General features: G+C 44.0%; 4 protein-coding genes across 4 annotated transcripts in view; 2 read left to right on the top strand and 2 right to left on the bottom strand.

Annotated features, from left to right (window-relative positions):
- LOC127306526 (uncharacterized) overlaps positions 1-797 on the top strand; it is a 5200-nt gene extending 4403 nt beyond the window's left edge. Inside the window, exons 8-10 of the mRNA XM_051337179.2 lie at positions 14-91; positions 165-257; positions 464-797. Of these exons, the coding sequence (XP_051193139.1) occupies positions 14-91; positions 165-254 (168 nt within the window). The 3' untranslated portion in view covers positions 255-257; positions 464-797. The remainder of the gene's footprint in view (positions 1-13; positions 92-164; positions 258-463) is intronic.
- A 4873-nt stretch (positions 798-5670) lies between these two features.
- Positions 5671-15656, bottom strand: LOC127306541 (putative protease Do-like 14). The gene is made up of 10 exons (XM_051337202.2): positions 15218-15656; positions 14969-15118; positions 14752-14879; positions 7816-8085; positions 7604-7734; positions 6896-7013; positions 6673-6765; positions 6520-6597; positions 6332-6440; positions 5671-5995 (listed from the first exon to the last, which is right to left on the bottom strand). The coding sequence occupies exons 1-9, from the start codon at positions 15552-15554 to the stop codon at positions 6351-6353; spliced, it is 1395 nt and encodes a 464-aa protein (XP_051193162.1). The 5' UTR covers positions 15555-15656; the 3' UTR covers positions 5671-5995; positions 6332-6350.
- A 23949-nt stretch (positions 15657-39605) lies between these two features.
- On the top strand, positions 39606-44653 carry LOC127306515 (plant UBX domain-containing protein 10). Its single transcript, XM_051337167.2, has 4 exons — positions 39606-40501; positions 43199-43369; positions 43677-43880; positions 44248-44653. Exons 1-4 carry the CDS (start codon positions 39713-39715, stop codon positions 44476-44478), a joined length of 1395 nt encoding a protein of 464 aa, XP_051193127.1. The 5' UTR covers positions 39606-39712; the 3' UTR covers positions 44479-44653.
- Positions 44654-46056: 1403 nt separating this feature from the next.
- On the bottom strand, positions 46057-47470 carry LOC127298134 (probable indole-3-pyruvate monooxygenase YUCCA11). Its single transcript, XM_051328103.1, has 4 exons — positions 46859-47470; positions 46531-46764; positions 46326-46448; positions 46057-46236 (listed from the first exon to the last, which is right to left on the bottom strand). Exons 1-4 carry the CDS (start codon positions 47468-47470, stop codon positions 46057-46059), a joined length of 1149 nt encoding a protein of 382 aa, XP_051184063.1.
- Positions 47471-71602: the final 24132 nt, after the last annotated feature.

The raw sequence follows: 71602 nt of genomic DNA, 5'->3' as shown, positions 1-71602 counted from the left end.
TTTGGTGTTCTAGCTTGAAGAGTTCCTTCTCAGTCTTTGTTGGGACTTCATGGAGAAGAAACTTGATTCAGCCTCCACCATAGATATCAAGGTATATGAACAAAACAATAAATAGCTTCAATATTTGATAAAAATAGCCAAATGCTTTGCTTTATTTTCTGCAGATACGAGTCCATGATATTCGTGCCAAAACAAGTGTGTGCACTATTTTGCCTATGGAAGTCAGTGATGCTGCAGTTCGCTCATATTATTAAGTGGTTAGTTGCCCATAATAAGTTGCTTACCTGGGATAGTTTAGAATTTTAGATAAGAAATGTCTTGCTCTTTCTATTAAAATAAATGAATCTATCCGGTTATGATGTGTATGAATTTACTCTCTGTTTATATAGCTGTCTGATGTGCAGCAACCAGAAAAGGTTTATCATAAGATTGCCTCTCTCACTTGGGTTTGTGTGTACTGCAGCCTCACTGAAGTCTATGATCAAGTCCCCTAAAAAAGAAGTCTACGATCAAGTGGATGGAGAATCTTGTCACGACAGACTAGATAGGTCCATCTATGGTTACCAGCTTTGTGGCTCCATGCTAGTCTCATTGTAGATATTACCTCACCGTATTAGGACCGCTCTGCCGCAATATGCCTTTTAGGTATATCACTTGATGCTAACTTGGACGACTCTTTGTTGATGAGTGCTTCGCACTGTGAAGTACTGTGTTAAGGTTGAAAATCTTGTTTATTATTTGTGTACTTCAGTCTAAGATTTGAGTATGCATCCAACGATGCTCATTGCCAGTGGTAGAGAAATATTTCTTTGCTCCTTTTTGTTCAAAGGAAGGGGAAAAGAATTATTATATGTATTCCAGTTGATGCAGTAGAGAGAATAATTTGCGATGCTATAGTTCAGTTATAGAGACTAGCAAATATACAACTTATAGTTCATGGAAGCCAGACTAGTATAAATAAACAAGGTAAGAAGTACATGGAAACATATGCACACAATCTTTTTAGAATGTGTAATATCGCTTATAGTTCTTGGAAGTTGGAAGCCTGGACTAGTTCAAAAAATTAGCCGATTCAGCGATTAATTGCCCAATTAATCGCTACTTGGTGGGTCACCGATTAGCCGATTAACTAATTTATTGGCTGATTAACTGGTTAATTACCGATTTGCTTATTAATAACTATAATTGTCAACCGACTGAGTCAACACGGATAAGCGATTTTCTCAACATTGACTATATACGCACCTTGCCATGCTGTTTTGTACTATGTCTTTTCTTCTTCCAGTTTGTTACTTGTCTGTGTTGAGTTAGACATGAGCCAACTGTCATGAATAGGTCACCAATATGCTACGGGAACGAAAGAATCACATTTTTCACATTGCCCTTGATCATCGTGAGGAGGTCATGTGGTGACAATGATGCATGTGGAGTGGAATAAGAACACGAGATTTTTCCATTTACGGGGCAGCTAGAGGAAACGGCGAAACAAGATCAGCCGGCTCCGCAAGTTTGATGGTGAAATGACGGAGGATCCAGTAATGATGGCTAGCGCTACTAATGAATTTTACCGTGATTTATACAGGTATGAGGGGATCGAGGACATGGAGGTAGTGCTTGATACTGTCCCTGTATGTCAGGAGGGAGATGAATGAGGACTTAATCTCAGCAAGTTTGAGATGCCCTTTTTCAGATGTTCCCGACAAAGGCGTCGGGTCCAGATGGATTACCTTCACATTTTTTCCAACGCCATTGAAATTTATGTTGGGAGGAGATTACAAATATTGTGTTAAGGGTTCTGCGAGATGATGATGATCCTGCAGCTTTTAATAAGACATATGTGGTCCTGATTCCGAAGGTTGCTAACCCGAAGGAACTTGGCCAATTTCGGCCTATCAGTCTTTCCAATGTTATATATAAAATCGCATCCAAGGTTCTTGCTAATAGATTAAAGCAGTGTGATTTTCTCGGATGAGCAGTCAGCTTTTGTGCAGGGGAGGTTCATTACGGATAATATCAAGTTTGCATTTTATGAAGAGGAACAAGGCAGTGAAACTTAGGTTGTGTGCACTCAAACTTGATATACGAAAGGCATATGATCGAGTGGAATGAGAGTACCTACGAGCAATCATGATAAAGCTAGGTTTCCACTCGAGACCCTTGTTGTGAGGATGGTGACTACGGTTTAATTCTCAGTTTTATTCAATGGAGAGAGGCTGGAAGAGTTCAAGCCCTCTCGTGGCATTCGTCAAGGGTATCCAATCTCGCCGTATTTGTTTTTGTTGGCAGTAGGGGGCCTATTATGCCTGTTAAAATCCAGAAATGAATCATTGAACTTACAAGGTTTAAAGGTGGCTCCTACTGGCCCGACAGTGAATCACCTGCTCTTCGCAGATGATAGCTTGCTGTTTATTAAGGCAAACGGGGAGAGTGTTCGGGACGCTAGGGACACGTAGGATGCATATTGTCAGCCTCACGGCAGCATGTAAACTTGGACAAATCGTCTATCTTTTTTAGCAGCCGGTGTCCAAAAGGTATCAAAGATGAGCTAAAGCTTATTCTAAATGTTTAGAATGAATGTCAAAATGAGAAGTACTTGGGTATGCCCTCTCAGGTTGGTCGCTCGACAAATGGTGCTTTCAAGTTTCCGAAAGACCGTATATGGAAGATCCAAGGGAGGGGCGCGTTTGGTAGCCTAGGCGCCCCTTGGCTCGCATCGGCCCAGCATTTTTTCGGGCCGTTTGGTTCCCTGGGTCACTCGCGTTCTTGCATAGCACGGATTTTAAAGCATCCCTGGGACAGGCCCCGGAGAAACACAGTTTCTCCAGGGTCAGGCCTGGCGAGACGAAAATCGACAACGCCGTTCGCGTGGGAGCTCCGCCTCGTCATTGCGGGAGAAGCCGAAATCCCAGCGGCGTTGCGTGGCAAAGGTAGGGGTAACCTCCCTCTTTGGTTACCTTCTCCATTAGCCCCCTCCCAAAATTTCCCTTCCCCCAATTTTGCACCGGTGGCGGCGGCGACCGAGATCTGGCAGCGCGCATCTCCCTTCGGTCTCCGGCGCCGGACCAGGGTCCTCTTCTCCAGCCGCAGCGGAGCCTGCGCACATCTGCGGTGGCTATCGGCTGTGTCCATCGTCCGACATGTCGGAGGTAAGGGGAAACTCCTCTGATGTACTGTAGTGTTCGATTCATGTTCGTAGAACTGGTTGGGTTTGATGGGCGCGTTCGTAATGCATAGATCTTGTTTGAGTAGACCGACCAGCTCCAGCTTGTGCATCACGCGCAACACTCATCATTTGCGTACAAGCCTGGATCCTGATGGTGCACAAGAGAGCAGTTAGGCATGCTGCTTATCCTCGTGTGACTTATGGACCTATGTTACAACGAGATCAGGAGAGGATTGCCAACCTAAACAACATCTACAACTGCAACGACGTAGAGGCCATCCAGATGCTACAGATGAGAAGAGCCCCTTTCTATGCACTTGTGAAAACATTCAGGGAAAGAGGATTGCTGACAGTTAGCATCCATGCCTCTGTCGAAGAACAAGTCGCAATGTTTTTTCATGTCGTCGGTTATAACCAGAGGTTCAGAGTCATTCATAACACATTCAGGCAATCCACAGAGACTATCTCTCGGTCTTTCCAGCAGGTGTTATACGCAATTGGGGAGCACGGGCGAGGGAGAGGATTGGGGAGGAGTCGGGCTAGGCGACGGGTGGCGGCTAGGGTTTCCTCGCTGGGATCCTCCTTTTATACCGGCACGGTAAAAAAACGTACGGCCAGGATTCTCTGAAGGTAAAATCTAAGGCCAGTCAAATCTGATTTAGATGGGTGCACCATGGGGTTGCCTCTATTATACCTTTAGATTAACATGGGACGCCCGCTTCTGCCGATTTACTTTCTTCAGATTAAGCGGCGCCGTTTGCCCCTTGTACCTGTCAAATTAACTAGTGCATAGAAAAGTACAAACTGCACTAGTAGTACATCTATACTTGTATTATGTTGGAGTTTTTTTTTTAGGGACTGTCATCCGGCTAGCTTTATTGATTATTAAAGATATGTTTGCAAGACCTGAAAAAATCAAACTAGGAGGATCATCGCCCCAATTACATGAAGAATTTGAATTAACACTAAACTTTGCCAGATCATGAGCTACAATGTTTGCATCCCTAGAACAGAATTCAAAAACTATCTTATCAAAAGTATTATGTTGGAGTTGGTGTTTGATCGTTGTTATTAGAAGCATCACGTTCATCCAATCTAATATCTCGGTCCGCGGATTTTTCAAGACAAATTATCAAGTGGATAGAAAATTGCATTGGGAAGATGAAAACCAACATCTCTCTCATTTTTAATTCTTTCACCTCCAATAAGCTAAACACATGTAAAAAATGAAGATAACATATGCTGAATATTATTGGGTTTGATTTCAGTGTGACGAGAGAAGCAATTTTTGCTGTATTAAAGTGTGTGATGAGAGAAGCAATTTTTGTTGTATTAAAGTGCATTGGCAAAATAGGAATACAATTTTTTATGGACAAAGTTTAAGGCTAAACGTCCACTTATTTGAAGACGAAGGGAGTACGTCTGATATACTTTTATGACTTGTGTGTGTGACTAAGGTATGCGAGAAATCTCCCACGATCGCCCACAATCTCCCACGATCAGGAGAGTAAAAAATGTACTTCCTCCAATTCATATTACTTGGCTACGCCATGTTGTAGGCTCGATGACGACGACATGGACACCGCTCGAGCGCGCCGCTACGAAGAGGAGGCGCGGGGGAGGCGAGGAGGAAGCGCTGGCCTTGTGCCCGTGGGTGGCGACGACGGCGGTTAAATACAACGCGGGGAAGTGGTCGAAACTGCCGGGAGGAGGCGCGGGCAAGGCAGATCTATGACGCGGCGGCGAGCTAGAGCAGGGCCGACAGCGGAATCGACCGGCGCCGGCGCGGGTGGGGGAATGGATGGCGCAGGTGTGAAATTTCCAGCTGTTGTATATTCGCGCGCGTCCAAACAGATGCCGTGCGCTGCAGCCAACGCGTCACATATGGCACCCGAATAGTGCAAAAAGCCGCTTTTTTTCAGGGATTTTCTTTAAAGATAAGATTAGTTATTCTTCGTCTACGAATATCCAAATTTTTACACCTAATACTCCATAGATAGTTCAAATTGGATAGCAGCAATAATCAATTTTAGCGCGAATTGTTTGGAGGGGAAGTCTACCCTTTTTGATGCATTCGGCACGTGCAATTTCTTTTCCTCCGAGACGACCGCTATTTTTACTTTGACTCCCTTTATATCGGCTTTTTTAGTTAATTCCATGGCTTTTTTCATTGCCTTTCGGAATGAAACTCTATTTTTTAATTGGAAAGCTATATATTCTGCAAGAATGTTAGGCTCTCTATAAGCGCACCAAAAATTTTGCAGAGCCAATTTCATCTCCGCACGCTCTGTATACTAACAATTTTTATAGCCCGTGAAGTCCGCCTTGGTTGGAGACCCGCAGCAGTACTATTTCGGGAAAGATGCGGGATGTGGGTCGCTTCGCTAAAACACAAATTTTAGTGTGAGGGTGCTGTGGGAAACTGACCTCGCTATATCCTATATCGAGGTTGACTTCATTGTAGCATAAATAAGCTTCAGGATGAATACATTCTACTCCATCCGTCAATAAAAGGATGTCAGAGATTTGTCTAAATTCAAAGGTATCTATACCCTAAAGAGTGAGTTACATCACGGTAACTTAAATAGTATCAAATGATCATTTCAAATTTAAAAGTCGTGGACAGAGGTAGTAGATGATTTAAAAGTCATGCATGCACACAATATCAGGCTGTGAAATAAGAGATGCTACTGAATCAGCTATTTGCGTAAAAATGGGAACATTTCAGCAAGCTTTGGAGGAGGATATCCTCTTGCATTTCCAAACAACAGGTTTCAGACTTCAGTAGCACGCCATGACCTAGAAACTATTGGAGGCATTTTTCATGACAACCTGCATTTACAATCGTGCATTAGCATCTGATCGTAATAATAGCATAATCAAACTTTCATAATGACTCATATTATCTAGTATAAGAACACAAACTTATATAAGTGCAGAACCCAGTAGATTCATTTTTAAAAGACAAAACCAAGAAACTTCTTAAGTTCTAAAGTATCCCAGGTAGACAACTTAATATTGTGCATGTTAGACAACAAAATAATAAGAGATAAATTCATATACTCCACATCAACTTCTTATATGAGTGCACAACCCAATAGATTCATTTTTAAAAGACAAAGGCAAGAAACTTCTTTAGTTCTAAAGTATGCCAGGCAGAGAACTTACTATTGGGCCACCCATCCAGTTAATAGTATGAGCGCACTGCAGCATCGCTGAATCCCATGGGCAAAATAGTGCTGACACTTGTTTTTGCACGAATGTCATGAACTCTTATCTGCAGTAAACAAAGTAAATCATTGGGCTACAACATGTTGGTTACTTTTGTCACAAACTCAAACTTGGATTCAATATACCTTAATATCTATCGTCGAAGACGAATCAAGTTTTTCCTCCAAAAACTTCCAAGCAAGACTAAGAAGAAACTCTTCAAGCTACAAGGCAAATTTGGCCACATTAGCTCTCAGTACTACTAAACAAACTTACCTACAATGCCAAGAATTTAGCACCTCAACAACAGTAGAAAGATGATCCACGCCAATCAATTCAATCACATCTCCTCTTCGAATGCCAATCTTCTCAGCAGTAGAGTTAGGACACACCTAAGCAGATTGAAAAGGTGAATTCTAATTTGTATTCTAATTTTCCAGAAATGTCAGAAATTTGAGAAGGAAAAAGGTTCACAATTATGAATAGACACAAGGAAAAAGATGTATTTATGTTTGAGAATACCTCAGCTACAATAAACCCACTTCTGATATTGTGGCGGGACCAAAGCTCATCTCGATAAACCATATCCAGCATTCGCACGGTCGTCAACTTAAGGTGATGAATAGGATGAGCGATCCGGCTACAACAGGTCAAGTTCTTTCAGAATCTAACATATTGTAGAGTCATACCATTTCAAATGATCAAACCTAAATTTGGCACCAGTTTGCAGGTAAACATTCAAATTGTTCATCCATTCTGTTGCACAATTTTGAGGTGTTATCAGACCAATATTTTTTCCACCAGTCCTAGGTTGTTGTTGCTTCCTTTGGGGTGAACATGTATCAGAGAATGACTAGGAATGATGTAACATCTGAATAGGCTTAGTGCTAGTTGGGTCCCAATCGAGGGTCAATATTGCAGTCTGAGTCATATTTCTAGCCAGCATCTAGTTTAGTCAGTGTGCTAGTCATGTTGCCAATATGCCTGGTCTGTATGGTATTCATGGTTGCTAGGACTACCATAATTCCAACAGACAATACAAGTAAGAAAAATCTCAAGCAAGATTCAGAGCCCCCATGCTTTAAACATCTCCTTCTACCTGTTAACACAGCTGACTAACCGACCTACTAGCGCCAAAGCAACTCTCAAACATTAATTACCATCTTTATCTAAATAAAAGTATTTCCTCAATAGGATTTTAATATAAACAATAAAATATAGAAAACCTACCCAAATTGATTCCACATCTCAATACACTTTGTCACTATAGATGTCGATACAATAGTGGCTTGCGGGATATGTTTGACAACAAGACCGATGAGCTTGCCACTGTTGTTAATTACTGGCCCACCAGTGCAAATCTGCATAAGAAATATAAGTGAATCGAACATGATGATGAAACAAAACTATGACAATACAAGACACTGAAATATGTTTTTTACCAGGTGGCTATAGTAGCTGGTAAACATATAATGATTCCTCTCGAAAGAAGGATATTCTAAACACAGTATTGAGCCATGGCTGACAACCAGTGCATAATCTACTTCTCTATCCAATACAGATGCATTCTCTCCATAACACGGTCTAGAACCCAAAGAAGCTGGCACCAGAGAGAACACTGTACTGATATCCAAAAGCGATATTCCATAGTGGCCATTGAAGAATACCACCCGGGCCTCCGCAGCAGTATCCTTTGATAGGTGAACTAATACCTAAAAGGAGAAGTTTTCATTAAATAAGCCATAATAACATTGTTACCACTAAACTCAACTTGACAGCAGCTACATGGATTGGCTTTGGATGTTCTAGATTATTAATCATAAGCTGACTATAATTGATAATGTAACTCAAAATATCAACTTCGATCACAAGAACATAAAAATGCTTAGACTTCAAATAGAAGGAAATACTTGTTAGAACTATAATCTCATGATAAGTTATGGAGTACATGATAAAACTTTGACACTACATGTTTAAATCATTTTGAACAGATTAATTCTAAGAAAAAACACACATCTGAGAAGCGTACATTTGTGAGCGCGCATCCAGATTGGGTGGATAAATAACCCTGGATAACTTTTCAGACTTCCACTAAATGGAAGATCCCCATCTCTTTGGTTGTTACTAGTCAAAGCAAACAAAACCCCTTTCTTTGCAATCAAACCCTAGCCATAATGTTCCAACCCTGTCAATTCACTCCCTTCACAGCAGTAAGGTGATGCAGAACTTGAAACAACAGTGTTCCATAAGCGCCAACCTACCATGGTGGTGTTGAATGTAGATGGGCTGCAGCCCAGTAAGGCAGCCCATATAGTCTACAATTCCTAAAATCTCAAGGCCCATCACGTTGGCAGCTTGGGACAGCCTTGGGGGACAAAGTTTAGTCCCACATTGCTAGTTGGGAGTGAGTTGGAGTGGTATATAAGGGCTGCTGTTCTAGTCATTCCAAGTGAGTGAGAATAGAAGGAGCCCTCGCGCACTCCTCCTCCTCCGCCCGCCCGTCTCGGCTCGGCACGGCACGGCACGTCACGCACGCCGCGTTTCGTGACTCGAGTTCGAGACACACTCAAGGAAGCCTAAATTTTTGCTTGGTGCACCAACTGTGTTGGGTACGTGTCGACCTGCATGTGCATGCTCGCCGCGTGTCCCTGGCTTCCTACGCGTGTCAACGCGGTCGGGTTGGCTTCCTCCCAGGCTATACAAGGAGACGATCAGATCTGGAAAACAGTGCTCTTAGATCTCTCTCTCGCGTGAAGTTCCTTTTGCTGTGCTACTCTCTAGTCTTCCCCATCCCGGCGTCTGCGTGCACAGCCGTCCGGGAGAGCAGGCCTCCGAAACTCCGTCCGTTGAGATCCTGCACCGGGAGACGGGCGATAAGGTTTTTGGGGAGCGTCTCGGCGCGACTGCTCGCTGCTGTTCGTGTTCATCTTCGCCGGTCCGTCTGCTTCATCAACGACTACGACTACACCATGGGCGACATCAACAACTCCCATGGTGGTGGTGGTGCTACTGCTGGTGCGACCTTCCCGGTCGCTATGTACGTGATTTCCCTCTCCTACCTTGCACTGCTACTTGTTCCATGTTCAGATCTGATGCATGTGCTTAGTCTGATGTGTATGGTTAAGTATGCTTGTGCGTCTGTAATCTTGTTTTCGGTAATTAAACTCACACAGAAATTGCCTAATAATCCAACAGGTGGCTCATTTGTTGAATACACACTCGAGGAAGGTGGCTCAGCTGATTGCAGTGGCCCAACAACAAAAACTTACTCGTCCTGTATGGCTACTTTCTTGTTTGCTGACCCTGTTTGTTGATTGTAGAAAACTAGAATCCCTCTCCTAATTACACATCTCTGTTTTTTATACGTAGATATAACATCAGCTATGGTACCACGAACAGGATGGAATTGTATGACGGTAGCTGCATCCTCTGATGAGATTACTGTGCTCGCAGCTAATTGAGAAGTTACAGATACGTATCCTCTTTATTCAAACAATCATGCAATTATATTAAGGTCTATAACCTCCCAGTTTTATACTTTCTTTAGCTATTCTTGTCTTCCGATCTCACTCTGTTAGCATTATAGATTTTGTATATGCATGTTACAACATACAAATGATGTGTTTGAAATAATGATTAAGTTGTAGCAGCACTATTGCATGGCTAGCTTAATTGATATATCAACAACTTATTAAAGTACTAAATACTAAGCAAATGCAGTCATCTACCCTAAAAAACGTACGTTTATTTTCATGTTTGAGTTTTACCCAATTTGGGTGACCTTGGTAGAGGTATTAGGCATGATCAATAATTATAGCATCATTGGAGGTTTACTTGTTTCTTCTCTCTAGGAAAGCAATTTTTTCATGGCATGGCTATTAAAAATATTGGATCCACGTGTGCAGGATAAAGTGTTGATGAATATGAGCTCCTTCAATAATTGTGGCATTCTCGTTGTACACACAGCATTACATCTACTATGTCTTGTTATTTAGCTGAACTTGAGGTATTAACTAAATACAGGTCTGTACGATCAATATTGTTTTAATAATTGGTTAGAGTTAATGTTATTCACCATTCAGTTTGTCTTCATACAGTGTATCCGTGTGAAGGAAGAGATAATAAGGGATGTAGCAAAAGTATGTTTTGTTCACGGCTACAAGTGGATGTGAGTACCATGTTTTTTTATGGCGTTACACGTTTTATGGCGACCGACCCCCTTCATAACATTATAACGCTTGTGGCGTATGGCATGGCAACATTATAGACACAAACTTATGGCGTATGATAGCAAATTAAATCATCACTAAATGAGTTCTACATGACTACATACTTACCTGTTTGCCCATGTAGTACAGATTGTATTCCCACTCAAGTTGAAGTTGCAAACACTATATGTAGCAGCAGCCAGTACATGTACATCAGAAATAACACAGAGGACAGAAAAACAGAGCACAGCCAGAGACGTACTTTGCTGATCTGATGGACGCTAATCTGATGACCTAATGCAGGGAGAAGGACGGAAGGGAGGGCAGAGGTAGCATACTTTGCTGATCTGATGGCTTGATGCACGTAGCAGCAAGTGGTGACCGGATTTGATCCCAGCTATGTGCTACAGCTGGGACGGGCTCGGGGATCCGGACGAGCTGATGCTGGCAGAGAAAGGGGTCATGAGGAGGAAATCGTGGCGGGGGTGGAGGGGAGGTCGTGTGGAAGCCGGAGGTTGCTACCGACTGGTCCCGAGAGAGAACGAGGTGAGGAAAGCATCTAATTCCCAACCACCATGGCCGACTATTTCTGCCTTTTTCTCCCTCTCTCCCACCATGGCCGCCTCGATTTTCCCTCGCGATTCCCTTTTCCTTCCCGTCGCTAGCTCCTGATTTCCGCTTGCGCCAAATCCCCTAGTCCCAGGCACGGGAGAGCAAGTTCACCCAATCCATGGCGTCTAACTTTGGGCATGGCGACCAAAATCGCATCATACAGACGATATTCGGATGCCACACAAGTATGGTGGACGCCACACGCTAGAAGTATTGCAAGCCTGGACACCTCAGGCTCAAACCACGCCACTGCATTTGTACACAATACTTATGAGCTTTGTGAATGGTCACAAGATTTGACCCAATTACCTGTTTACGTAACTGTTATTTTTGTTTTAGACCATTTTTTTGTTATGACATAGGAGCCAAGGATCTGCACAAGCAAAGCATCACAAACATGAAAAACAGGTGGAAGCAAATCTCGCAACATGTTCGATGGAGCAGAATAAGTATTGTGAGGTAGAACAGCGACCATTCGACTTGAGACGTGAGCCGCTGTGGAAGGTAAACAAGTATGTGTTTGGATGCTTCTATATTGTTCTCTTATATTTGCACCATGTTGCTTCCAGCACTTTATAGCATACTTGATTAGAAAGGATGGACTGGATTTGAGAACCATCTCTTTGTATTTGGAAACTGGATTTTCATATTAGGTATTTTTTCTAAGATGTGATATGATGAATTCATTTAGTTCATATGCAATGTTCTGTTTAGGCCTTATAGTGCGGGTTTTGTACTTATGTCCCATTGGGCCGTTTGATTAGTTACATATACGATATAGTTTGATCAGATGGGTGTGATGTTTTGGAATACATGCCAATTGTTAATAAAGAGATTGATAGTTGAATTAACTATTTGTAGTCATACATTGGGCTAAGGCTCTTTTAAAGTTTAGACAGAGCCAGAACAAACTTAAATTGATGCATGGATGAAACGTACTCCCTCCGTCCATAAAAGGATGTCTCGACAATGTATCTAGACAAAGTTGAGACATCCTTTTATGGACACACACACCAATCTCATGTTGTCCTTGGTTCATCCTATGGGAGTTTATGAATACATAACTTCTGTACTACTCCCTCCATTCCGAATTAGTTGTCGCAGCTTTGGTCAGATTTGGCCTAAATACTGTATCTAGAAGTGTTTGAGTGTGCAGGTTCGCTCATTTTGGAAGAAAAAAAATGCATCAACTAATCTGGAACGGAGGGAGTACTTACAATGCAGCCAGAGAAACATTTTTGTGAAGGTTGTTGGATCCAAATGTGTTGAAGCTTTCATGGTACCAAAAAATAAGGAGCTTTTCACGCCAAAAAATAAGGAGCTATTGCGTGTGAAACTAATTAATGACCAAGAGGTGTTTGGAAAAATATTTCTGCAGAAATGAGTAAAGTGTACAAAGCCAAACTAATTTCCATTCAAACTTCGAACGTATATATTTGAATTTCAGTGTAATAAAATTAACTACTCAAAAAAGTGTAATATGATTATCACTTCTCTATGTTGACAGTTGAGTGAGCAAAAACCTGGGATCTGAAGGACCAGACCTCTGAACCATGCATTTGCACTGAACTATATATCTGAAACATGGTCCAAACTGCAGGATATCGAGTTCTTCTTTCCCATAGACAATTTTGATCTTGTATATTAAAATTTTCAATTATGATGTATTAGTTCTTGAAAACGAAATGGAGGCTTCTCCCTACAAATTTTGTACAATGATAGGGCTCAAATCAACAAAGCAAAGAACCGTGGACAATAATCCAATGTGAAGTGTGATGCATGCCAAACAGCGGCTGGAGCGCGAGCATATTGCAATGGCAGCTGGCGGAGTGTAGCGCCAGAAGCAAAGTCACCTTATGAAAACCTGTTGTGGCTGCTTTCGTTTCACTACTAGGAAAAGGGCTATAGCTGCACGCAAGTGGTGCCAGCGCACCACCATAGGCATACGCCGGTGGAACATGTTGCCGGCGCACCAAATAAGCGCCGCGCCGGCGATGGACCTATACTGCCGGCGCACAAAAAAAATTAGTGCGCCGGGGATAAAATTCGAAGAGATCTGGCTGAACAGTAAAAATCTGGGCACCTTACCCCCAGCGCACCTCTATGGTGGTGCGCCGGTGGTAGATCCTTTGAAATGCCCATGTAATATGTGATCTAGTTTTAGTAAAAATTTGAAAATTTGAATTTCGATGTATTATGCAAAATGGCGTCATCTTTCGGTAAAACGGGATTTCTGGTTGCATACGACCTCCGATGAAAAACTTTTTTATATCAAAATCGATCTACGCGAAATTTCCTATTCGAATTCAACGGCCTACGGCCGTTTCGAGAAAAAATGGATTCGTCAATTGGGAAACAGAAACAAGACTTTTTTGAAGTTTAAGATTTGGGTGAAAAAAAAAGAAAAAATACCCCCGGCGCACCACCCTACTTGGTGCGCCGGCGGTAACATCTCCTATATATAATGCAAACCGTCGACCTCCTCCTCACTTTCCTCACTTTCCCCTCTTCCTTCTCTTTTCCTCCTCCTCCACCTCCGACGGACTCCACCAACTGCTGCACCGTCGACCTCCTCCGGCCTCCTCCGCATGGCCTCCTCCGGCCTCCTCCGCATGCCTCCTCCTCCGCATGGCCTCCTCCGCATGGCCTCCTCCGCATGGCCTCCTCCGGCCACCTCCAACAGCCTCAACCTCCTCTCCGGTGTCGTCCACCTCCTCCGGCCTCCTCCACCGGCCTCAACCTCCTCCGGCCTCCTCCGCATGGCCACCACCACCTCCTCCGGCCTCCTCCACCTCCGGCCTCCCACTCCTCCACCTCCTACACCGGCGCAGCAACAAGAACAACAACCTCAGCCTACTAGAATGACGCAAAAACGGCACCACAACCGCAGCTCACGAGATCTAGATCTAGATCTAGATCTAGATCTAGATTTAAATTTTTTTGTTTTCTGGTATAACTTACCGCCGGCGAACAAGGCAGGTGCGCCGGGGATAAATCGAGTTTCTGCCGGCGAACCAGCAGGTGCGCCGGCGGTAAGCCATTATCACCGGCATGTTCCCAACGGCGGGCGCTAGTGCGCCGGCAATAAGCAATTTTGGTGCGCCGGCAATAAGCCTTTTCCTAGTAGTGTTTGCGAGGGATGAATACTGAATGCCTTCCTCTCAATGTCATATGAAGATGAGGTGTTTAATGGGCCAGCAATCGAACATAGGATTCATTGGGCTTGACAACGGCATGCAATTCAGAACGACTTGGATTGGAGAGATGTGTTGTGAGAAAGATAAAAGATGTTGGTTGCAGAGAAGGAGAAGCAAGAGCAAGATGTTGGTATTTCCCATGAGGCGGAAAAAACCATGTTTGATGCTCATGTTCGAGATACAGAACTACCTTTACATCAATATATCTAGAGATATTCCATTACTGCTACGTGCAGTGCATGGGTAAAACAGTAGCAATAAGAAGCTAAAACGTGACCTCCTCTCTGACCTACCGGGTAAATAATGATTTTGGTTTACAACAGGACAAGGAATGAACATACTAAGAGCTGCAATTTTTTACCTTTTGATCTGGGTGCCGCAGCTTGCCCTCCTTCGTGCACATGAAGCTGGACGAAGACAAGATCTTCGCGCACTTACCAATCTCATCATACTCAATGATGATGCCTGTGGTATATAAAACCTTCCCATCTGGAAACAAGGAGACAGGTACTATTAGCGGCTAGGGATAATTAGTCGGAAGAATCACACTAAGGGTTAACTCAAATGGTCAAATGTACCAGGTTCAGTGGCTGATACATTCACAACGGAGCGGGCCACGTCCGCGATCATGTCTCTACCGTCCATGGATTCCATGCTTGCTGCAGATGCCACGGATTTCTTGACCCTGACCTTTCCTCTCCCAAGCACTAGAATGTTAAAAAGAGAACCTTCAGAGAAAAATGAAGGAAGCAGTTAATGTCTACAACTCACAGGCAAAGGGGGGAAACGGAGCTGGTAACAAATAGAACAGGAAATTAAGTTGTCACCTTCGTCTCCAAGGTTATCCTTGTTATACAGCGCATCGTTCGCATTAATCCAAGCCACCACGTCAGTGTGTTCACCAGATTTGGGGTATGGAATCTCTTCGGGAGGGAGCGGCCGGGCAGCCAAGGCGACTTCCTCCGCTGTCAGCATCCTTTTACCGCCCTCCGCCGCACTGACACCCTCCACCTTCCGCCGTTTGCCTCGAGAGTCTCCGACTGACTGCGCCGCCTCTTTAGGATCAGTCTTCTCCCCTGCCAGCAATCTTCCGCTCGACTCCTCCCCGATCGGCAACGCCGTCGTTCCCCCTGAACCGGGTTCATCTCCAGCCGCCGACCTCATCCTTAGTCTAGAAGGCTTGTTTCATCGTTCGCCTGATCGACTGATTGAATGGGGTGGAATGGAGACTAGGGTTACTGGACCGAGAGAGAAGCCATCGCACACGGGCACGGCAGATTCACGCGGAGAGAAACAATGCGGTGCTGGGCGTCCATGTAGTAGGTCGGTAGGGGCGGGTTTTGTATCCCACACAGATCATAGCCCGTTCAAAGTGAGATCTCAATTATGTTCCCCACTTCTTTTGGTTGTCCTTATATAATTTTTTGCGGTCGGTCGACACTCGCGTCGCCTCCTCTACGCGACCGTGGAAGGGGGCGAAATCCTAGCCCACCGCTGCCCCCGCCCTCCCTCCCCTCTTCCCTTGCTCATCGTCTTCATACATAGTTGAATTCAACAACACGTGGACTGCAAACATTACCTCTGGAATATTTCTTCATATAAAAAATTATTATTAATTAGCAAAACCACACATAGGAGATAAGTCCTCGGCAATATTAGCCCACAAGCATCCATATTTGCAATGGAGGATTCACAAACAACTATGAATTTAGCTTTTCACTGCCCGAATTCATCATTGATTCTAAGCATCATGCACATTTGTTCTAGTCTCGTATAAGAATATCAATTTCATCATTATCCATCGGATGCTATCTCAATGACCGACATGCTTCCCTTCTTCCCTACTTGATACATGCTTGCTAACAAATTAACACATAGTGATGCACAACTCTAGCAATTGAACTACTACCATCATTGGATTGGACAATATCTAGAGCAAACAAGTTGGTATTATTCACTAGTCACCTACTGATAGGGCAAAGGTGGCCGATCTTTCGATGAGACGTGGATAGATCGATTTGTTGGTGGAGTTCGTGCTTGACGATCCGACTACACGTGCAAAGCTCATGCGCTAATGCAATCGCTAGGACAATCTCTGAGAGTTACTGATCTTGCGGATGCGCGATCAGCCTGACCAGCGAGGGTCTTAATTCCTACCTGAAATCGAGAACAAGTAAGAACTAATATTGCAATCAGAATATTGCGGATAAAAGATGAAAGCTTTATTGAAAAAGGTGGGATTCCGAATAGTCAGTCTTGTTCTGGGCGTTGGCCTCAAAAGAAGTACACGACAGTTGCAGCGATGGCTAACTTTTAATCTAATCAAAATACAAGTTCTAATGACGGCTACAGAGGGATATATATGGGGGAAGTCAAGGGATTTTCGTCCAACCAGCTAGGGTTGGCTAAAAACACCCCTAAATGGGCCTTCCTCCACTTATATGGCCTCTTAAAATCCCCTAAAATACATAATCCGAAAATACATGGGTCTGGCCCATTAAATAAGGTGACGCAGCACCATAAATAACTCTTTGGGCGAATTTTATGATGGAGTAACTTGTATAATTCATCCAAGCATCGTTGCTTCACTATGGTGGCTTCAATGTTCTGAAATCCTCGCTTGCAACGCCATCCTGAATCCTTGCAGGTCTGCTGCCATCTCCATGCATGTTCCTAATCCAATGCTTGGCGTCCATGCTAGATCCATTCCTAAATAATATAAATACATTTGATTTAGGCAGCATCATATTCTCATATATATCAGGAAGGATTCCTAGTAACGAATGTACCTGAGATGTGGTTGTAGGAGTATTGGTTGTATCTATCATAGAGATGTCCTCATCATCCTCCCCTACATGAATTGAAGTCGTCCTCGACGTAGTCTCATCTTTTTCACCAAAATATGCCTTCAAATCGGAGGTAATCATGTCCTCATCACCTACTCGGAGGACATACTAATATATTTTTTTGGTTAGGAAGGAGATAAGGTGGGCAAGAGTTGAGATAAATATAGTGATACAGGGGGAAAGAACATATTCACCCATCTGCAACAACAAGAACAACCCGCGACTAGAGGGCCACATCAGTATTAATCTGCATTGCTTGTGACCCGGTTCACAATGGCCATGATTTGTGCAATTAAAAAACATGAGAGAAAAATACCAAATCAAGTGAAGGGAAGGGATGATGGAGAAATGAAGAAGTTAACTTGACGTCGAACTGTCGAAGACTTCGTGAGTAGTTGGATCCGGTTAACCATGGAGGCTGAATTGATCCGGATAACCATGTAGGAAGGAGAAATCGTAATATTGCTAATATGGACATTTAGATCTTTCCAACTGGATTATCTGAGCTAAAGAAATTAATAATTTCGTAAAAAAAGCAATGCAAGTAACCAAAAAAATTCAAAGCACTCACTCCTCTTCAAAGTACTTTAAAAGGTTGACCAATTTTATAGAAAACATATCAACATTTAGAACACTAGTTTAGTTTTAGTAGATTTATCATACATTGAATTTTTATACTATATAATGTTGACATAAGTTTGAGTTACTACGAAACTTTTTTCGACAAGACTTACTACGAAACTATAACTTGGATTACTCTGGAACGGGTGGAGCAAAATGATCAGATGCGCACCGGTAGCGCATCGTTATGTTTCGTTCCGTTGGCAACTTCGAGTTTGTAGAGGAAGAGGAGACGTCGGGACGTCACCACCGATTCGTCTCTTTCCTGGCGACCAATCCAACTCGAACTCCTCTTCCTCGCAAGTCCTAACTACCACCGCCCCCAAATCCCCAAACCCTAGCTCTACCCAACCCCCAACTCCACCCCCGCCTCTCAGCCGGCCGCCATGGCCGATTCTGTCGACGACAATGTCGGCTACTTCCAGGCCATCACAGGAATCCCTGACACCGACCTCTGCACCGAGATTCTCGCAGCCCACAACTGGGACCTCCAGCTTGTCGTCTCCTCCATCACCGCGAAGCCCTCCTGGCCTGACCCCATATATACAACACAAAGACACATATATGATGGGTTAGTTCACAAAGCATAATTGACACGCCTTACCATACCACAAGATCACATGATCTGATGAGGCCTAAGGCCTAGGGTTTGGCCTGATCTCACGAATTTGACCACGTTGGTGAATAAGGGGGATGGGAAAAGGAAGAAGAAAAAAAGAACCAAAATACAACCACACTCACACCCAATACAAACCAAATTCACTCCCTTGGTAGGTTAAACCAAACCAATAGAATCAAACCTTGGAGAGACCCATGGGGTAGAGACCAAGGAGTGAGAGATTGGTGAAGGAATCCACTCTAGAACTTGTATGAGAGAGTGCTTTGTAATGTCCCAGGTTTAGAGGCGATCGAGGGGTAGATTTTAGAAAGGGATGTGCATTGCATGGTAAATTCCGGGGAAATTTCGCGCTTTTTAAACAAAACTGCATCGAAGGGGGACATGTTTCTCTCTCGACATCCTACAGGGTTAGGGTTTCGAGAGTGCGATGAACTTGTTCCTACTTGTCTAAATTAGGGTTTTGAGAAGATAGAAGTGAAATTGCATTGAAATCATAAGTTGCATGATTGAATTACAAGTTAAGTTGTTTGAATGAATTCAACCCAAATTTGAATTTGAATTTCAAATTCAAACATCAAATGGTTACCACATAATTCAAATTTGAGATAATTTAACAAACAATTATCATTAATTCAGAATATAAGTAATACAACAAATACATTAAGCTCATTAAGGAAAACTTGAGCTTTATTGATAATCACACACATATTACATTGTCATTACAATATCCTGAATAGATAAAGGAATTTACAACACATTACAAGAATTGTTGAAATAGAAATTGAAAAAGGAAAATTACAAATTATTTAAATATCCTAAACTACATTGTTGATCATAATGTAATTCTTGCTCAAGAAGATCTTGATCTTCATCTTGATCAGCACTTGGTCCCTGCACACACACACAAACAACCAAACAAGGATTAAGCCAAAGCCACTTGGCAGGTTAGAAGAAAACTGGAATTGAGCAGATATGGATCAGCTCTGCCGAGCTGATCATCTCACCACCAAGAACCAATCCAAGTGCACAGCATCAACACACACACACAGATAGGCTGCTCACACAGCAGTGTGCATGCAGCACACCACACACACACAGCTGGTGAGTCACCAACAGGCTGCCAGGCCTTGTTGTCGACCAGAGAAGGAATAGGAAACCATATAAAGCCTCCACAGTAAACCCTAGAAATGCCATCGACAGGATTGCACTGGTAAGTCACCAAGAACACCAAGAACAGCTTGAACAGGAAGAACAGCTTCACTGTTCAATCTGCTCCATAATACCACAGAATCCATTCAAGCTTCAGAAGCTCACCAGGAGGAGCAGGGCAAGCAAATCAACCAAAAGATCAACACAGAAGCAAAACCTCTACACCAACATCAAATTCTAGGAGCTGGAGTGAGGTATACAAATTATCATGAACAAACCAGATGGTTTTGTTCATATATAAGCATATGCACCAATCACACACAAGCAAAAGGGTGTGATACCCAAGTTGTGTCATCATCTGGCTACTAAGCCATATGGTGCAAGCAAAGGTAGCAAGGCCACTAGTAAATCATCTAATGGGAACAACAGCTATGAAAATCAATGCATAACTGAAGAAATCCAGCCAGAGATGAAAACACAGTTAGCCTAGTTACACACTTAGCACCTACAACTAGTTAGGCCATCAGACATAGACAAAACATTGTCTATTTGATTTCAACATCAAGAGATACTGGCAATCCAATAAATGGATCACCCAGAAAGCATTTAGTGAGCCACAACAAGCCAACAAGAGGGGAGCTACCCTAGGGCAGCATATGATTACTGCCAGGGTCACCTCAACCACTAAAACAGCCAAACCACCAAGCCAAGCACAAATATCATCACCCAGATTGGGTTCAAAGTGGAGCTAGGGTCCCCAACTAATGTTGGCATCCCTCTAGCTCAATCAAACTAATTATAAGAGTCATCACTGCAAGCAGTTCATCTCATTTATCCAATAAACAAGGACAAGCTATACAGATAAATGAAAGTCATAGATCACCAGTAACTGGAACACTTACACATGATCCAATTGATCACTGCAAGCAATAGCAATTGCTTGAACCAACCACAGCACACACCAGCACAAGGCATGGTGATGCACAGTCACCAGAATAAGCCTAGACAGGCATAGGCAGTAAATAAAGCAAGCATTGATCAAGCAGCTGATGATCACTGGATCACCAGAGCTTGCTAAAGCATGCTAGAACCCAATTCTAGCATCACATTGACCATATAAAATTAAACAAACACATTACATCATGAATTGCATCACAGATAAGCAAATGAGCTAAACAAAATGATCTCCAAACAAAGACACCATCATCGGATGGTGCTGCCTAGCCAACAAACAGATTCTATTGAGCATTTCCGTATTATAGCACAAGGGATAGCACACCAGGAGCACTGGCTCTTGCAAAATGGCAAGAATTACACACAGTAATTAAGCCAGAGCAAGGAATTGAATATACTTGAGGATCTAGCAGTAGTAGCATCAAGAACAGAGTCACAGAGATAGTTTCAAGCAAGAAATACAAGCTTAAGCAAGCACATGGCTTTAGAAGAATTGCACAAGCAACACAAGCAGCACATCAGCATGGGCTTCACACAACAAAGAAGACAGCATAGCGCAGCAGCCTTAGCACAGCAGAGCGAGCACCATGGCGCTGCAGAAGAGCACAACAGCTCTTGTGCGAGGCAAGCACAAAGACAGAGAAGAGAGCTAGCGAGAGGAAGAAGAACAGTACACAGGAGGAGCAGAAGAGGGCGCACTTACTTGGAGCCGAAAGGTAATGGTGGCGCCATGGCGGCCACGGCGGCACGCGCCGAAGCACGGCGGCGCCGAGCTGCCGAGCCATGGCGGTGCCACGGCAGCTCGCGCACACGATGGCGAAGCCACGGCGGCGCCACGGCTCCAGGAACGTCGGCGGCGACGAGATCGCCGTGGATCTCCACGGCCAGACGAGCAGAAGGGTTGGGGGCGACACGAAGAGGCGACGAAGAGCAAATCGGCACGGTGGATCAGAAGCGCCGTCGAACGGCGGTTCAGACGCACCCCATCTCGCCGGCGGCGATGGCCGGAGTCGGCCGGAAAAATTCGGCGAAGGGGCGGCGACGCGCGCGTCGCCAGAGCCCAAGGATTAGGGTTCGTGAGGGAGAGAGAGAGGGGAAGTGAGGGCGACCAAGTGGGCCGGACCAGGCCAACTGGGTTGAGCCTAACCCACTCGGGTTCACCCTGACAGGTGGGCCCGAGGGCAATTTGGGCATTTTCCAAAATACCATTTAAGTGAGGATTTCAAAGAATTTTAGAAAATAGAATATGGCTCTAAAAAAATAATTAAAAATATGAAAATCAATCAGCATAAAATTCTCTATACAAATAAAATATCAAAGAGAATTTTTGAAGATAATTAAGAATAAGTCTTAATTTGATGAATTAAATAATGATTTAAATCACACATATTATTTTCAATAAAGAAAATAAGTCCATTAATGTAATTGGACTATAAAAACACCTTGACAATATTTCAAGGTTGTATTTACCCTAAATAGAGAACCTCCAAATTATTCTTAGTAAATACCTCTCACATAAAATGATAAGACATCGGAAAGGGGGGAAACAAACCCTAAAAATGGAAAGCATGCATAATTGCTTCTTTAACCATTGCCCTTATCGGACAATGATGCTATTTTTCAGAGACAGAGGACAAGGGTCAGTCCACACCATCCAACTGCAAAACTTTGCAGTGTTCAGGCAAGTTCATCACTTGCTCATGTCATTTGAGTATTTATATCAAATTACTTGCAAAGTACTATTATTATCACTATTGCATAAAAACCAAAACCACTACTTTCATAACTATGAATATGACTATGTGGTGGGCAATGGAACCATGGATTGTGTTGATATGGTGGAGGTTCCATTGCAAGGGTTTATATCCATCTAGGATTAAACAACAAATGTCGCCAGTGATTCTTGTGCCGTAATACCCGTGTTAACCATAAGATCCGGAGTGGGACGGAATAGTCAAAAGTGTTTCCACCTCTCGTTCATCAACGGATGCGCTTTACCGTAGTACACTTGTAATCCAAGGGGGCAAGCGGTGAGGCTGGGGAGTCCTAAGTCCCCACGGCATAGTCCGTAGTACACTTGTCGCCCGAAGGAGCAAGCGGTGAGGCTGGGGAGTCCTAAGTCCCCACGGTATTGCGGTCTATGATGGGTTGCAGCTACCGGCGTAGGAGTGTATGGTAGAGGCCAGCACTGTCGTCGTGGTCGGGGTCCACCTTGAAATCTACAGGAATAATGGGACCGGCGTGGACCCAGGGTCGGGGCATGCAACAAAGGGTGGGTGTTCGAGGTAGCGGAGGAACATGATTGGCTAGACCTTATACCGGGCCTCACACCGAAGGAAGTGTGGACGGGAAAGCTGCCCGGTTGGCACCAAGGTTAAGATCTCTTATGGGTAAAGCAACACACCTCTGCAGAGTGTAAAGAATCGTGACCTGTCACTCCCTGTTCGGGATAAGGAATCGCGAACGCAATGGAAAGGAGCTCCATGAAGTTCTAGTAAACCGGTGAAGGCTGACGGACATAGCTCTTGGAAATAAAAGCAATCTCTTGAAGAAATGTTTATCAAAACTTGCATTGGTATTAGACTTTCTGGTCTAATATCGTAGCTACTGCATTAAACACCTCTTCTCTATAATGAACTTGTTGAGTACGCTCGTACTCATCCCAATCTTAAATCCCTTGCTTAGATTGTCTGAATCGTCTGGAGGAGGACTACGACCACACTGAAGGAGCCGAGATCATCGGCGATGCAGCACCAGACCTCTCTGGAGGTGTTGAAGGCGTAGACTATCTCATAGTCTACGGAACCGGGGAGGCTTCCGGAGGAGATCAAGCCTAGAACATCAAGTAGTAGTAGTAGCCGAGCAGCCCGAACTCTTAGTATTTAGCTGCTCGAGTGAATAAATGTACAACTTAATGAGACATCTATATTGTAAGCTAAGTTGGGTTCGCCTCGAACCCAGGAGTATCCCTCTTAGGACCCAAGAGGAGCTCCGAGACGATATATGTATGATTATTGTAATATTAAATGAATGAGTTATGGACCTGCTATGTTCTGTTGTACTACTCTGAGGGATGTGATATTTGCGGAATGGTACTTCGTGAATGTTATATCAACGACTGGCATACTACAACATGCAGTGGTATGCAGGGTCACACAGTTGGTATCAGAGCAAAAGCTTTGACCTTAGGTTGGAACCTAGTAAATGGGACCAAACGTTAGGAGTCAAATAGGACTAGTAAAGAATTCTCTAAAAATATGGTGTATATTCAATTGAGAATACAACAATCATATCTTTTAGTGCGATAATTCTTTATTATCTCTATTATGATGCATTATTACTAATCTTATAATCTTTCTATTTCTACAGCCAACATGGCAAGTTCATGTCCGGGACGAAACGTGAAAGTGATGGATTCCACACTGAGCGAATATGAAGGAGGACTTGCAGATATTCTACGTGCCATGTTACTTGAATTTGGGTGTGATCCCCAGATCCAAGTAAAGAAATACATGTACTACGATGGTACTGTATTGGCCAAGTGTAGGGTAGGACTGAGACTTCCCGAATCTTTGGGAATGAGCGTAGTAATGCCAGCAGGTGAAGCCAGAACTATCAACACAGCCTACCATATAGCCGTTATGAGAGCCATCACAGATATCCGGGAGCATAAGACGAAAGAGCTTATGGGTTCCGAATTCACCCACATTCCTCATAATCAGGAGGAAGAGGATCCCATGCTTAACCACTACAAATATGCAAAACGCAAACCAATAGCAGCTGCAAAATACATGGATAATAGCCGCAACTTAATATCATTGCTCTTTCAGTTGAACCATCATCTGACGGGAGCAATTGATACGATGCTAGAGGAGTTTACTGAACCCAAGGAGGAGACTAGGGGGAAAGAACCTATGGAGAATGTGGTGCACACACCAGTTTACTCAGCTAGTGACTACATTAGTATTGATCCTCTTGAGCGTGAACCTACACCTGTTACACCTGGGAACTATCTGGGTAGTTCCTATGGAGGATATGAGGGCGGAGAGGAATCCGGAAACAATCAGCGTTCCGTGACTCCTATAGAAAACTCTACGGGTTGGCGTTGGGGATCTGATACTGGAACTCATAGTACTTCAGTGTATTATGACGGGGAGATGAATGAAGACGCCACGACCCAGAATCAGAGTTATCCTAGTAATGGAGGAGTTGATGGAGGGTATCCGACACAGGTTGAGTCGGATACAAATGTTGGAAACACCTATGGTGGAGCTACAGGGGAGTACACCCGATGGGTGGACTATGATGCACTCAATGATCAGTTTGTGAACACTGATTTCTCCCTAGGATCATCATCTGATTCTGACTACCAGCCGACAGGGAGACCTTATGTTCCAGGGTCTATCAGGAGGACGACACGTTCGACCGGATGGAAGCCTGGGATGTACCGGGAGTGAAGATCGACTAGAGTCCACCAAGGAAGGCGGGACTACAATACACAAGTACCACGTGTATTGTAGTGTGTAATATTTGTAGAAATTTGTACATATACTTTAATAAGTGAGTTTGCATACTCACATCGACTTGAGTATTGTAATAAGACCACTTAAGTATGTATATACATGGTATATGTTTTGTATGATTTGGATTTGCTTCTTGATTTCCATTGCGTGACTAGTTCTGTGCACAAAGTTGAGCTCAGAAAACTTGCGCATGGAGTAATTATGAGTATCATCTTGTGTTGCAGAACTAGGGGTTATGTCGGGAGCGTTAGGAGAGGAGACCGAAGCGCGGCGCATGGAGCGCGAAGCAAAGCAAAAGGAAGAGGCTGATGAAGCAGCCAGAATCGCTTCACCACCACCACCACCCATGACGCAGCAGAATTTCGTCCAGTACATGCAATTGGTGGAGGAGAGGCAACATATTACGTTGGAGCAGCAGAATAAATTCTTCCAAGAGTTGCTGCAACAGAACAGGGTGGAGAGACCCGAGAATCCGGGAGTCACCTTAGCAGACTTCCAGAACACCAAGCCTATATCTTTCGCATACGCGCCCGAGCCAATGGACGCGGAAGATTGGCTTATGGACACTGAGCGAAAGCTCAACACTGTTGGTTGCAACGACCAGGAGAAGGTCCGTTATGCTACTCACTTGTTGTGTGGACCTGCCGCATCGTGGTGGGACAACATAGTAGCCGTTTATCCGGCTGGAAAAGTATTTACCTGGGAGGAGTTCGCGAGGAAGTTCAGGGAATCCAATGTCCCTGAAAGTATTGTGGAACTGAAGCGTCGAGAGTTTGAAAATCTCGAGCAGAAGGACAAGGCCATCCTGACTTATGTCAGGGAATTCTCAAAGTTGTCCCGGTACGCTGTTGATGAAGTCAACACCGAGGACAAGAAAAAGAAGAGGTTTTTGAGGGGGTTAAGTCCCCAGTTCAAGGTACAGCTCCGGATGATGAGAGCGACGGAGTTCCAAGAGTTGGTGGATGCAGCCATCACTCTGGAAGATGATTTTAAGCAACTGCAGGAGGAAAAGAGGAAAAAGGCCAAGTTTGAGCCTAAGAGGTTTGTTAGTAACAAGCCCAATACCAGCTTGAGTTTCAAGCCAAGGTACAACAACAACAACAACAACAACAGCAACAGCAACTACTACGGTAGCAGGAAGAACCAAGCATTCCAGACTGCAAATCAAATAGTTTGCAGAAGCTGTGGACTCACAGGGCATTTTGCCAAGGATTGCAAGAAACCAAGGATTATATGCTTTGGTTGTCGCCAGGAGGGGCACATGCTGAAGGACTGCCCCAAGAGAAACACCGGAGGAGGTCAGTCTGGAGGAGGTGGAAGCCGAGGAGGAAACACCGGAGGGAACTGGAAGAATAAGAAGCCCTTCGGCAAGCTGAACTGCACTAGTCTGGAGGAGGTGGTCAACTCCGATCAAAGCGGTGATAGGTACGCTCCGGATACTCACTCATCCTGGCAAAGTACTTTTTGACACCGGTGCAACTACATCATTCATTTCTCAAGAATTCATCATCAAACATGGGATTAGTTGCACTAAGTTAGATACACCCATAACTATACTTTCTCAAGTGGGGGAACGATAGTAGTAACCCATACCAAACAAAAACAAGTCATCATGGTCAATAAGTGCGCGTTTGACGCAGACCTGTTCATTTTACCGATGAAGGACATTGATGTCATTCTTGGTATGAACTGGTTAGAAGCTAATGGAGCATTGATCGACTGTGTGAACAAGACGGTATCTTTGAAAAGCCCTGATGGAAGTAGAATGATCTACCAAGGCGACAAACATACACAGATAGAAGTTGAGCTACAGCTGAACAGCATGAGGGAGGTAAAATTAGAGGATATACCTGTAGTGAATGAATCCAGGATGTGTTTCCTACGGAATTACCAGGTATGCCACCAGATAGGGAGATAGAATTCACTATCGACTTAATTCCAGGAACATCTCTGATTGCTAAAGCACCATATAAAATGGGGCCTAAGGAGTTGAAAGAACTTAAGGAGCAACTGGATGACTTGGAACAGAAAGGATTCGTACAAGAAAGTGTTTCACCATGGGGATCACCTGTGATCTTCGTGGATAAAAGAGATGGAGGAAGAAGGATGTGTGGAGACTACCGGAATCTGAACAACGTCACAATCAAGAACAAGTATCCACTTCCAAGAATACAAGATCTATTCGATCAAGTTAGAGGCGCGGGAGTCTTTTCCAAAATTGATCTAAGATCCGGTTATCATCAGATAAAGATCAAGAAGGAAGACGTTCCGAAAACTGCCTTTGTTTCAAGGTATGGACATCATGAATACCTTGTAGTGCCTTTTGGATTAACCAATGCCCCAGCAATTTTCATGAATCTCATGAATAAGATTTTCATGCCATATCTAGACAAGTTTGTCATCGTATTCATTGATGATATCTTGATCTATTCCAAAGACAAAGCCGAACATGCTGAACATTTGAGGTTAGTGTTGCAAACACTAAGAGAACACCAACTCTATGCCAAGTTTAGCAAGTGTGAATTTTGGCTAGATCAAGTGGAATTTCTTGGTCATGTCATTAGTAAAGATGGAATAGCTGTTAACCCGAGCAAGGTAGCAGCAGTTCTAGAATGGGAAGCACCCAAGACTGTCAAGGAAATCCGAGGATTCCTAGGAATGGCAGGATATTATCGGAGATTCATTGAAGGATTTTCCAAGATAGCAGGACCAGTGACAAAGCTGTTAAGAAAGAACACACCATTCGTGTGGTCAGAGGAGTGTGAGAAGAGTTTTCAAACTCTGAAGGAGAAACTCACCACGGCACCGGTGTTAGCGGTTCCGGAAGTTGGCAAGGATTACACCGTGTACTGTGACGCATCCAAGCATGGATTGGGTTGCGTACTCATGCAAGATCGGAAAGTGATATCTTATGGATCGAGGCAACTCAGACCTCATGAAGTAAACTATCCAACACATGACTTGGAATTAGCAGCAGTTGTATTTGCACTCAAAACTTGGAGACATTTTCTCTATGGAGCCAAGTGTGAGCTCTATACAGATCATAAGAGTCTCAAATACTTCTTTACTCAGAAGGAACTCAACATGAGGCAGAAAAGATGGCTAGAATTAATTAAGGATTATGATTTGACCATCAATTACACTCCAGGAAAGGCCAATGTTGTAGCAGATGCCTTAAGTAGGAAGAGCACTGGCGGAGTAGAACAAGAGTTATCACCGGAGTTGAGGAAGGAAATAAGTCAAACCCAAATACAACTTTGGGGGAAGGAAGCTCATGAAGGACTATCGGCTTTGCAAGTAGCCGATGAGCTAAATGTCAACCTAAAGAATGAGATAATGATGGGTCAGCTGGACGATCCATTCATCGTGGAGGAGATGAGAAGAATAGATGAGGGAAGACCATCAGAATTTCACCGCGGAGAATCGGGATCATTATGGCTCCAGAGGAGAATTTGTGTTCCGGATATTGCTGAAATCAAGGAAGTAATACTCCGGGAAGCCCATCAAACACCATACTCCATACATCCGGGTAGTACAAAGATGTACATGGACCTAAAGGAGCTATTCTGGTGGAACAACATGAAGAGATAGATAGCACAATACGTGGCGGAATGCCATACCTGCCAAAGAGTGAAGGCTGAACATCAGAGTCCGGCAGGGAAATTACAACCTTTACCTATTCCAGAATGGAAATGGGAGGAGATAGGAATGGATTTCATCACCGGACTACCCATGACCAATAAAAAGAAGGACATGATATGGGTAATCGTGGACCGGTTGACGAAAAGTGCACACTTCTTAGCGGTGAACCAGCAAGATAAAGGAGAGAAACTCATTGATCTTTACATCAAAGAGATCGTGAGTAAACATGGAGTACCCAAGAAGATCGTATCGGATCGAGGATCCGTGTTCACGTCAGCATTTTGGAAGCATCTACACGAAGCTTTAGGATCCAAGTTGGACTATAGTACCGCCTATCATCCCCAGACGGGTGGACAAACCGAGAGAACCAACCAGATCTTAGAGGATATGCTTAGGGCTTGTGCCCTAGACTTCGGAGGATCATGGGAGGAGCACTTACCACTAGCAGAGTTTTCCTACAATAACAGCTATCAAAGCAGCATCAAGATGGCACCGTTCGAAGCTCTGTATGGAAGAAAGTGTAGATCACCGATATGTTGGTATGAAGCCGGAGCAAGCAAAGAGTTCAACCCTAATTATGTCAAGGAAAAGCAACAAATATTTGACATTATTAGAGATAGGTTGAAGATAGCCCAAAGTCGGCAAAAGAGTTACGCCGACCAGAAAAGAAGAACATGGGAGCCACGAGTTGGGGACATGGTATATCTTAAGGTGAGCCCAATGAAAGGACTTCAGAGGTTTGGAGTAAAAGGAAAGCTAAGCCCTAGGTACATCGGACCTTTCAAGATTCTGAGTCAAAACCGAGGGTTAGCCTTTGAATTGGAATTACCGGGAAGGTTATCTTAGGTTCACAACGTATTCCATGTGTCGCAACTAAGAAAGTGTTTAAAGACCCCAGATGAACCAGTATCACATGAAGAGCTCGAGTTGCAACCAGATTTGACTTACATCGAGAAACCAGCGAAGATTCTCGAGGAAAACTGGAAACAACTCAGGAAAAGAGCTATAAAGTACTGCAAAATTCAATGGAAGCATCATCCCGAGAGGGAAGCCACCTGGGAAAAGGAGGAAGACCTGAGGAAAACATACCCCGAACTTTTCAGGTATTACAACCACAACTTCGGGACGAAGTTTTCTTTAAGGGGGAAAGGCTGTAATGTCCCAGGTTTAGAGGCGATCGAGGGGTAGATTTTAGAAAGGGATGTGCATTGCATGGTAAATTCCGGGGAAATTTTGCGCTTTTTAAACAAAACTGCATCGAAGGGGGACATGTTTCTCTCTCGACATCCTACAGGGTTAGGGTTTCGAGAGTGCGATGAACTTGTTCCTACTTGTCTAAATTAGGGTTTTGAGAAGAGAGAAGTGAAATTGCATTGAAATCATAAGTTGCATGATTGAATTACAAGTTAAGTTGTTTGAATGAATTCAACCCAAATTTGAATTTGAATTTCAAATTCAAACATCAAATGGTTATCACATAATTCAAATTTGAGATAATTTAACAAACAATTATCATTAAGTCAGAATATAAGTAATACAACAAATACATTAAGCTCATTAAGGAAAACTTGAGCTTTATTGATAATCACACACATATTACATTGTCATTACAATATCCTGAATAGATAAAGGAATTTACAACACATTACAAGAATTGTTGAAATGGAAATTGAAAAAGGAAAATTACAAGTTATTTAAATGTCCTAAACTACATTGTTGATCATAATGTAATTCTTGCTCAAGAAGATCTTGATCTTCATCTTGATCAGCACTTGGTCCCTGCACACACACAAACAACCAAACAAGGATTAAGCCAAGTGGTAGGTTAGAAGAAAACTGGAATTGAGCAGATATGGATCAGCTCTGCCGAGCTGATCATCTCACCACCAAGAACCAGTCCAAGTGCACATCATCAACACACACACACAGATAGGCTGCTCACACAGCAGTGTGCATGCAGCACACCACACACACACAGCTGGTGAGTCACCAACAGGCTGCCAGGCCTTGTTGTCGACCAGAGAAGGAATAGGAAACCATATAAAGCCTCCACAGTAAACCCTAGCATTGCCATCGACAGGATTGCACTGGTAAGTCACCAAGAACACCAAGAACAGCTTGAACAGGAAGAACAGCTTCACTGTTCAATCTGCTCCATAATACCACAGAATCCAATCAAGCTTCAGAAGCTCACCAGGAGGAGCAGGGCAAGCAAATCAACCAAAAGATCAACACAGAAGCAAAACCTCTACACCAACATCAAATTCTAGGAGCTGGAGTGAGGTATACAAATTATCATGAACAAACCAGATGGTTTTGTTCATATATAAGCATATGCACCAATCACACACAAGCAAAAGGGTGTGATACCCAAGTTGTGTCATCATCTGGCTACTAAGCCATATGGTGAAAGCAAAGGTAGCAAGGCCACTAGTAAATCATCTAATGGGAACAACAGCTATGAAAATCAATGCATAACTGAAGAAATCCAGCCAGAGATGAAAACACAGTTAGCCTAGTTACACACTTAGCACCTACAACTAGTTAGGCCATCAGACATAGACAAAACATTGTCTATTTGATTTCAACATCAAGAGCTACTGGCAATCCAATAAATGGATCACCCAGAAAGCATTTAGTGAGCCACATCAAGCCAACAAGAGGGCAGCTACCCTAGGGCAGCATATGATTACTGCCAGGGTCACCTCAACCACTAAAACAGCCAAACCACCAAGCCAAGCACAAATATCATCACCCAGATTGGGTTCAAAGTGGAGCTAGGGTCCCCAACTAATGTTGGCATCCCTCTAGCTCAATCAAACTAATTATAAGAGTCATCACTGCAAGCAGTTCATCTCATTTATCCAATAAACAAGGACAAGCTATACAGATAAATGAAAGTCATAGATCACCAAGAATCGAACACTTACACATGATCCAATTGATCACTGCAAGCAATAGCAATTGCTTGAACCAACCACAGCACACACCAGCACAAGGCATGGTGATGCACAGTCACCAGAATAAGCCCAGACAGGCATAGGCAGTAAATAAAGCAAGCATTGATCAAGCAGATGATGATCACTGGATCACCAGAGCTTGCTAAAGCATGCTAGAACCCAATTCTAGCATCACATTGACCATATAAAATTAAACAAACACATTACATCATGAATTGCATCACAGATAAGCAAATGAGCTAAACATAATTATATCCAAACAGCACACCATCACTGGATGGTGCTGCCTAGCCAACAAACAGATTCTATTGAGCATTTCCAGGTATTATAGCACAAGGGATAGCACACCAGGAGCACTGGCTCTTGCAAAATGGCAAGAATTACACACAGTAATTAAGCCAGAGCAAGGAATTGAATATACTTGAGGATCTAGCAGTAGTAGCATCAAGAACAGAGTCACAGAGATAGTTTCAAGCAAGAAATACAAGCTTAAGCAAGCACATGGCTTTAGAAGAATTGCACAAGCAACACAAGCAGCACATCAGCATGGGCTTCACACAACAGCAGCACAGGCATAGCGCAGCAGCTTAGCACAGCAGGAGCAGGCATCATGGCGCTGCAGAAGAGCACAACAGCTCTTGTGCAGGCAAGCACAGCACAGCAGTAGAGCTAGCAGAGGAAGAAGAACAGGCACAGAGGAGGAGCAGAAGAGGGGCGCACTTACTTGGAGCCGAGCAGAATGGTGGCGCCATGGCGGCCACGGCGGCACGCGCCGAAGCACGGCAGCGCCAGGCCAAGCCAGGCCATGGCGGTGCCGCGGCAGCTCGCGCACACGATGGCGAAGCCACGGTGGCGCCACGGCTCCAGGAACGTCGGCGGCGACGAGATCGCCGTGGATCTCCACGGCCAGACGAGCAGAAGGGTTGGGGGCGACACGAAGAGGCGACGAAGAGAAAATCGGCGCAGTGGATCTGAAGCGCCGTCGAACGGCGGTTCAGACGCACCCCATCTCGCCGGCGGCGATGGCCGGAGTCGGCCGGAAAAATTCGGCGAAGGGGCGGCGACGCGCGCGTCGCCAGAGCCCAAGGATTAGGGTTCGTGAGGGAGGGAGAGAGGGGAAGTGAGGGCGACCGAGTGGGCCGGACCAGGCCAACTGGGTTGAGCCCAACCCACTCGGGTTCACCCTGACAGGTGGGCCCGAGGGCAATTTGGGCATTTTCCAAAATACCATTTAAGTGAGGATTTCAAAGAATTTTAGAAAATAGAATATGGCTCTAAAAAATAATTAAAAATATGAAAATCAATCAGCATAAAATTCTCTATACAAATAAAATATCAAAGAGAATTTTTGAAGATAATTAAGAATAAGTCTTAATTTGATGAATTAAATAATGATTTAAATCACACATATTATTTTCAATAAAGAAAATAAGTCCATTAATGTAATTGGACTATAAAAACACCTTGACAATATTTCAAGGTTGTATTTACCCTAAATAGAGAACCTCCAAATTATTCTTAGTAAATACCTCTCACATAAAATGATAAGACATCGGAAAGGGGGGAAACAAACCCTAAAAATGGAAAGCATGCATAATTGCTTCTTTAACCATTGCCCTTATCGGACAATGATGCTATTTTTCAGAGACAGAGGACAAGGGTCAGTCCACACCATCCAACTGCAAAACTTTGCAGTGTTCAGGCAAGTTCATCACTTGTTCATGTCATTTGAGTATTTATATCAAATTACTTGCAAAGTACTATTATTATCACTATTGCATAAAAACCAAAACCACTACTTTCATAACTATGAATATGACTATGTGGTGGGCAATGGAACCATGGATTGTGTTGATATGGTGGAGGTTCCATTGCAAGGGTTTATATCCATCTAGGATTAAACAACAAATGTCGCCAGTGATTCTTGTGCCGTAATACCCGTGATAAGCATAAGATCCGGAGTGGGACGGAATAGTCAAAAGTGTTTCCACCTCTCGTTCATCAACGGATGCGCTTTACCGTAGTACACTTGTAATCCAAGGGGGCAAGCGGTGAGGCTGGGGAGTCCTAAGTCCCCACGGCATAGTCCGTAGTACACTTGTCGCCCGAAGGAGCAAGCGGTGAGGCTGGGGAGTCCTAAGTCCCCACGGTATTGCGGTCTATGATGAGTTGCAGCTACCGGCGTAGGAGTGTATGGTAGAGCCCAGACTTGCCGTGGTCGGGGTCCACCTTGAAATCTACAGGAATAATGGGACCGGCGTGGACCCAGGGTCGGGGCATGCAACAAAGGGTGGGTGTTCGAGGTAGCGGAGGAACATGATTGGCTAGACCTTATACCGGGCCTCACACCGAAGGAAGTGTGGACGGGAAAGCTGCCCGGTTGGCACCAAGGTTAAGATCTCTTATGGGTAAAGCAACACACCTCTGCAGAGTGTAAAGAACTGTGACCTGTCACTCCCTGTTCCAGGATAAGGAACTGCGAACGCGGCCGGAAAGGAGCTCCATGAAGTTCTAGTAAACCGGTGAAGGCTGACGGACATAGCTCTTGGAAATAAAAGCAATCTCTTGAAGAAATATTTATCAAAACTTGCATTGGTATTAGACTTTCTGGTCTAATATCGTAGCTAGTGCATTAAACACCTCTTCTCTATAATGAACTTGTTGAGTACGCTCGTACTCATCCCAATCTTAAATCCCTTGCTTAGATTGTCTGAATCGTCTGGAGGAGGACTACGACCACACTGAAGGAGCCGAGATCATCGGCTATGAAGAACCAGACCTCTCTGGAGGTGTTGAAGGCGTAGACTATCTCATAGTCTACGGAACCGGGGAGGCTTCCGGAGGAGATCAAGCCTAGAACATCAAGTAGTAGTAGTAGCCGAGCAGCCCGAACTCTTAGTATTTAGCTGCTCGAGTGAATAAATGTACAACTTAATGAGACATCTATATTGTAAGCTAAGTTGGGTTCGCCTCAAACCCAGGAGTATCCCTCTTAGGACCCAAGAGGAGCTCCGAGACGATATATGTATGATTATTGTAATATTAAATGAATGAGTTATGGACCTGCTATGTTCTGTTGTACTACTCTGAGGGATGTGATATTTGCGGAATGGTACTTCGTGAATGTTATATCAACGACTGGCATACTACAACATGCAGTGGTATGCAGGGTCACCACATGCTTGCACTAGAGTCATACATGAAAAGAGAAAGATCCTCAAGAGTACCTTGATACAAAGAACTAGAGTTCTAGAGAGACAAAGCTCAAGTCTAATCTCAAAATCTTGTCTAAACTGAGATCTGGCCGTACCAAGAGTATATATAGTACCCAGGGGCAGAAGGGTAAAGTTACAAGGCAAATGGTTGAAGACACCTAAGATTCGATGAGTTTCGGCGGTAAAACCGGCGGTGCCGGCCCGTGCGCCGGAATGGCTTGGGCGTTCTGGCGCCAGCGCCGGCTCGGGTTCCAGTTTACCGGAACGGGCTACTGTAAGCCGTTCCGGCTATTCCGGTTTCGTTCTGGCGCGCCGGTTTGGTTCCGGCGTGGGGGCCAGCGCTGCCGGTCCTGGCGCCGGTTTGCTCCAGCTTCCCTTTCCTCGTTCTTCTCCTCCCTTGATGGATTGGCTTCCTTGGTGGTCCTCCTCGGGAATGTACCTGATGACACATAAAGCATTTTGATGAAGTAGCAAACCATTCAAAGGGCATGGTGAGGAGCGAGTTCACCTCTTGTTGAAGTGCTTTGCTGCGTGCTCGCGTCATAGGTCCACTTGGGGAGGATCACTTGGTCTTGGTGTAGTGTCTTCCTTAGGCGGGGCTACATCATGATCCCATGTGGTACATTCTTTATGCTTCATATGTTGACCAACTTGAATCCAATCTACACTCTTATTCTTAGTCAACCTTGTATCTCCTCATGCCCTATCATAACATCTTGAAATATATAAAGAACTCTTCATTTAATTGCACGCTCTAAACCTTGGTCGATCATAGTTCAACTCATGAATCTATCATGACACCAGCTTAGAGCCATATCTTGAATTCTTCTCTTGAAATAAAAAAAACTCAAGATATTAATGCGAATATTCAAGGTATATCTTTATATTCACGGCATACATGAATTCAACACATGGACTACAAACATTACCTCTCGAATATTCCTTCATAGAAAACTGAATGAAAATATTAATTCATATGGATTATCATTAATTACCAAAACCACGTATAGAGGCAATGTACCCTTACAACATCGACAAGTAAATCCTCATCAATATTAGCCATACAAGCATCCATATTTGCAATGGAGGATTCAGAAAAAACTATGGATTTAGCTTTTCAATGCCCAACTTCATCATTGATTCTAAGCATCAAGCACATTCGTTCTAGTCTCTTATAGGAATATCAATTTTGTCATCATTCATCGGATGCTATCTCAATCAGGACCAACTACTGCCTCCTTCCCTAGTTGATACATGCTTGCTAACAGATTAACACACCGTGATGCACAACTCTAGCAATTGAACCACTGCCATCATCGGATTGTACAATATCTCGTGCACATAAGTTGGTATTATTCACCAGTCACCTACTCGAAGGACATAATAACATTTTTTTGGTTAGGAAAGGAGAGTAGGTGGGCAAGAGTTGACATAAATATAGTGATAGAGGGGAGAAGAAAATATTCTCTTTTTTTTTAACAAGGAGAAGAAAATATTCGCTCAGCTGCAACGACTAAAGGGCCATGTCCGTATTACTCTGCAATCTGCATTGCTTGCGACCTCGGTTCCCATGGATATGATTGTGCAATTAAAAAAACATGGCAGATACATACGAAATCAAGTGTAGGGACGGAATGATGAGGAGATGAAGAAGTTACCTTGCCGTCAAAGACTTCTTTAGTGGTCACCTCCTATGTTGGAAAAATAAGAGACAAACCAGGGAGGGAGTGAGGTTATGTCGATTTGGTTAACCATGTAGAAAGGAGAAATTGTAATATTGCTACATGGACATTTAGATCTTTCCAATTGGATTACCTGAGCTAAAGAAATTGATAATTTGGTAAAATAAATTATAATGCAAGTAGCAAAAAAAAAAAGTATTCGCTCCTTTTCAAAGTACTTCAAAAGCTTGACCAAGTCTATGGAAAATATATGAACATTTAGAACACTAGTTTAGTTTTATTAGATTCATCATACATTGAATTTTCATATTATATACTCCTGCTATAATGACGTAATTTGACTTAATACAGAACTATAACTTATATTATTGTGGAACGGGTGGAGCAAAATGATCAGATGCGAGAACCAACCTAATGTTGGGTGGTTAGGAGGGTGGTTGTACCCCCAGCCCACCAGAGTTCAAAACCAAAGGTTTGACATCTGCGTCTCATGAAGACGAAATATTCATTTAGTGGGGGATGATGTTCTCGTCAACAGCGAGGCACCTATGGTGAGTTCATCAATTTCAAGATCCGATCCGCCGGCTCAGTTTTCTGGAGGTGCTCATAGAGATAGGGTGTGCGTGTGTGCTTTCATATGGGTAAGTATATGCAGGTGTATGTGCGTTTGTACTGTGTTTATAATTTTAATGAGATGCGCACCGCTAGCGCATCGTTATGTTCCGTTCCGTTCCGTTGGCAACTTGGCTTGCGTAGAGGAAGAGGGCGAATTTTTTTTAAATAATACGAATTTTTTATTTAATTCTAGGAATAGCGCGCGATTTCAAAAAAGTGCAAAAGTGTGATCTGGTCGGTTAGCTAATGACCGATCGGTCGCATGTGACCGATTCCCGCCGGCTGCTGCGCCCCTGTCACGTCAGAACTAGTTGGTCGATAGCTGACCAATTGGTCAGCTACAGACCAATTGGCCAGCTACCGACCGATCGGCCCCCGACCAGTGTATGGATTTAGTTTAGGTTTATTACGAGTGATATCTCCTAGCACTTCTCCCCCATTATTTTCCTGCCACCGCTTTCCCGCCATATCTTCTCCCTCTCCTGCTCACACCACCGTGTTTTCCTCCCGCCCTTGCCGCCACCCTTCCAGCCACTTCTTCCAGCCATCCTTCCCGACACTCCTTCCCGCCACCATCTCCCGCCAAATTTATCCCGCCACCATCTCCCTCTATATTTTCCGCCACGCTCTCGGATTTTTCCCTACAAAAGCAGGCATCGACACTCATCGCTGCACAAGTGCTTCTATCCTCTCTTTTTTCTGTTGGCTCACCCTTAGCCATCATGAGTGTGCCGTTCTCTGACCAGGAGTTTAGGCCGGTGAAGGCGAAGGCTGCAAGTTTGCCCCCGAGTGTGACTGCGGAGCGGTGTTGGTGCGGCCGTCTTGCTAATGTTAAGCAAGTGGAGGATTTCTCCGATTGGTTCGGCATGAAATTTTTCATGTGTGCGAGCTATAAGCATGATCCACCCCGTAGTTCAGCTTCGTCGTCCACCAGGCCGCCGGTATGTTTCGATATAATTTTATGTAGGCATAAATTTATTTATGAATGTGATTTAATGTTATTGTTTGTGTTGCAGACTCCCCCGCCCCTATGCAAATGGTTTCACTGGATAGACACGGAGCAGCCGGATTGGGCGCGCCAGGAGATTGAGAAGAAACACCGGCGTGCGTGGGCAACGTTCTTTGAGGAGGAGCGCCATTTTTTCTGCCCAATTTTCCCGCCATTTATTCCCGCCCAAATCTCCCGTCACTTTTTCCCGCCCAATTTTTCCTGCTCACATCTTCCCGCCGAAAGTCATCCCTTCTAGCCTATAAAAACCTTGCTCTGTAAGGTGGGTAGGAAATTTGAGACTTGGTCCTATGGATATCCAGTCAAGAAGATGCCTACTCGCAGCCCACGGAAAATAAGGTGGGAAAGGGATTTGAAATACCCAGAACGGTGGGCGGCTGAGAGTGAGGATGACGATGATATCTTTGAGCCTAGCAGCACGACAAAGAGAGCTGCATCGTCAAAGGGCAAGAGTGCCAACTCCTCGAAGGGCAAGAATGCTGCACCGCCGGTCGTTCCATACTTATTACAAATTCATTGTTCACTACATAAATTACAGTAACATAGTTTCACATTTGAAATTGCAAAGTAGTTCCATAGTTATTACAAATTCATTGTTCACTACATAAATTACAATAACATAGTTTCACATTTGAAATTGCAAAGTAGTTCCATACTTATTACAAATTCATTGTTCACTACATAAATTACAAATAAGTTCCGAAGTAGCGCCTCGCCGCCTAGTTTCTTCCCCTCCCGCGACGTCCCCTTGTGCCTCGCTGCCCCCTTCCTGCTGGGCCAGTGTCGAAGGTTGGACAATTAGTGTCCCAATGACCAAATTGATTGCATAGAAAACATTGTCTCGTTGGCCCTCCAGCTTCAGATTCATCCATATCATTCCGAATGCGCTGCGATGGCGGGAAGAAGTGGCGGGAAGGATGGCGGCAAGGGCGGGAGGGAAACACGTCGGTGTGAACGGGAGAGGGAGAAGATATGGCGGGAAAGCGGTGGCGGGAAAATAATGGGGGAGAAGTGCCAGGAGATATCACTCGTAATAAACCTAAATTAATCCATGCACTGGTCGGATAGTAGCTGGCCGATCAGTTGGTAGCTGGCCAATTGGTCTGTAGCTGACCAATTGGTCAGCTATCGACCAACTAGTTCTCTGCCCTGACAGGGGCACATCAGCCAACTGGGATTGGCCTGCTACTGACCGATCGGTCATTAGCTAACCGACCAGATCACACTTTTGCACTTTTTTAAAATCGCACGCTATTCCTAGAATTAAATAAAAAATTCGTATTATTTAAAAAAAATTCGCGAGGAAGAGGAGACGTCCGGAACGTCACCACCGAGTCGTCTCTTTCCTGGCGAGGCGACCAATCCAACTCGAGACTACCTTCCGCATCTCCTCTTCCTCGCAACTCCTAACTACCACAGCCCCCAAATCCCCAAACCCAAACCCTAGCTCTACCCCAACCCCCACCCCAGCCTCTCCGCCGGCCGCCATGGCCGATTCCGTCGACGACAAGGTCGGCTACTTCCAGGCCATCACGGGAATCCCCGACACCGACCTCTGCACCGAGATTCTCGCCGCCCACAACTGGGACCTCCAGCTCGCCGTCTCCTCCATCACCGGGAACCCCTCCTCGCCCGAGCCGTCTACCTACGCCCCGCCGCCTCCACCGCCGCTGGAGGACGATTTCGTCCCGCTCCCACCCCTCGCGCCCGCACCTCCTCCTCCTCCTCAGCAGCAGCAGCAGCCCGGGATCGCGTGGAGGCTGGTCACGCTCCCCTTCTACGTGGTCTCGGGCGGGGTCGGCCTCATCACCGGCTCCATCCGCCTCGGCGTCTGGGTCGCGGGCGGCGTCCTCTCCCGATCCCTCTCCCTCCTCGGCCTCGCGCAGGGCGGCGGCGACGGCCTCCACGGGCTACCCCCGTCCGCCGTCGAGGCGGTCGACTTCGCCGCGGAGTTCGAGCACGAGTTCGGGCCGGGCCGCGGCCCGCGGTTCGTCGCCGAGGGCTTCGCGGACGCGCTGCAGCGCGCGCATCGCGAGTACAAGCTCCTCTTCGTGTACCTCCACTCGCCTGACCACCCGGACACCCCCGCGTTCTGCGGTGGCTGCCTCTGCTCTGAGCCCGTGGCCCAGTTCATCAACGAGAACTTCGTCGCCTGGGGCGGTAGCATCAGAAGGACTGAAGGGTTCAAGATGAGCAACAGCCTCAATGCTTCGCGCTTCCCGTTCTGTGCGCTTGTCATGGCATCTACGAATCAGAGGATTGTGCTGTTGCAGCAGGTATGCTGTTGGTGTGCCGTTCAATTTTTTCTTTTCTTCAAACATATAGTTTCTGCTCTGCTTAGATTCTTGTTTTCTGGGTTAGTTAATTAGCACACCAACTGTACTGCGGGTGTTTGTTGTGAGACCTTTAGATTTTGCTAGATTGAAGATCGATAATGCTTCCTATTATTAGATAAGCTTAGCTGAATATGTTGGTTATTCTCTAGGGGCTATTTAAAGGGAGCTTGGGATTCTTAATCACCAATGGTTGATTAAATTATGATGTGTTTGTGTAGTTGCGTAGAACAACAATTTCATCATTGTGGGGTGGGGGTTAATTAAGCCTTTTGCTACGCACTTGTGCTTATATAGACTAATTGCTCGTGATTCTAAGATTCACCTACGTTAAGAATATAGCTGCATCCTGACAGATTGTGGGTTTGGTTGTTTTGGAGATGTATATGCTATCAGCGGCGGACCTACAAAAAAATTCTTGGGCGGGCCAAGCTAAAAAGAACACAAAGTAATTCTAAACCATGAACTTTAGTAGGCAACTAGGGCTTTGTCAATAGTTCATGGGTGTGTCTATGTCTCAGTTGACTGAGATTTTCTTAAGTCTCAGTCAAATTAGAAAAGTGCAACTACAGTTCAAAGAAAAATGCAACTCGATTCAGTTTCACATTTCTGTCAGAAAAGTGCAATTGCACTTTTTAAACATAAAAGTGCAACTCAAAGCATATTTTTGTAAGTGACTTAGACTTAAGAAAGACATAGCAAAAACCATAGTTCATACATTTTCCTTGCCCATGGTGCCTAAATTGCAATTTGTACAACTTTTAAATAACGATGAATTTAATTATTGCATTGTACCAAAATGTCGACACTAAATAGTCTTACAGATCAGCCGTGACAGATATTTTTAAGATGCAATGATACATTGATTTTGCCGGGAAGAGAATTGGGGAAACTGGGAATTACCTGCACTATTGGTGTGCCTTTCCCATGAGGAATTGGAGTTGTTGCGGGCTTGCACTTGGGCATAATACAAAGAAAAAAGCTTGTGTGATTATGCCCGTTGTCGCAGGATCGCCGCTGCCGCTAGCTGTCTGACTCTGGCCGCTGCCTAGGGCTTGGTCGCGTGCGGACTTGGTTGGATTGGGGTCTGTCCGCCTGGGCTCCCTGCTGTACGGAAGCCAGATCGAGTCGCTCCAGCAGTCCGGCTGCTACCTCAGCCGCTCAGTCACTGGCGGCAGGTCAGCCGGCGGCAGGTCGGCAGCAGCCCTGAACTTGGCTTGGATCAATCGGGCTTGTACGAGAAGAAGAGCACGAAACAACGAAGCAACACACGAGGAACTGTATCGGGAACAATTGATCTGCTCTCTGTCGATTGGGCTGTCTTAGTGGGCTTTACACATGGGGGCATAGGCATAAAAAGAATTCCCACACTTGGGCTGGGCGGGCCATGGCCCGGGTTTGCCCTCACATAAGTCCGCCAGTGTATGCTATCCTTCACAAGCTATTCCCCCTCTAGTGTTTATTTCTCTGAATTTGTTATCACTTGTTAGTATGGGAATGTAAAGTTGAGTTGAGAGGTAGGATTGGATAGTGGAGTTTCAGTAATAACGAGTAACATTCACTTGTTTTTTTTTACTGCAATGGGAATTTAAGTTGAAGTTTCTGCACCCATTTTCACTTCCACTTTCCCAGTCTCAAACAATTGAAAAGGATCTCTCATGATTACACATCCCCGGTCCTGAAAATCTTCATATATTCTCTCTTCTCATTCACGCTAACTAATTCACATGAACCTAACATACTCTAGGGTACTTGATGCATGGACATGATTTCTCGATAAACAATTATACTTTGAACTCCAAGCTACTATAATGAATTTGAGCAAAAACTGTTCATGATACCGGAAAATTGGTTTGGTAATGTCTCTTTGCACAATTCAAACAGCATGCTGCTGTTGTAGGACTTATTGATGAAGATACTTGAATTAGTTTTTTTTTGCCCTGTGTAATCACCAAGAGAAGTTTATCAACCCAAATCCCTGGTTGACCAAAAATCAAGAGGCTATTGGAGGTTTCCTGAAATAAATGGTAGGTTGAAAGAATTAAGAGTTGTAAACTTGTAATGGACTAATGGTTAACTCACCTTCAATCCTAGCAGTTGATGCATTCTCTTGATGGGTGCGTAGATAAACAAAAAAATCAGGAAAATTCACTTTGCAATCATTGGGTATACTGTAAACTACCTGGCGGATCATGTGCATTATGACTTCAAATTTGATAAATAGTAATGCACGTTCATACTGTAATTTACTCATCTGATTTGAGGATGCAGTGTCAGTTTATACTCAAGGGTGATGCTACATTGGTTATTAGTACTAATAATATGTTCTGTGTATATTTCGAAATGTATGATTCGAGAGTGTAAAATGTTGTGTGATATTCCCTGCCCGCCTTTTTACATCATGTGATACCAATAGATCCCGAGACTGTTCCTTCTCTTACCTGATAGTGAAGTAAAGCTATGCATCTAGTGAAGAACAGTGGTCATTGATGATTCAGAGCTCTTCAGATTTTGCAATTACCCTTCATTATGTTTTTTATGTTTATCCTATTAAAGCACCAGGTTGTTGTTTAATTGCGCCTTTAGCCCTTTTATTCAGTTCGCCAGTTTTGCTCATCCATTTTCTTTTGATGTTCAAAGGTTGAGGGGCCCAAATCACCTGAACAGATGATAACAATTCTTCAAAGAGTGGTTGAGGAGTGCACTGCCTCACTTGTCGCTGGCAGGATTGAAGCTGAAGAAAGACTAAACAATCAGCGTTTGCGCGAGGAACAAGATGCTGCTTACAGAGCTGCACTTGAAGCTGATCAGGTATGTTAAGCTATGTAGGCCTTACACATCCTTCTATAAAATTGTTGGTGCTTTGGTAGTATAAGAGTATCCATCCCTAATAATAATAAGAAAGGAAGGTAGGTCAGACATATTGTAACTCCTTGGTTTGCCTTCATAAGAATTGCACGTGTGCATGGTATACTGTTAAAGTAAATTCACCATTTAAGGTGTGATTCAAGCAAATGTAGACAGCACGCACATGCCACTAAAGTTTCTGCTAGTGGTGGAATGTTTTGATGATACCACTAATTTAACCACATAATTATTATCTATATACTATTGCCAGGCTAGGGAACGCCAAAAGAGAGAGGAACAAGAAATACTTGAAAGAGAGGCTGCAGAGGCTGAGAGGAAGCGTAAAGAAGATGAGGAGGCACAAGCCAGGGCTGTCCAAGAAGCAGCTGAAAGGGAAGCTGCCCTTGCAAGGAGGCGGCAAGAGAAGGCAATGGCTCTCGGAGCTGAGCCTGAGAAAGGGCCTGATGTTACTCGGGTATGTTTACCGCTCTTTTGTCCATCTTCGACAACCTTTATCCAATTCTTGCTCAATTATAACATTCTGAGAACCACATCTTTCTGCTTTGAAGCATTTTTTACCTGTCATTGATCATCAGATATCAATTTTCTACCTTATGCTGCATTTTTAATGGCACATAAAACCTTCTATTATTCCTTTGTTTCTCCTTTGAGTTACTCATCAGCTTTTTGAAGGGCTAGATAGGGACACATCGTGCCTGCATTTGATAATTATCACACGAATTGCATTATCTGAATATGAGTTATATGTTGTCACTTGATAGCTGTCATAATCTTATCAGATATCTTGGAACTAAATGCGAGCTATGCTTATAATCATGCAGGTTCTTATAAGATTTCCAACTGGAGAGCGCAAAGAAAGGAGATTCCACAGTTCCACCACCATTACCTCCATCTACGATTATGTTGATTCTTTGGATTGTTTGAAAGCAGAAAAGTACAGCCTAGTTTCGAATTTCCCGCGGGTAACCTACGGTCCTGAAAAGAACTCCCAGACGCTGGTGGAAGCAGGTTTGCACCCGCACGCGAGCCTGTTTGTCGAGATAGAACAATGAAAATCTCCAGTTTTGTAAGTTCTGTACTGAAACTTGCAAGTATAGGTGCTCCTTTTGTATACTCTATTTGACAAACAGTGTGGACTTACAGCTGTATGACAATATGCTTAGACTTGACTTCCATGCAGATGCTGCTTTTGTGTTTCTCATTCGTTAAATAAATTCACCTTCTCCCTCTATCAGTCGGCTGCTGCAATGTTTAGTATTTGTCAAGTTTGTGGCTATGCTTCTGTCGTTGTATTCTTGAATCTCAAGTATGGTTATACGAGGTAGATCCATGGTGTTTAAGTGACCACGTTACGAAATATATGTCAGATCGAATGATGGGATTAGTGCTTTTGGTCAGCAACGTAGCTGATATGTGCCTGTAGTTTGAACGGCTGAAAGCTTTCACACTTAGTCTCCAATGATGAGACTACATTTGGAAAAAAAAAAAATCTAGCAGTGTTAAAATATTCTTACTTTCTCACACACATGAACATACTCGTGTACTCTGTGTGCCTTTAAATCTTCATGAACAATTTGGTTTGCATCCTTAAAAAAACCAAAAACAAAAGTCTGCTCTAGAAGGGTTTTAAAAGCGCCAAACTTGTTTATTATGCTAGGTGCACAAATTATCTGTTTTTTTTTGTGAAAAAACGTACATAAAAGACAGACAAATGTTTCGGCTCAAAAAGAAGGGACAAAGCATGTGCAAATATTTAGCTTATATTATACTGCTTAGACATTTGGAAAAGAAAAATTCATGTAGGAGCATGTGATGTCGGGTGTAATTTGAAATTACACGCTGCTAAGGTCTGTTCTGTCGACAACTATTTGTTGTAGAACAACATACGTACATATATACTCGAAATAATCTCTGGATAGCCCCAATACAGCGCAGATATGGCAGTTGGAACATTACCAAAATCATATATCTGCCCTAAAATGGCGCGAACAGACATCGTACAGTAGAGTTAGTTTAATCTCACGCAACAGAAATTGTAAATCAGACATCAGGTTGTAAGAGTGTTTGCTGTTTTCAATACTATAAAACATTTGATATTTGTGCAAAAAAAAGGATATTGATTTGGAGAAAGAAAATAGCTATGCTGTATATATTTCAAGGTAAATAGTGGAGTAGAACATTGTACACCAGATTTTTTTCAAAGGGCAGCGACGGTGTAAATAGTTTGAGAGAAGAGAAAATGCCCATATTTAGACTATATGCTGACGGTGTAGATTATTTCATAGATGAGATTACAACACTCGAGTCTGGTCAAATCAAAGTTCTTGTAAATTCTATACAAAAAAATCACACAAATTTAGCATGTCCACTTCACTAGATAACTTGATATGGATAAGTTAAATGAAATCCGACACAAACAGTTGGTTCAGAAAAAAGATTTTGAACACTGAAGATAGTAGTTACAACATCTCCTCAGACATCATAGATAACTTGATATGGATAAGTAAATGAAACCGACATAATACCCTGAGATGAGCTAAATTTTACAACATCTCCTCAGACATCATAGAGATGTTACAGACATACCAATATCTAGCCCTTCTCTTAGTTGAAGAAATATAAAATCTGACTTAGCTAGACATGGAGTCTATGATAGATTTAATGTCATTGGCGATGTTCTTGGCATCTAAGGCAATGCCGGCCAAGCCCCTCCTCGCTAAACCAGCACAATAGAGCCCGTTTGCACCTTTCCAGTGATTTGGAAATTCCTTCTTTGGCAAGCCATCATTGTTCAACATGTCCTCACCATTCTGAAATCACAATTACTATGTTAGAATACATTACTTCGAATATAGAGAAACTACACTTGGGGAAGCTCAAATCTGAATAAAGCTATTACCTTGATCCACCTATTTGCTGTGCTTTTGTATCCAGTTGCAAACACGATCGCGTCGAAGGAGCCTTGGTTCCCACCTTCAAATTCAATTATTCTGCCTTTAACCAGAGTAATCCTTGGTTGAACCTACAAAATATTTAAAATAATAACTTGTCATACGAATTAATTCTTATTATATTATATATATCATGAATAAGGATATACTCACTTTTATATTGCCTTCTTTGATTAGCCCCACGGTGCCAACATCAATCACCGCGGATCGGCCAGTTTCTGACTTGATAATAAATGGACCCTTTTTTGGTCTGATGATCCCATGCCTAGTTAAATCACCAAAAATGAAATTTGCCATCATCACAAGGAGATCGTCTACTAGCTTCAGAGGAAGGTGACGAACTAGTTTCATCCCTAATCGGATTAATTCCTTTGTCATTATATGCATCTGCAACCATATAAAGGGTCACACATCTTTCATACACGAGGTAAAATAAAAACTATAAAAAATAAAATATGTTGTAAAATTCTAGTACACGTACCGGACTTCGAATAACAATAGAAGTATTGGCACCATGAGATGCAAGGTCATAAGCAATCTCCATTCCAGAGTTGCCCGATCCAACGACCAATACGTTCTTCCCTGAGTAGCTGATGCCTGACTTATATTCTGAAGAGTGGATGGTCACACATTGAAAGTTTTCTAGTCCTGGGATCACTGGAATATTCTCCTCACTATTCTCGCCGCTTGCCACAACAAGAAACTTTGCCTTGTAATCGACTATTGTGCACTTCTCCATGTCACGGGCAATGATGGACCAACAATTGTGTTTGATGTCATATGTGGATGACTCAACAACAGTGAGATATTTCGGCTGAATACTGAATCGCTCAATGTAGTCATCGAGGTACTTGACAAACTGGTTCTTCGGTATGTATGTTGGGGCATCAACTGGGTACGACATGTGCGGCAGCTCACAAAACTCCTTGGCAAGATGAAGCTTGAGACGATCATACGAGCGATTGCGCCATAGTGAGGCGCTGCAACTCTCGCGCTCGACAATGACATAGGGGATGGAGAATTTGCTAAGGCATGCGGCTGTTGCGAGGCCCGCTGGCCCAGCGCCAACAATCAAAACTGAGGCCTCCCCCATTGCTACAACAATAGAGCGTATAAACCTTGGGATAGTGAACTCTGGTATAGGCTGTTTATGCTATGGTAACTAGAGGTATGTTTGCTTTCTTGATGCAATGTTTGGATGATCGTCTCATATGGGCTATATATACTTGTAATTTTCAACGTGTCCATTTTGTTTTATGAACGTGTGTAGATTATGAGATTTAGAAATGGTAAGCTTCGATGCATATTAACTTGGTAACCCATCTACAAATAATGCCTTATCTGCATGAAAGCTTATCTTGGGATAGAATTGGTAGGAAACGTAATCCCAATTGGCGATATTGCACGGACAACTAATAGGATTCATGTATATTTAGGCAACATTAATTGTATGTATCCAACTAATCCTTTCTGACCGTTGCAAATCTCAATAGGATTACGATATGTTCAAACTATACATTATTAATGTTTTTCTTTCCTTTTCTGACAGCCATTGATGCAAATTTTGATAGGAAAAGGATACGAGCCATGTTTCTCAACACCCAATTAGTGATAAAAATATTGTTTGACCGGCCTAAAGACCCACCTCCTCAGGTCCGTCCTCCGCAATGGGTTTTTCCAACAGTCAGATTTTGTTGGTGTTAGTGATGTATAGTCCTCTGTTCTGTATATTCTCATAGTGTGAGAGGCTTCCCTGCATATTGTACCCTTGTACATGTACTGGCCTTTGGCCCACTGTGAATACTACTTGCTCATTCACAACATGGTATCAGAGCACCTGGTTTAGCTCTTTGCACGCTGCAACTCCGTGCTCGATGCGCACCACCGCCGATGATCTTTCCGGCTACTGCGGCTCCACCTTCTTCCTCCTCTCCCGTTCGTATCGGGATCAAGATTTTCTAGCCGTTCTTGTTGTTTTGGAGCTCGATCTGGAGCTCCCGCTACTAAGATCTGGCCATCGAGCCGGCCTCCCTACCGCTGGCCGCTCCTTTTCCGGCCATCACCGGCCTCCTTCGGCGCCGCCCTCCACCGGCCGGCTGCGCCCGACCTGCCGCCGTCTACAGGCCAGCCCTGGCCACGATCTGCCCCGGGCTGCCCTTGGCCGCGCTCCTCTGCCGGCCGCCCCGACTGCTCTCGGCCCGCCCGGCTGCTCCTGGCTCACCTTCAGCCGGCCCGCTCCGGCCGGCTGCCGGTCTGCTCCGGCTGTGCCTCGCCCAGCCCCGGCCTGTCCAAGCGCTGGTGGCCTCCGGCCGGCCATCTGCTGGCCACGGGAGAGCTATTCGTGAGTCTCCACGAAAATTTGGTTCTGGCCAGATCCAGATCTGAGGTTTGACAAAAAAAGGGGAGAAATGGCTTCCTCTCAGTCTGGCTATGTCAGTATCCCTTGCTGCCCCGTGATCTTTGATGGTGCCAACAACTGAGAGTTTGCTGCCTTTATGCGCATTCACATGTGTGGTCTTCGGCTGTGGGATGTTCTTACCGGCGAGGTCTCTTGTCCGCCGCACCCCACTGCTCCTGTGCCTCCTACCCCGCCGTCTGTCCCTCAGGCTCTTGCTGCGGACGCTACTCAGGCTGATCGAGATGCGGCCAAGTCTGCCGAGACTGCTGCTGATGTGGCATATGAGGAGCAGGTACTTGCCTATTCAGAGGCTCTTGGCTCCTACCGTGATAGTTTGGCTATTTTTACCCAGTGGTGTGATGAGGATGCTCGAGCTGCTGCCGTTCTTTCTCAGAGTGTTCAGCCACAGTTTTCTTCTGAGTTTATGGGCCTAGCCACTGTCGCTGAGATGTGGTCTCACCTTCGTCAGCGCTATCAGCCTTCTGGGGATTCTCTGTACTTGTCTGTGTTGCGCCAGGAGCATGATCTTCAGCAGGGTGACTCTACTGTTGATGAGTTCTACACCCAGAGTGCGGCGATCTGGCGCCAGCTTGACTCCCCTTCGCAGTACTGTCTGTGGTACTTGCCAGTGTTGCAGGACAGTACGTTCAGATATGGACTTTCAGAGGATCCATGAGTTCCTGTCTAGACTTCGTCCAGAGTTTGAGCCCCGTCGTGCCCAGTTGTTTGCTCAAGGTCGTGTTCCTATCTCAGAGGTGTTGACTGAGCTTCGTGCTGAGGAGACTCGTCTACGTGGTGCTGGACTGCTTGGGACACCTTCTGTTCTTGCTGCTCGAGTTCCCACTGCTCATGCGCCACCGAGTCTACCCACACCAGCGCCTGCTGCTTCTGGAGGAGCCTGCCCTTCTCACGGTGGGAGTTGCTCACGCCCTCCTCGGTTCTGCACTCACTGTCGGAGGCCTGGTCACCTTGAGTCTGACTGCTATCAGAAGCAGCGGGGTGTGCCTCCTCGTGCTCCACCTTCAGTGTCTGTCACCGCCGATTTCACTGAGCAGGATATAGCGAGGCTTCAACGTCTCCTTTGCCTCCCCTGGCTCTGCTTCAACGGGGACTGCTGCCTCCGCGTCTGTTTCCTTCCCACAGTCAGGTACATCTCCGTGGGTTCTGGATTCTGGAGCTTCTTTTCACATGTCTCCTGATTCTTTCTCTCTTTCTTCTCTTCGACCTCTTCCTCTCCCTGTTCGTGTTCTTACTGCCGATGGTACTTCTCTTTTTGTTGCTAGTCGTGGCACTCTTTCTACTCCCTCCTTTTCCGTTCCTGATGTTTCTCATGTTCCCCGTCTTACCATGAACTTATTTTCCGCTGCTCAACTCACTAATTCTGGTTGTCGGGTCATTCTTGATGTTGATTCTTGTTCTATTCAGGACACTCACACTCGGGAACTGGTTGGGGCTGGCCCTCGGTGCCGTGACTCCCAGGGACTTTGGGAGCTTGACTGGCTTCATGTTTCTTCTTCCACTACTTCACCGACTGCACCCTGTGTGCTTGCTGCTTCCACTACCGCCTCCTTCCAGCAGTGGCATGATCGTCTTGGTCATCTTTGTGGTTCTCGCTTGTCATCTTTACTTCGTCGAGGTCTTCTGGGGCCTGTCTCAGGAGATGTCTCGCTTCAGGGTTGTCAGGGATGTAGGCTTGGTAAACAAAATCAGTTACCTTATCCTACTAGTGAGTCTGTATCTCAGCGTCCCTTTGATTTGGTCCATTCTGATGTATGGGGTCCGGCTCCCTTTGCTTCAAAGGGGGGCCAACGCTACTATGTTATTTTTATCGATGACAGCTTGTGACGGTAAAGCACACGTCCGTTGGGAACCCCAAGAGGAAGGTATGATGAGTATAGCAGCGAGTTTTCCCTCAATAAGAAACCAAGGTTATCGAACCAGTAGGAGATGAAGATCACGTGAAGGTTGTTGGTGAAGGAATGTAGTGCGGCGCAACTCCAGGGATTCCGGTGCCAACGTGGAACCTGCACAACACAATCAAACTACTTTGCCCCAACTTAACAATGAGGTTGTCAATCTCACCGGCTTGCTGAAAACAAAGGATTAAACGTATGGTGTGGAAAATGATGTTTGCTTGCAGAAAACAAAAGAGAACAATGATTGCAGTAGGTTGTATTTCAGATGTGAAAGAATGGACCGGGGTCCACAGTTCACTAGTGGTGTCTCTCCAATAAGATAAATAACATGTTGGGTAAACAAATTACAGTTGGGCAATTGACAAATAGAGAGGGCATAACAATGCACATACATATCATGATGACTACTATGAGATTTACTTAGGGCATTACGACAAAGAACATAGACCGCCATCCAGCATCCATCTATGCCTAAAAAGTCCACCTTCGGGTTAGCATCCGCACCCCTTCCAGTATTAAGTTGCAAGCAACAGACAATTGCATTAAGTACTGTGCGTAATGTAAACAATACAAATATCCTTAGACAAAGCATTGATGTTTTATCCCTAGTGGCAACAGCACATCCACAACCTTAGGGGTTGCTGTCACTCCCCCAGATTCATTGGAGACATGAACCCACTATCTAGCATAAATACCCCCTCTTGGAGTTACAAGTATCAACTTGGCCAGAGCCTCTACTAGCAACGGAGAGCATGCAAGATCATAAACAACACATATATGATAGATCAATAATCAACTTGACATAGTATTCCATATTCATCGGATCCGAACAAACACAACATGTAGCATTACAAATAGATGATCTTGATCATGATAGGCAGCTCACAAGATCTAAACATGATAGCACAATAGGAGAAGACAACCATCTAGATACTGCTATGGACCCCTAGTCCAAGGATGAACTACTCACGCATCAGTCCGGAGGCGGGCATGGTGATGTAGAGCCCTCCGGTGATGATTCCCCTCTCCGGCAGGGTGCCGGAGGAGATCTTCTGAACCCCCCGAGTTAGGGTTGACGGCGGCGGCGTCTCTGGAACTGTTCTGGTATTTTGGCTCTCAGTACTAGGGTTTTCGGGGACGAAGGAATAAATAGGCGAAGGGGCAGCGTCGGGGGAGCCAGGGGGCTCCCTCCCCACGTCTCGACGCGGCAGTGGGGCCCTTCGCGCCGCCATATGGGGAGGGCCCCCTGCTGGCCTTCCTTGACTCCTCTTCGGTCTTCTGGAACACTCCATGGAAAATAGGGCCGTGGGCTTTTGTTTCGTCCAATTCCGAGAATATTTGTAAAACAACTTTTCTGAAATCAAAAACAACAGAAAATAGGAACTGGCACTGTGGCATCTTGTTAATAGGTTAGTCCCAGAAAATGCATAAAAACATTATAAAGTGTGAATAAAACATGTAGGTATTGTCATAAAACTAGCATGGAACATAAGAAATTATAGATACGTTGGAGACGTATCAAGCATCCCCAAGCTTTGTTCCTACTCGCCCTCGAGTAGGTAAACGATAAAAAGAATAATTTCTGAAGTGACATGCTACCAACATAATCTTGATCAATACTATTGTAAAGCATATGAGATGAATGAAGTGACTCAAAGCAATGGTGTATAGTTTGCTTAACAAAAAGATAATGACTAAACAACTGAATCTTATAGCAAAAACTTTTCATGAATAGTACTTTCAAGACAAGCATAAAAAAGCCTTGCATAAGAGTTAACTCATAAAGCAATATATTCTTAATAAGAGGTTTTGAAGCAACACAAAGGAAGATTTAAGTTTCAGCAATTGCTTTTGTCAACACCCGGCTTTTTAAGTCCAGATGCCTATTATGCCATTCATCGCAATCCCAGGAATATTGTTTTTGCGAGACATAATAGATTGATATCACAACACATCATTCATTACAACACATAATCGTCTTACAAATAAAGGATCACATGATCCAGTCTCATTACAATAATAGAAGTTCTATTTATTCATTACATAACACATAGCGGAAGCGAAAGTAGCGTAGTAGTAGTCCATCTATTCCACAGGCAACTGTTGACGTCAGGAGTGATCCTAGTTGTCGTAGACGTCCTGCTGTCCTTCTTAGGGTTACGGTACTCGTCTTCATAGTCTGGCCATTTGAATAGCCAGGGACACAGCCATGAGTACTTTAAAGTACTCGCAAACTAATACTAAGGTAAATACTATCAACTATAGTAAGGGGGTTCTAAGCTCTAGTTTCATTTGCATAAAGCCAGTTTTATTTCATAAGCTCTTTTAATAATCAAAAGCCCTTTTCAAATAACTAACTCAAGTGGGAACATTAGTGTCATTCCCACAACTCAGTTGTGATTCAAAGTCAAAGTCACCTTTCAATTCAAATCACAAGTCACCATTCATATTTTTAGAAAAGTTCTGATGACGGAACAGTATGGCCTTTCCAACTGTCCATAACCGCGGACGCGGCTATTCGAATAGGTTTAACTCTGCAGAGGTTGTACACTTGTGCCACAACAATTGCAATAGTTCGTCGAGGAGTAATCGGCCCTGATTTATCGTACGCAGCGATGCGCGAACTACCAATCCTAACCTTTCATTTACATACTCTAGTATGAGCACCTCTCCCCATGAGCTTGGCCTCCCGGTGAAAACCGCAGTCAACCCGGGAACTGCACAGGGCTTGGGCCGGACATTCACCTCATTTCACGTCATTTCACATCATTTCACCAGTCCGGAGGCAGCCCTCGGCATAACCCCTATGACGCTTGTTCAGAGGGAACCCATACTAAAATACATAAGTTTCCAGCTAAGCCTTACCCAGATTCAGGTATTGTGGGGGTACTTGTAAAATTGGAATGGTATCGCATCCGAACCCAACCATCAGTGTTTTAGTAAAATTCACCAAGTCATTCATCAGTCATATTCACCTTCAAAATCTTTCAATAGAATGACTCATCATTCCAAGGTTTTCAAAGTCATTTCAATTCAAAAGTTCCCAACTAGAGTAGTCACTTTTAATATTGAGCACTAGCAACTAGTCATGAGGGGTGCTAAGTATCTTGGAGCTTGCTAGGCTAAGTGTGATGCTCTTGTACTACTCTATAATTCAACCAAGTGAATCATAAATCAAAAAGTAACTTTGATAAATGAAATCAAGTAAAACTTGTAAAGTAAAAACTTGGGATAGGTTCATAAAGTAAAATGTAATGGTGCCTTGCTCTAGTAGAGCTTTGCACAAGGGAACCTTGCAAGAGTGTTAGCTTGCCTTGATTGGTGATGTGATCAAAGTTTTCTTGCTCTTCCTCTTGGTAGAAGACCTCTTCCTCTTGATAGTCTCCGGTACTAGCGTCTATAAACGAATACGAGGATACAATCACCAAACAACACTTAAGTAGTCTTAATTAGCCTTAATGGCTCACACAATGGATCTTAGCATCATTATTTAACATTTATCAACAATTATTCTAGGGTTTCCTTATTTAACAATTAGGAAAATAATTTCCTCTCATTGAAAATTGGAAGTAGGGTTTATCTTTGGTTTGGAGAAATAATTTCCTCTCATTGAATTCTTCTTAAGATTTACTTTCTCTTATGAATAATATATGACCTAGGTTGACCAAAGTCAACCTCTTCATACTTATCATTTGAGGAAAATGATTTAAATGAGGTTCCATACCTCATGCAATTTAATACTAACATGGTAGTGATTTAAGGCCACCAAATAACTCAATATGAGAGTATATAGACCATGGCCACTACCTCATGTGGAATTACTTGAGAACAAGATTTAAATGAGAGGAATACCTCTCATATGCTTTAACACATAGTTGTAACTAATTTAATAACAACTACTATTGAGGTGATTTAATATTCTCAAATAACCAGGGATGATCCCATGTTGACCAAGGTCAACACTTCTCACTTAGTATTTGAGAAAAGTGGTTTAAATGATATTCATCATCTCATGTGATTTAAATACCATGGCAATTGTAAATACTATTTAGATTTAAAAATCTACAAGTGAGCAAGTATGAGCCTAAGCATTTAAAGGTCAACACATTACTTCATATCACTTGGGAGAATGATTTAAATGAGGTGCTACACCTCATAGATTTAAAATTCTAAAATTTGGATATAGTTTAAATGGGCTAGTATTGACTACATAGCCAATATTCTGCTTCTAGCCCATGATCATGTACAGAACATATATCATATTTTTACATAATAAATTAGAGTTTGTTAAATGTGAATTATTGCAATTGGATTCACTTCAAAATTCAAATTGGTTGATATTTAAGATTTATTTGAATACTGAAAAGTCTCTGTTTTGTCATTTTTGCTATTCAATAACTACACCACATATGAGGTTGAATCCAGTGGGGTTAGTTAGGACAAATCATAAGCTTTCCAGAACATTTGGATTTGCTAAATTTGAGTTTGTAGAATTTGAACTATTCAATTTATAGGACAGACCAGTATTGATTAACTGCTGAAACAATTTAATTCAAAAAGGGGAAGTGGGCTTAGGCGGGAAAATTAATGGGCCGCGAGATTTAAAACGCAGCAGGCCAGCCCAGTAACGCTTCAGCGCGCCACCGCCAGCTGACAGTGGGACCCGCTGGTCAGTCTGTTTTAAACCCGAAACGGTACCTGGCAGCGTGCGCCGTTAGATTAGATCGTGGATCGACGGCTGAGAGTCGTCGTTGCCGACGGGGGAGGAGAGCTCGCTGCGCCGGCGGGGTAGGGGGTCGGCGGCGCGACGGAGGCTGCCGCGGTGCTCTGCGGGGTGCTGGGCGTCGTTGTCGAGGACGAGGGAGCGACTGGTACCGTCGGCGGGGCTCGGGGCGGCGTGAATTGGCGACGGTGATCTGCGGACTCCGGCGGACGTCGGCTTCGAATTGGAGTAACTCCGGTGAAATTGGGGCGAGAGAAGTGTTCGAGGAGGTCAAGGAGGGGGAGGGGAGCAAGTTTGGTGTGGAGCTTGAAGCACGGTAGAGGCTCTATTTATAGATGCGCTGGGTGGCCATGGCGGAGCGGCCTGTCGTCAAGGGCGCCGGCGATTCTGGACGCGAAGGGGCAAGGTATGGGGCGCAGGGCGTAGGCGACGTCTAGGCGGAGCTGTTGAGCACGACGGCACATCAAATAGTGGACAGAGGCGTGCATGCGACGCTCGAGTGCTCTCGGTATGGCGCGGCCGAGTTTTGATGATGGCGATGGTGACACGGCGGCCGCAGGCTAGCGACGCTGTCTAGCTTGCAGAGGGTGGTGAGGCGGTTCTCGACGCAGTTCTAGACCTTGCAGGGGAGGACGAGGCTGTCGGGGCGAGGACGTGTACTGCGGCGCCCAGTGTCGTGCCAGGGCGCGCTCACCGCGTGCCTGGCATGCCACGGCATGGTACTGGGCGTGCGCGTTCTGGACCGTAGCGTGTGTTTCCTGGCTTAGGGCTCGTACAGGCGTGCTTAGGGGAGTACCTAGAAGCTCGATGACATGGTGAAAGTGAGAGGGGAAGGCCAGAGAGAGGAGTGGCAAGCATGGCCGGCATGGTGCACGGCATTGCTTAGTTTAGGTTTTCTCCACGCTTTAATAGACGGTGCAAGGACCTGGCTTGATGCAGGGGTTGCAGAGGGTGGTGATCATCACGAGTTGAAAGGGGTTTAGGCCAAAATCCTCGGGATAATAGCATGTAACATGAAACAAAGATGCTGCCTGCCATGTGTTCGATAAAATGGCCGCAAGAACATTTTTGAGGAATTTTGGAAATCTTTTTGGTACACTTCATTCTTATATTTAAAGTGATGGAATGGTGGTGGTGGTGTCCATTTTGATGAAGGTTTGTGAGATTTCATAATGTGTGTCATCTTCTCTTTATTTCAAAGTCTCCACTTGGCAATTATCTACTGGTCAACCTGGTCAACTTCAGCAGGGATGGTCAACATGGAAGTTGTTGACCTTGAAATGGTCTTGGATGACATGGTCATAGTTGACCAAGTTTGGTTGAAGAAAAGTCAAAGCCAGAGGGGTAAAGAGGGGATCATGTTAAAAATCACCAAAATGACCATCATCACATGTGAGATGGTTTTGAGATTTCCTTTGATTTGATTCTTGTTTCTTTGATGCAATTGTGGGTGTTTATCATATATAAGTATTCTACAAGCAATAGATCAAGCATTGGTGGCCTTGGTTGAAGATTTGCAAAATGGGCCAAAGTGTATGTGAGTGAAATATGGAATTTTCTCACTATTTGGTTTCTCTTCATTTGATTTGACTTTGGTTGACTCTAATGTGATTCTTATTAGTTTAGAAACATTTTCAAACCATTGAAACCAATTCAAATGGTCTTGTTCAAAGATTTGCAAAAATGGCCATAACACATAAGAGGTGTTGTGTCATATTTCATTAAACTTGTAAATTGTTCCCATTGCTTTACTTGGGCATGGGTTAGGGTCAATTTAGTATTATATTAGGTTGAGGGATGGTTTCCCATCATTTGGTCAAGGTTTAAAGTCATAGGGCAAAAATTGGGGATTATGGCTATGTGTCACATATGCCTCTATGCATATGTTGCATTTGATTTTAAATTTGACTTGGCTTGACCCAATTGGTGTTTTTGAGTGTTGAAATGGTATATGGAAGTAATCCAACCATTCACAACAAGTCCTAGGGTCAATCTTCTCAAATTCACAAATTTGCATTTTACTCTCATATGCCTCTATGGCATTTTTAGTTTCTTTTTATTTTCTTTGGAAACCACTTGGATTTGGTTTGATAAGTGCTAGGTAGGGTGTATGATGGTTTTCCAAACCTCTAAACAAAGTGGAAAGGTCTAGGGTAAAGATTTATAATTATAGCCATAGGCACATATGCCTTTTTCTTATTTTATTTCCTTTTATTTTATTTTAGCTAGGATGGTGAAAAGAGGGTTGAGGTTTAGGGTTTAAGATCACTTCAATTACTAATAACAAGCAATCATAGCAATAGCACAAGAATTAAGCAAGATCACTATGTATCCTACTTAATTTAATAAAAGTTTTTGTTGGTTCCAAAATTTGGAACCAGTGAAATTCATTTGTTTTATTTTAAAAAAATCTTGGGATGTTACAAACCCTTCCCCCTTAAACAAATCTCGTCCCGAGATTTTAAGAAAAGTTAGGTTCCTAAGAGAGATTGAGCATTTTATTAACAGGAAGACATACTTGGCATGGTCTGGGGTGCTTCCTGAGCTTCAGGAGCAGTCATGTGGTAGAGGCGGCCGTTGTTGTTGTTCTGGTTCCTTCTACCTGCGAAGCGGCGCTGTTGTTGAGCAGGTGCTGCGGTATTGGCGGCAATCCTGGCAAGCTTTTTGGGGCACTCATTGGAGAAGTGACCCACAACTCCACTTTCATAGCAGTTGACGGTGGACTTGTCCTTTGGGGTGACGGGGGTAGCATTGCTTCCAGTCCTTGGGGCAGTATTGGGGTTGATGTTGTTCCCATTGGTGTTGCTGTTGTTGGGGTGGTTGTTGTTGTGGTGGCTGTTGTTGTTGTTGTTGCCTCCGGGCTTCGGGGGTCCTCCGTTGTTGTTGGTGTAGTTGGGGCGATAATTCTGGGCAGGGGGCTTGTTGTATCTTGGGTTGAATCCTCCAGAGTAGTTGTTGCGGTACTTCTGGGTATGGTGGGGTCCATTCTGGTTCATCAGTCTGCGCTTGCGGTTCTCATTGGCCTGATGCAGCTTCCCTTCCATCTGTATGGCTGAGTCTACCAGGGCTTCTAAGTCAGCGAACGGAATGTTCACTAACACAGTCTGCATCTCGTCGTGTAGTCCGTTCAGAAATCTTTCCTTTCTCTTCTCATTGGTGTCGGTCTCATCCGGGGCGTACCTTGACAGAGTGAGAAACCTGTCGCGGTATTCCACCACGGACATTTTTCCTTGCTTGAGTTCACGGAACTCGTCTCTCATTTTCTTGATCAGTCCTTGGGGCACATGATATTTGCTAAACTTCAGCTTGAAGTCTTCCCATGTCATCATCTGTCCCGCATTCATTGCACGGGCACTTGTCCACCGAGGCTCGGCAGGTCCCGACGGATAGTGGGTGGCAAACGATTTTTTCTGCGGCTTCAACTCCCGCAACTTCGAGGTTGTTCTCCATGGTCTGGAGCCAGTCATCAGCATCAAGGGGCTCTTCAGTCTTGTTGAACATCGGAGGGTTGGTGTGTTGAAAGTTCTTCAGCTTCGATCCAGGGTGATCGTGGTTTCCGTGGCCGTTGTTGTTCTGAGCGAGCTGTTGCAGTGCAGCAATGTTGGCTTGGCGTTCAGCTCTCTCGACTTCTCGGTCTGCCATCATTGTCTGCAGCAGTTGCATCATGGCATCTTGGGTGGCGTTGCGGGTTGGTGGGGCCATCTGAATATTGATGTAGATGATAAGATAAGAGGGAAATTTCTATGGTTTGTTTTGTTAAGTTTAAAAAGATTCACAAATTGAAATTTTGAGTAGTGTTGCGGGGGTAAAAACCAACAACACTTTTTCATTCATACCAAGCATCATATATTACAAAGCTAACACACCGTTGGTTTGAAGAACCATTCATCGCTCTACGATACAAGGGGAATCCTGATACAACTCACACCTACTATAGTGCTGGGGTGATACCACTCTTCAGGGTGGATTCTTCGTCTTCACGGGTGAGATGCTTGGCGAGAGGCGAGGGCATGGTTCAAATCCCTGCGGGTTTTGTACTGCCTGAAGTCCTGAGGTGCTTCATAGGGGTTCATCTTTGGTTGTGGTGGGGGCATGGTCATCGGTCTTCCCATGGAGTCATGTCTTGGGTAGTAGATGAAACGAGTGTTCTTGATCTTGTCCTCATTTTGTCCACACAGACGGGCAATTGCTTCATGCATAGCTTTGACTAGTCCTTCCTTCCAAGTGTTTCCCGTTACCGAAAACCAGATGGTTTCCCATACCGGGGCATCAAGCTTCCTTCGTAGATCAGTAGAAACGTCCCACTGAGGTGGTTCTCCTAACTGAGCTTTGAGGGGTATTCCGAAGAACTCGGGATACGGGTGTCCTAGATAGTCCACTAGTTGCTTCAAATCCTTTTCGAACCGCAGTTCTTCTCCGTGACCAAGCTGATAGCACTCCCAATTGTACTCCATCTGTGAAGAATTATGATAAGTAAGTTAGAGAAGTGTGTCAAAATTTTAGGTAATAGTATAAGAAGAATAGAGCATAACTTTCTTATTTGAAAAAGATCTCAATGATAAGAGGGAGAATAAGTTTTCTTAAATAGTCATTTCATTTGTTTTGAAACTAAAATTTTCAGACGTCCATTCTAACTAGGGTCTCCTAAGGTCAAACAATGGCTCTGATACCAACTTGTCAACACCCGGCTTTTTAAGTCCAGATGCCTATTATGCCATTCATCGCAATCCCAGGAATATTGTTTTTGCGAGACATAATAGATTGATATCACAACACATCATTCATTACAACACATAATCGTCTTACAAATAAAGGATCACATGATCCAGTCTCATTACAATAATAGAAGTTCTATTTATTCATTACATAACACATAGCGGAAGCGAAAGTAGCGTAGTAGTAGTCCATCTATTCCACAGGCAACTGTTGACGTCAGGAGTGATCCTAGTTGTCGTAGACGTCCTGCTGTCCTTCTTAGGGTTAAGTACTCGTCTTCATAGTCTGGCCATTTGAATAGCCAGGGACACAGCCATGAGTACTTTAAAGTACTCGCAAACTAATACTAAGGTAAATACTATCAACTATAGTAAGGGGGTTCTAAGCTCTAGTTTCATTTGCATAAAGCCAGTTTTATTTCATAAGCTCTTTTAATAATCAAAAGCCCTTTTCAAATAACTAACTCAAGTGGGAACATTAGTGTCATTCCCACAACTCAGTTGTGATTCAAAGTCAAAGTCACCTTTCAATTCAAATCACAAGTCACCATTCATATTTTTAGAAAAGTTCTGATGACGGAACAGTATGGCCTTTCCAAGCTTGTCCATAACCGCGGACGCGGCTATTCGAATAGGTTTAACTCTGCAGAGGTTGTACACTTGTGCCACAACAATTGCAATAGTTCGTCGAGGGTAACTGGCCCTGATTTATCGTACGCGATGCGCGAACTACCAATCCTAACCTTTCATTTACATACTCTAGTATGAGCACCTCTCCCCATGAGCTTGGCCTCCCGGTGAAAACCGCAGTCAACCCGGGAACTGCACAGGGCTTGGGCCGGACATTCACCTCATTTCACGTCATTTCACATCATTTCACCAGTCCGGAGGCAGCCCTCGGCATAACCCCTATGACGCTTGTTCAGAGGGAACCCATACTAAAATACATAAGTTTCCAGCTAAGCCTTACCCAGATTCAGGTATTGTGGGGGTACTTGTAAAATTGGAATGGTATCGCATCCGAACCCAACCATCAGTGTTTTAGTAAAATTCACCAAGTCATTCATCAGTCATATTCACCTTCAAAATCTTTCAATAGAATGACTCATCATTCCAAGGTTTTCAAAGTCATTTCAATTCAAAAGTTCCCAACTAGAGTAGTCACTTTTAATATTGAGCACTAGCAACTAGTCATGAGGGGTGCTAAGTATCTTGGAGCTTGCTAGGCTAAGTGTGATGCTCTTGTACTACTCTATAATTCAACCAAGTGAATCATAAATCAAAAAGTAACTTTGATAAATGAAATCAAGTAAAACTTGTAAAGTAAAAACTTGGGATAGGTTCATAAAGTAAAATGTAATGGTGCCTTGCTCTAGTAGAGCTTTGCACAAGGGAACCTTGCAAGAGTGTTAGCTTGCCTTGATTGGTGATGTGATCAAAGTTTTCTTGCTCTTCCTCTTGGTAGAAGACCTCTTCCTCTTGATAGTCTCCGGTACTAGCGTCTATAAACGAATACGAGGATACAATCACCAAACAACACTTAAGTAGTCTTAATTAGCCTTAATGGCTCACACAATGGATCTTAGCATCATTATTTAACATTTATCAACAATTATTCTAGGGTTTCCTTATTTAACAATTAGGAAAATAATTTCCTCTCATTGAAAATTGGAAGTAGGGTTTATCTTTGGTTTGGAGAAATAATTTCCTCTCATTGAATTCTTCTTAAGATTTACTTTCTCTTATGAATAATATATGACCTAGGTTGACCAAAGTCAACCTCTTCATACTTATCATTTGAGGAAAATGATTTAAATGAGGTTCCATACCTCATGCAATTTAATACTAACATGGTAGTGATTTAAGGCCACCAAATAACTCAATATGAGAGTATATAGACCATGGCCACTACCTCATGTGGAATTACTTGAGAACAAGATTTAAATGAGAGGAATACCTCTCATATGCTTTAACACATAGTTGTAACTAATTTAATAACAACTACTATTGAGGTGATTTAATATTCTCAAATAACCAGGGATGATCCCATGTTGACCAAGGTCAACACTTCTCACTTAGTATTTGAGAAAAGTGGTTTAAATGATATTCATCATCTCATGTGATTTAAATACCATGGCAATTGTAAATACTATTTAGATTTAAAAATCTACAAGTGAGCAAGTATGAGCCTAAGCATTTAAAGGTCAACACATTACTTCATATCACTTGGGAGAATGATTTAAATGAGGTGCTACACCTCATAGATTTAAAATTCTAAAATTTGGATATAGTTTAAATGGGCTAGTATTGACTACATAGCCAATATTCTGCTTCTAGCCCATGATCATGTACAGAACATATATCATATTTTTACATAATAAATTAGAGTTTGTTAAATGTGCATTATTGCAATTGGATTCACTTCAAAATTCAAATTGGTTGATATTTAAGATTTATTTGAATACTGAAAAGTCTCTGTTTTGTCATTTTTGCTATTCAATAACTACACCACATATGAGGTTGAATCCAGTGGGGTTAGTTAGGACAAATCATAAGCTTTCCAGAACATTTGGATTTGCTAAATTTGAGTTTGTAGAATTTGAACTATTCAATTTATAGGACAGACCAGTATTGATTAACTGCTGAAACAATTTAATTCAAAAAGGGGAAGTGGGCTTAGGCGGGAAAATTAATGGGCCGCGAGATTTAAAACGCAGCAGGCCAGCCCAGTAACGCTTCAGCGCGCCACCGCCCGACAAGTGGGACCCGCTGGTCGATCTGTTTTAAACCCGAAACGGTACCTGGCAGCGTGCGCCGTTAGATTAGATCGTGGATCGACGGCTGAGAGTCGTCGTTGCCGACGGGGGAGGAGAGCTCGCTGCGCCGGCGGGGTAGGGGGTCGGCGGCGCGACGGAGGCTCCCGCGGTGCTCTGCGGGGTGCTGGGCGTCGTTGTCGAGGACGAGGGAGCGACTGGTACCGTCGGCGGGGCTCGGGGCGGCGTGAATTGGCGACGGTGATCTGCGGACTCCGGCGGACGTCGGCTTCGAATTGGAGTAACTCCAGTGAAATTGGGGCGAGAGAAGTGTTCGAGGAGGTCAAGGAGGGAGAGGGGAGCAAGTTTGGTGTGGAGCTTGAAGCACGGTAGAGGCTCTATTTATAGATGCGCTGGGTGGCCATGGCGGAGCGGCCTGTCGTCAAGGGCGCCGGCGATTCTGGACGCGAAGGGGCAAGGTATGGGGCGCAGGGCGTAGGCGACGTCTAGGCGGAGCTGTTGAGCGCGACGGCACATCAAATAGTGGACAGAGGCGTGCAGGCGACGCTCGAGTGCTCTCGGTATGGCGCGGCCGAGTTTTGATGATGGCGATGGTGACACGGCGGCCGCAGGCTAGCGACACTGTCTAGCTTGCAGAGGGTGGTGAGGCGGTTCTCGACGCAGTTCTAGACCTTGCAGGGGAGGACGAGGCTGTCGGGGCAAGGACGTGTACTGCGGCGCCCGATGTCGTGCGTGGCGCGCTCACCGCGTGCCTGGCATGCCACGGCATGGTACTGGGCGTGCGCGTTCTGGACCGTAGCGTGTGTTTCCTAGCTTAGGGCTCGTACAGTCGTGCTTAGGGGAGTACCTAGAAGCTCGATGACATGGTGAAAGTGAGAGGGGAAGGCCAGAGAGAGGAGTGGCAAGCATGGCCGGCATGGTGCACGGCATTGCTTAGTTTAGGTTTTCTCCACGCTTTAATAGACGGTGCAAGGACCTGGCTTGATGCAGGGGTTGCAGAGGGTGGTGATCATCACGAGTTGAAAGGGGTTTAGGCCAAAATCCTCTGGATAATAGCATGTAACATGAAACAAAGATGCTGCCTGCCATGTGTTCGATAAAATGGCCGCAAGAACATTTTTGAGGAATTTTGGAAATCTTTTTGGTACACTTCATTCTTATATTTAAAGTGATGGAATGGTGGTGGTGGTGTCCATTTTGATGAAGGTTTGTGAGATTTCATAATGTGTGTCATCTTCTCTTTATTTCAAAGTCTCCACTTGGCAATTATCTACTGGTCAACCTGGTCAACTTCAGCAGGGATGGTCAACATGGAAGTTGTTGACCTTGACATGGTCTTGGATGACATGGTCATAGTTGACCAAGTTTGGTTGAAGAAAAGTCAAAGCCAGAGGGGTAAAGAGGGGATCATGTTAAAAATCACCAAAATGACCATCATCACATGTGAGATGGTTTTGAGATTTCCTTTGATTTGATTCTTGTTTCTTTGATGCAATTGTGGGTGTTTATCATATATAAGTATTCTACAAGCAATAGATCAAGCATTGGTGGCCTTGGTTGAAGATTTGCAAAATGGGCCAAAGTGTATGTGAGTGAAATATGGAATTTTCTCACTATTTGGTTTCTCTTCATTTGATTTGACTTTGGTTGACTCTAATGTGATTCTTATTAGTTTAGAAACATTTTCAAACCATTGAAACCAATTCAAATGGTCTTGTTCAAAGATTTGCAAAAATGGCCATAACACATAAGAGGTGTTGTGTCATATTTCATTAAACTTGTAAATTGTTCCCATTGCTTTACTTGGGCATGGGTTAGGGTCAATTTAGTATTATATTAGGTTGAGGGATGGTTTCCCATCATTTGGTCAAGGTTTAAAGTCATAGGGCAAAAATTGGGGATTATGGCTATGTGTCACATATGCCTCTATGCATATGTTGCATTTGATTTTAAATTTGACTTGGCTTGACCCAATTGGTGTTGTTGAGTGTTGAAATGGTATATGGAAGTAATCCAACCATTCACAACAAGTCCTAGGGTCAATCTTCTCAAATTCACAAATTTGCATTTTACTCTCATATGCCTCTATGGCATTTTTAGTTTCTTTTTATTTTCTTTGGAAACCACTTGGATTTGGTTTGATAAGTGCTAGGTAGGGTGTATGATGGTTTTCCAAACCTCTAAACAAAGTGGAAAGGTCTAGGGTAAAGATTTATAATTATAGCCATAGGCACATATGCCTTTTTCTTATTTTATTTCCTTTTATTTTATTTTAGCTAGGATGGTGAAAAGAGGGTTGAGGTTTAGGGTTTAAGATCACTTCAATTACTAATAACAAGCAATCATAGCAATAGCACAAGAATTAAGCAAGATCACTATGTATCCTACTTAATTTAATAAAAGTTTTTGTTGGTTCCAAAATTTGGAACCAGTGAAATTCATTTGTTTTATTTTAAAAAAATCTTGGGATGTTACAAACCCTTCCCCCTTAAACAAATCTCGTCCCGAGATTTTAAGAAAAGTTAGGTTCCTAAGAGAGATTGAGCATTTTATTAACAGGAAGACATACTTGGCATGGTCTGGGGTGCTTCCTGAGCTTCAGGAGCAGTCATGTGGTAGAGGCGGCCGTTGTTGTTGTTCTGGTTCCTTCTACCTGCGAAGCGGCGCTGTTGTTGAGCAGGTGCTGCGGTATTGGCGGCAATCCTGGCAAGCTTTTTGGGGCACTCATTGGAGAAGTGACCCACAACTCCACTTTCATAGCAGTTGACGGTGGACTTGTCCTTCGGGGTGACGGGGGTAGCATTGCTTCCAGTCCTTGGGGCAGTATTGGGGTTGATGTTGTTCCCATTGGTGTTGCTGTTGTTGGGGTGGTTGTTGTTGTGGTGGCTGTTGTTGTTGTTGTTGCCTCCGGGCTTCGGGGGTCCTCCGTTGTTGTTGGTGTAGTTGGGGCGATAATTCTGGGCAGGGGGCTTGTTGTATCTTGGGTTGAATCCTCCAGAGTAGTTGTTGCGGTACTTCTGGGTATGGTGGGGTCCATTCTGGTTCATCAGTCTGCGCTTGCGGTTCTCATTGGCCTGATGCAGCTTCCCTTCCATCTGTATGGCTGAGTCTACCAGGGCTTCTAAGTCGTGACGGAATGTTCACTAACACGATCTGCATCTCGTCGTGTAGTCCGTTCAGAAATCTTTCCTTTCTCTTCTCATTGGTGTCGGTCTCATCCGGGGCGTACCTTGACAGAGTGAGAAACCTGTCGCGGTATTCCACCACGGACATTTTTCCTTGCTTGAGTTCACGGAACTCGTCTCTCATTTTCTTGATCAGTCCTTGGGGCACATGATATTTGCTAAACTTCAGCTTGAAGTCTTCCCATGTCATCATCTGTCCCGCATTCATTGCACGGGCACTTGTCCACCAGGCTCTGGCAGGTCCTGACAGATAGTGGGTGGCAAACAGTACTTTTTCTGCGGCTTCAACTCCCGCAACTTCGAGGTTGTTCTCCATGGTCTGGAGCCAGTCATCAGCATCAAGGGGCTCTTCAGTCTTGTTGAACATCGGAGGGTTGGTGTGTTGAAAGTTCTTCAGCTTCGATCCAGGGTGATCGTGGTTTCCGTGGCCGTTGTTGTTCTGAGCGAGCTGTTGCAGTGCAGCAATGTTGGCTTGGCGTTCAGCTCTCTCGACTTCTCGGTCTGCCATCATTGTCTGCAGCAGTTGCATCATGGCATCTTGGGTGGCGTTGCGGGTTGGTGGGGCCATCTGAATATTGATGTAGATGATAAGATAAGAGGGAAATTTCTATGGTTTGTTTTGTTAAGTTTAAAAAGATTCACAAATTGAAATTTTGAGTAGTGTTGCGGGGGTAAAAACCAACAACACTTTTTCATTCATACCAAGCATCATATATTACAAAGCTAACACACCGTTGGTTTGAAGAACCATTCATCGCTCTACGATACAAGGGGAATCCTGATACAACTCACACCTACTATAGTGCTGGGGTGATACCACTCTTCAGGGTGGATTCTTCGTCTTCACGGGTGAGATGCTTGGCGAGAGGCGAGGGCATGGTTCAAATCCCTGCGGGTTTTGTACTGCCTGAAGTCCTGAGGTGCTTCATAGGGGTTCATCTTTGGTTGTGGTGGGGGCATGGTCATCGGTCTTCCCATGGAGTCATGTCTTGGGTAGTAGATGAAACGAGTGTTCTTGATCTTGTCCTCATTTTGTCCACACAGACGGGCAATTGCTTCATGCATAGCTTTGACTAGTCCTTCCTTCCAAGTGTTTCCCGTTACCGAAAACCAGATGGTTTCCCATACCGGGGCATCAAGCTTCCTTCGTAGATCAGTAGAAACGTCCCACTGAGGTGGTTCTCCTAACTGAGCTTTGAGGGGTATTCCGAAGAACTCGGGATACGGGTGTCCTAGATAGTCCACTAGTTGCTTCAAATCCTTTTCGAACCGCAGTTCTTCTCCGTGACCAAGCTGATAGCACTCCCAATTGTACTCCATCTGTGAAGAATTATGATAAGTAAGTTAGAGAAGTGTGTCAAAATTTTAGGTAATAGTATAAGAAGAATAGAGCATAACTTTCTTATTTGAAAAAGATCTCAATGATAAGAGGGAGAATAAGTTTTCTTAAATAGTCATTTCATTTGTTTTGAAACTAAAATTTTCAGACGTCCATTCTAACTAGGGTCTCCTAAGGTCAAACAATGGCTCTGATACCAACTTGTCAACACCCGGCTTTTTAAGTCCAGATGCCTATTATGCCATTCATCGCAATCCCAGGAATATTGTTTTTGCGAGACATAATAGATTGATATCACAACACATCATTCATTACAACACATAATCGTCTTACAAATAAAGGATCACATGATCCAGTCTCATTACAATAATAGAAGTTCTATTTATTCATTACATAACACATAGCGGAAGCGAAAGTAGCGTAGTAGTAGTCCATCTATTCCACAGGCAACTGTTGACGTCAGGAGTGATCCTAGTTGTCGTAGACGTCCTGCTGTCCTTCTTCCGGGTTCTGGTACTCGTCTTCATAGTCTGGCCATTTGAATAGCCAGGGACACAGCCATGAGTACTTTAAAGTACTCGCAAACTAATACTAAGGTAAATACTATCAACTATAGTAAGGGGGTTCTAAGCTCTAGTTTCATTTGCATAAAGCCAGTTTTATTTCATAAGCTCTTTTAATAATCAAAAGCCCTTTTCAAATAACTAACTCAAGTGGGAACATTAGTGTCATTCCCACAACTCAGTTGTGATTCAAAGTCAAAGTCACCTTTCAATTCAAATCACAAGTCACCATTCATATTTTTAGAAAAGTTCTGATGACGGAACAGTATGGCCTTTCCAACTGTCCATAACCGCGGACGCGGCTATTCGAATAGGTTTAACTCTGCAGAGGTTGTACACTTGTGCCACAACAATTGCAATAGTTCGTCAGGGGTAACTGGCCCTGATTTATCGTACGCAGTACGCGAACTACCAATCCTAACCTTTCATTTACATACTCTAGTATGAGCACCTCTCCCCATGAGCTTGGCCTCCCGGTGAAAACCGCAGTCAACCCGGGAACTGCACAGGGCTTGGGCCGGACATTCACCTCATTTCACGTCATTTCACATCATTTCACCAGTCCGGAGGCAGCCCTCGGCATAACCCCTATGACGCTTGTTCAGAGGGAACCCATACTAAAATACATAAGTTTCCAGCTAAGCCTTACCCAGATTCAGGTATTGTGGGGGTACTTGTAAAATTGGAATGGTATCGCATCCGAACCCAACCATCAGTGTTTTAGTAAAATTCACCAAGTCATTCATCAGTCATATTCACCTTCAAAATCTTTCAATAGAATGACTCATCATTCCAAGGTTTTCAAAGTCATTTCAATTCAAAAGTTCCCAACTAGAGTAGTCACTTTTAATATTGAGCACTAGCAACTAGTCATGAGGGGTGCTAAGTATCTTGGAGCTTGCTAGGCTAAGTGTGATGCTCTTGTACTACTCTATAATTCAACCAAGTGAATCATAAATCAAAAAGTAACTTTGATAAATGAAATCAAGTAAAACTTGTAAAGTAAAAACTTGGGATAGGTTCATAAAGTAAAATGTAATGGTGCCTTGCTCTAGTAGAGCTTTGCACAAGGGAACCTTGCAAGAGTGTTAGCTTGCCTTGATTGGTGATGTGATCAAAGTTTTCTTGCTCTTCCTCTTGGTAGAAGACCTCTTCCTCTTGATAGTCTCCGGTACTAGCGTCTATAAACGAATACGAGGATACAATCACCAAACAACACTTAAGTAGTCTTAATTAGCCTTAATGGCTCACACAATGGATCTTAGCATCATTATTTAACATTTATCAACAATTATTCTAGGGTTTCCTTATTTAACAATTAGGAAAATAATTTCCTCTCATTGAAAATTGGAAGTAGGGTTTATCTTTGGTTTGGAGAAATAATTTCCTCTCATTGAATTCTTCTTAAGATTTACTTTCTCTTATGAATAATATATGACCTAGGTTGACCAAAGTCAACCTCTTCATACTTATCATTTGAGGAAAATGATTTAAATGAGGTTCCATACCTCATGCAATTTAATACTAACATGGTAGTGATTTAAGGCCACCAAATAACTCAATATGAGAGTATATAGACCATGGCCACTACCTCATGTGGAATTACTTGAGAACAAGATTTAAATGAGAGGAATACCTCTCATATGCTTTAACACATAGTTGTAACTAATTTAATAACAACTACTATTGAGGTGATTTAATATTCTCAAATAACCAGGGATGATCCCATGTTGACCAAGGTCAACACTTCTCACTTAGTATTTGAGAAAAGTGGTTTAAATGATATTCATCATCTCATGTGATTTAAATACCATGGCAATTGTAAATACTATTTAGATTTAAAAATCTACAAGTGAGCAAGTATGAGCCTAAGCATTTAAAGGTCAACACATTACTTCATATCACTTGGGAGAATGATTTAAATGAGGTGCTACACCTCATAGATTTAAAATTCTAAAATTTGGATATAGTTTAAATGGGCTAGTATTGACTACATAGCCAATATTCTGCTTCTAGCCCATGATCATGTACAGAACATATATCATATTTTTACATAATAAATTAGAGTTTGTTAAATGTGCATTATTGCAATTGGATTCACTTCAAAATTCAAATTGGTTGATATTTAAGATTTATTTGAATACTGAAAAGTCTCTGTTTTGTCATTTTTGCTATTCAATAACTACACCACATATGAGGTTGAATCCAGTGGGGTTAGTTAGGACAAATCATAAGCTTTCCAGAACATTTGGATTTGCTAAATTTGAGTTTGTAGAATTTGAACTATTCAATTTATAGGACAGACCAGTATTGATTAACTGCTGAAACAATTTAATTCAAAAAGGGGAAGTGGGCTTAGGCGGGAAAATTAATGGGCCGCGAGATTTAAAACGCAGCAGGCCAGCCCAGTAACGCTTCAGCGCGCCACCGCCAGCTGACAGTGGGACCCGCTGGTCAGTCTGTTTTAAACCCGAAACGGTACCTGGCAGCGTGCGCCGTTAGATTAGATCGTGGATCGACGGCTGAGAGTCGTCGTTGCCGACGGGGGAGGAGAGCTCGCTGCGCCGGCGGGGTAGGGGGTCGGCGGCGCGACGGAGGCTCCCGCGGTGCTCTGCGGGGTGCTGGGCGTCGTTGTCGAGGACGAGGGAGCGACTGGTACCGTCGGCGGGGCTCGGGGCGGCGTGAATTGGCGACGGTGATCTGCGGACTCCGGCGGACGTCGGCTTCGAATTGGAGTAACTCCAGTGAAATTGGGGCGAGAGAAGTGTTCGAGGAGGTCAAGGAGGGGGAGGGGAGCAAGTTTGGTGTGGAGCTTGAAGCACGGTAGAGGCTCTATTTATAGATGCGCTGGGTGGCCATGGCGGAGCGGCCTGTCGTCAAGGGCGCCGGCGATTCTGGACGCGAAGGGGCAAGGTATGGGGCGCAGGGCGTAGGCGACGTCTAGGCGGAGCTGTTGAGCGCGACGGCACATCAAATAGTGGACAGAGGCGTGCAGGCGACGCTCGAGTGCTCTCGGTATGGCGCGGCCGAGTTTTGATGATGGCGATGGTGACACGGCGGCCGCAGGCTAGCGACACTGTCTAGCTTGCAGAGGGTGGTGAGGCGGTTCTCGACGCAGTTCTAGACCTTGCAGGGGAGGACGAGGCTGTCGGGGCAAGGACGTGTACTGCGGCGCCCAGTGTCGTGCCAGGGCGCGCTCACCGCGTGCCTGGCATGCCACGGCATGGTACTGGGCGTGCGCGTTCTGGACCGTAGCGTGTGTTTCCTGGCTTAGGGCTCGTACAGGCGTGCTTAGGGGAGTACCTAGAAGCTCGATGACATGGTGAAAGTGAGAGGGGAAGGCCAGAGAGAGGAGTGGCAAGCATGGCCGGCATGGTGCACGGCATTGCTTAGTTTAGGTTTTCTCCACGCTTTAATCGACGGTGCAAGGACCTGGCTTGATGCAGGGGTTGCAGAGGGTGGTGATCATCACGAGTTGAAAGGGGTTTAGGCCAAAATCCTCTGGATAATAGCATGTAACATGAAACAAAGATGCTGCCTGCCATGTGTTCGATAAAATGGCCGCAAGAACATTTTTGAGGAATTTTGGAAATCTTTTTGGTACACTTCATT

This window comes from Lolium perenne, chromosome 1 (genome assembly GCF_019359855.2).
Source record: "Lolium perenne isolate Kyuss_39 chromosome 1, Kyuss_2.0, whole genome shotgun sequence".
In the NCBI taxonomy this organism is placed as follows: domain Eukaryota; kingdom Viridiplantae; phylum Streptophyta; class Magnoliopsida; order Poales; family Poaceae; genus Lolium; species Lolium perenne.
Note: the sequence above shows the minus strand (reverse complement) of the source record. Positions and strands in the feature narration are given on the sequence as shown.

What these genes read in the sequence shown, in the direction of transcription:
- LOC127306541 (XM_051337202.2), bottom strand. Translation starts at nt 15,554, where the DNA reads ATGAGGTCGGCGGCTGGAGATGAACCCGGTTCAGGGGGAACGACGGCG. An exon ending in TGCGGCACCCAGATCAAAAG is followed by an intron (nt 8,086 to 14,751) that starts GTAAAAAATTGC and finishes TTCTCCTTTTAG; the next exon opens with GTATTAGTTCACCTATCAAA. An exon ending in ATCTTTCTACTGTTGTTGAG is followed by an intron (nt 6,598 to 6,672) that starts GTGCTAAATTCT and finishes TTTGCCTTGTAG; the next exon opens with CTTGAAGAGTTTCTTCTTAG.
- LOC127298134 (XM_051328103.1), bottom strand. Translation starts at nt 47,470, where the DNA reads ATGGGGGAGGCCTCAGTTTTGATTGTTGGCGCTGGGCCAGCGGGCCTC. An exon ending in CTATTGTTATTCGAAGTCCG is followed by an intron (nt 46,765 to 46,858) that starts GTACGTGTACTA and finishes ATATGGTTGCAG; the next exon opens with ATGCATATAATGACAAAGGA. An exon ending in TCAAAGAAGGCAATATAAAA is followed by an intron (nt 46,449 to 46,530) that starts GTGAGTATATCC and finishes AATATTTTGTAG; the next exon opens with GTTCAACCAAGGATTACTCT.
- LOC127306515 (XM_051337167.2), top strand. Translation starts at nt 39,713, where the DNA reads ATGGCCGATTCCGTCGACGACAAGGTCGGCTACTTCCAGGCCATCACG. An exon ending in GGATTGTGCTGTTGCAGCAG is followed by an intron (nt 40,502 to 43,198) that starts GTATGCTGTTGG and finishes TGATGTTCAAAG; the next exon opens with GTTGAGGGGCCCAAATCACC. An exon ending in AAGGGCCTGATGTTACTCGG is followed by an intron (nt 43,881 to 44,247) that starts GTATGTTTACCG and finishes ATAATCATGCAG; the next exon opens with GTTCTTATAAGATTTCCAAC.